Source organism: Chelonia mydas, chromosome 1 (genome assembly GCF_015237465.2).
Source record: "Chelonia mydas isolate rCheMyd1 chromosome 1, rCheMyd1.pri.v2, whole genome shotgun sequence".
In the NCBI taxonomy this organism is placed as follows: domain Eukaryota; kingdom Metazoa; phylum Chordata; order Testudines; family Cheloniidae; genus Chelonia; species Chelonia mydas.
This window is the reverse complement of record NC_057849.1, coordinates 161,816,473-161,888,409: the sequence shown is the minus strand read 5'-3', so window position 1 is coordinate 161,888,409 and position 71,937 is coordinate 161,816,473. Positions and strand designations below refer to the sequence as shown.

The following is a 71,937-nucleotide window of genomic DNA, read 5'->3' as shown; positions in this document are numbered from 1 at the left end:
GTATCTCCCTACCGGTACCTGCTTCCTCGTCAATCTCCACCACTGTATTTCAGGCCCTTTGGGCCCCTTTATCTTGGGGTGCTGCCCCACAGCAGTGCCCCCACACTCTGGGTGTCCTCTTGCAGGGGAGCCCCCAATCCACCTGTGCCCACCTTGCCTCAGTGGCTACTGCCAGTCATCATCTAGCCCCCTTTCTCTGGGGCACACTGCAGTCTGTAATGGCCACTCATCATTGGCAAGGGGGTTGGACCTGCTGCCTTTCTAGCCCAGCTGTCTCCTTGCAGCCCCAGTACCTCCTTAGACCTTCCTGCCAGGCCTCAAGCTCCCCAGCTCAGCCTGCCCCTTCCCCAGCGCTGCTCTGTTGAAGTTACCCTGTCTCTCCCAGGCATCTAGGTCCTTCTCACTCCAGAGTTGGAGTGAGACTTACATGGCTCCTTACTGCCCTCTTATCAGGGCCAGCTGTGGCCAGCTACCCAGCCAGCCTCCCTCAGCTGCTGTCACTCCTTTTATCCCAGGAGTGGGGTAACTGCCCTGCACAGTTCCTAAGCATATGTCACGACATTATCATGAAGAGACTTAAGATGTTAACGCAATGACTGAGATTGGTACCAAACAGAATCAACCTTGCCTATCAGAGCCTTCCGCAGACGAGGTACAAGAGGCTCCATTTCAGCCTCCTTTGCGCTCCTCCTCATCACCTGATGAGGCAATGGTGCCTGGGGTATCCTGCCCTCTTCAGGACTACCTCAGAGCCTACCAAGACCTGCTAAAGAAGGTTACTTCCTCTCTGGACATTCAGGTTGAGGTAGTGAAGAAATCTCCCATAGTCTGGGGTCTGCAGGACCTTCCTGTGTGGCTCTGCCTATAAATGAGGCCATACTGGAGCCCACAGAAATATTGTGGCAAACGCCATCATCTTTACCACAAACAGCTGAGAGGACTGATGGGATGTACCTACATTCCTTCACAGGGATATGAACAAGTCTACACCTTCCCTTCCGTGGTTCGTTGGTTGTCTCAGCAATAAATGAAGGGGAACATTAGGCTCAGCCTTCTACCGCACAGGCAAAAGATGCGAATAGACGTAGCCTTTTTGGTAGAAAGGTTTATTCTTTGGCAGACTTGCAGTTTCATATCTCGAACCAGCAAGCCTTTCTGGTAAGATAAAATGTTTCCCTCTGGGACAATGTCAAGGTTGTGGACAAATTACCAGAGGATGCGAGGCTGGAGTTTCAGGCCATCTTGGAAGAGGGCAAGTTGGTGGCTAGGATCTCTCTCCCAGCTGCCTTGGAAGGAGTGGATGTGGCAGTCAGGCCCATGACATCCACAATAATTATGGACAGATGTTCATGGCTTCAATCATCGGGTCTTCCACAGGATGTCCAGCTGACTATACAGGATCTCCCCTTTGAGGGTCTGACCCTCTTTTCACAGCAGACTGATAAGAAACAGCCCTCAAATCTGAGATTGAAATGTTGAAATAATTTGGGATTTATACTCCATTTCCTAAAAAGAAATAATTCTGCTCACTTGTTTCAGTGATACCTGTCTTTCACACCTAGACAACCTGACCAGAAAGAAATGGGAAAAATCATAAAAGGAGATCTCTACCTCCTCACTCTTCTTATTCAGTGAGTTCTTCTCGGCAGCCTGGGAATGCCAAGCAGTCTGACTGTTTGGTTGAGGGCAGTGTACCAGTTTCTCTTACACCAGTTCCTCCTAGCCTTATTTTTTCCAACAGGTTATCCCACTTCCTATGTTCTTGGGCCCATACTAACATAGATCATTGGGTTCTAAGCAAGGGGAATTTGAGTTTTTCAGTCCCTCCCTCACACCCCCATCCCTCTTCAGGAACCACTTTCACGAGGCTGTCTTCCAGGCTCCTCCTCTTCTCCACCAAGGGAATGGGTTTTATTCATGCTACTTCCTGATTCCAAAGGTAAAAGGAAGTCTCAGACCCATCCTAGGCCTGCAAGAGCTAAACAGATATATAAAGAAAATATGTTATGATCACCTAGCCTCTGCTATCTCCTCCCTGGAACTCAGCAACCGATACACTGCCCTCAACTTGAGGGATGCATATTTCCATGTGGCTATCCATCAAAGCCACAGGCAATTTCTAAGATTCCTCATCAATATACATTATTAGTTTACATTCTTCTTCGAGTGCTTGTTCACCATTCCACATTAGGTGTGCGCGTGCCGCTTGCATGAGCATCGGAAACTTTTTCCCTTAGCGGCTCCCGTTGGGCTGGCGGGCCCCCCGAGTGGCACCACTGCCCCGTACATATATACCCGTGCTGGCCTAACCCCCCTCCAGTTCCTTTTTACCGTCCGTGGCAGCATTGGAACAATCTCTCTCTCTCTCTCTCTCTCTCTCATAGAAGAGCAGTCCCTTAGCCTTTAGAGTAGCTGTTACCAGTTTGTCCACATACAGATTGTGGACACTTAAGTCATTAGGTGCTTGGAGGCCTCCAGCACCTGCCCCGGGCTGCGGGGCATGCTGCAGGCCCACGGCTTCAAGGGTTGTGCCACGTGCCGCAAACCTATGCCAGTTAGTGACCCCCACGACTCGTGTCTAGATTGCCTGGGGAACGGACATCAGGCCGAAAGGTGTAGGATTTGCAAGGCGTTTAAGCCAAGGTCAAGGAAAGAGACCTTTGCCTAAAGCAACTGTTGATCGAGGCTGCATTGCAGCCGCTGGGCCCGGAGTGCCTGACGCTGGCTCAGGCTTCCTCAGTGCATAGTACCCCGGAGCTGTCGAAAGACCCGGCACCAGCTAAGCACTGTAAACTGTCAGCCCCGGAGCACCAGGCTAGGCCCTGGCACTGATCGTCCTCCCCGGTGCGGCCCCCGGCGCAGCCTAAAGGAAGGTGTGGTCGTTCCCTGGACAGGAGGCTGGTGCCTCCCAAGGCCCCCAAGCGCTGACAAGAGTGGGAAGGCCGCTGTACCGGCGCTGACACAGCCAGTCCCAGCAGCACAAGCCCCACCGAGCCAAGACCTAAGTGAGCTCAGTGCGGACGATGGGCTTGAGGGCATAATGGATCAGCCCTCTACGCCTGGCATCTTTGAGGCTGCAAAGGACCTCATCGAGCTGTCGGCAGCGAGCCCCCTCCCGTATGGGGAGAACCCTCCAGCACTCATGCCTCGGGTGCCGTCGAGGGGTAAGCCAGCAATGGTGTCTCGTGTGAAGACACTGTCCCGGCACCGCTCCTGGAGTTGGTCTTGGTGAGCTCCGACTCTGCAGATTCCCACTTGCCAGCGGCCCAGAAGGAGGTTGCGACACCAGCAGTGGGTCAACACAAAGAAGCACCAGAAAGGGCACGCCGCTCTCCAGAACTGCCCAGAGACCAGCACCGGGAGGAGTTGAGACGGCCCTCGCCAGAGGTCTCCTGCAGAAGGCCCCGGTCCAGGGAACACCAGTCCAGATCCCTGTCCCGGGGATACCGGTATTGCTCCTGGTCCCGCTCAGCTAGGAGCCACTTGTTCGCCCGCTGGCAAGATCGTTGGCACTGCCATGGCCTTTGCAATTGGCATCGCCGCAGTCTGCCTCCGGCCAACATAGCTACCCGCACTGGGGCCCGGAAAGCAGGGACCCTCAGGGGAGCTGGCAACCTCAATGGGGGCCGCCAGGCCATTGGCCCTTCTGGACCCCCTGGGCCTATCAGGAGCGCCACGGGGCCCTGTCCAGGGCAAGTTATTCGGTGCAGCGGTCCCGGTCCCCACACCAACACCAGACGGTGCCGGAGGCAGCAGTATCCAAGCCTCCAGCATCCCCCCAGCATAGACTGGAGAGTCCGGCACCAAGCCCGGTGCCATCCCATGGACTCCCGCCCCAACCTGAGCTGGAGGCCCCTACCACAGGAGATGGGGAGCAGGAGGGCCAACCAGAGGGGGTCGAGCAGCAGCTAACCTCCTCGTCTTCCCGCGATGAGGCGGTGGTGGGTACAGAGGTGTCCATCCCTCCACCGGTAGACCATAGAGCCCATCAGGAACTGCTGCACAGTGTCACCCAAAATTTGGGGTTGCAGGCCAAGGAGACAGTTGAGCAGGAGGAGCCCATGGTGGACATTTTGAGCCCTGAAGGTCCATCCAGAATAGCGCTCCCGCTCATTAAGACCATTCAGTCTAACTATAAGACTATATGGCAGCGCTTTAACGGCTAAAGGAGTGGAGCATAAATACTTTGCCCCATCTAAGGGCTGAGTTCCTGTTCTGCCACCTGAGTCCATGCTCCCTAGTGGTTTCGGCGGTGAACGAAACGGAACACCATGGTCAGCAGGCCCCAGCTTCTAAGGCCAAGGAGATGAAACGCCTGGACAGTTATGTCAGAAAGGTGTACTCATCTAGGAGCCTTCAATTGAGGATTGCTAACCAGCAGGCCATTCTCAACAGGCACAATTTCAACTCCTGGGCGGCGGTGGGGAAGTTTAAGGACAACCTCCTGCAAGGTTCCCAATAGGAGTTCACGGCCCTGGTGGACAAGGGTAAGGCAGTAGCCAAGACCTCTCTCCAGGCCTCCCTGTATTCGGCAGACATGGTGGCTGGAACAGTCGCATCAGGAGTGGTCATGAGGTGCTCGGCGTGGCTCCAGGAGTCAGGCCTGCCCCCCCCCCCCCCCCCGAGGTCCAGAATACACTCCAGGACTTCCCTTCAAAGGGTCCGAGCTCTTCTCAGACCAGACAGATGCGAGGCTGCATAGCCTCAAGGACTTGTGAGCTACACTCAAGTCGCTGGGTATGCACACCCTGGCGACCCAGAGGAAGCCCTTTAAGCCACAGCCTCCCCCTCAACGCCAGTACCAGCCTTGCCATAGGCATGAGCCTTACCATAGGTGAGGCAGGGATAACAGGTGATGGCGCAATAACAATTACAACAATAATGCGCCGGGCCAGAACCAAGGCTAGCACAAACCCCAGCCGGGCACTAAGCCAGGCTTTTAAAGGTACGCTCGAGGACAGTGTACCAGACCAGTCCCCCTTCCCCGTCCCTCTTCAGGGACCCCTCTCATGAGCATCTCCTAGAGGAGGAAGTCTGCTCGCTGCTAGAGGCGGGGGCGGTAGAGGCGGTGCCTCACAGCCTAAGGGGAAAAGGCTTTTACTCTCGGTACTTCCTCATCCCCAAGGCCAAAGGGGGCCTTCGCCCAATCCTAGACCTGCGCGGGCTCAACAAATTCCTGGTCAAGGCCTGGTTCCTCATGGTTTCTCTGGGCACCATCATCCCTTCCCTGGATCCAGGTGACTGGTACGCCACCTTCAACATGAAGGATGCATACTTTCATATTGCCATCTTCCCAGCACATCAATGGTTCCTACTCTTCACCGTGAGCCAAGAACATTACCAGTTTGCGGTTCTCCCATTTGGTCTCGCCGTGGCCCCAAGGGTGTTCACGAAGTGCATGGCGGTGGTGGCGGCCTTCTTACAAAGGCAGAGAATCCGGGTGTACCCATACCTTGACAATTGGCTCCTGGCGGGCCGATCCGAGGCGGAGGTGCGGGGCCATGTGGAGGAGGCCCTGAGATTTTTCCACAAACTGGGGCTCTTGGTCAATGTCCCCAAGTCCACTCTCGTGCCCACGGAGAGAGTGGAATTCATAGGAGCGGTCCTGGACGCGGTGCAGGCCAGGGCAAGCCTTCCAATATCCTGATTCCAGGCTATCCAGCAAGCAGTGACCTCCCTGCACCAGTTTCCAACTACGACAGCCAAGTGCCGCCTGCGGCTGCTGGGCCACATGGCAGCATGCACGCACGTGGTCAGGAATGCCAGACTGAGACTCAGGACTCTGCAGGTGTGGCTCGCTCGGGTGTACCGCCCAGGCAGGGACCCCCTGGACTTGGTAGTGACAGCCCCAATGGACGTGCTGGACTCCTTACTGTGGTGGCAGTCCCAGCCTGTAGTTTGCAAAGGCATCCCCTTTGCCGCCCCACTTCTGGGCCTGACGCTTGTGACGGATGTGTCAGACCACGGATGCGTCAGACCACGGATGCGGGGCTCACCTGGGGGACCTCATGATGCAGGGGGTTGTGGTCCAAAGCAGAGCAGTTGCTCCATATCAACGTGAAGGAGCTCACGGCAGTTCGTCTCGCCTGCCAGACCTTTCACGCCATTCTGAGTGGTCACAGCATGACAGTTCTGACAGACAACACTACTGCCATGTTTTATATAAACAAGCAGGGCGGGGCTCATTCCTCGCCACTCTGTTGCAAGGCTCTCCTCCTCTGGGACCTTTGCATAGCCCATGCAATTCACCTCGAGGTGTCCTATCTCCTGGGGGTGCGGAACAAGCTGGCGGACTCCCTCAGCAGGTCGTACCGCATGCACGAGTGGATGCTCAGGGCGGACGTTGTGCTTTCGCTCTTCTGCAGGTGGGGGTTTCCCCAGGTAGATCTGTTTGCCACCAGGGCCAGCGCTCAGTGCCTGCGGTTCTGCTCATTCCAGGGCCACAGCCCGGGCTCACTCGCGGATGTGTTTGTGATCCCGTGGAGAGGGGGCTTGATGTATGCCTCCCACCTGCTCCCCTTGGCGCACAAGGTCCTGCTCAAGGTGCGCAGGGACAGGGCGGCGGTTATCCTCCTCACCCCAGCCTGGGCCCACCAACACTGGTACACATCGCTCCTAGAGCTGTTGGTGGAGGCCCCAGTAGTCCTGCCCCTACACCAGGACCTCATTACACAGGACAGCGGGCGGCTTCTCCAGCCCGACCTGCAGTCACTGCACCTGACCGCATGGAGGCTCTGTGGCTAAATGCCCTGGAGAGTGCTCTCTTCCTGTGCAGCATATTCTGCTTGGCAGTAGAAAGTCCTCTACCAGAGCGGTCTATATGGCCAAGTGGAAAAGGTTGTCTTGTTGGTGTGAACCCCGACAGGTGCGGCCGGGCCAGGCCCCAGTGCAGGCCATTCTGGAGTACCTCCTGCACCTCAAGCAGCAAGGGCTAGTCCCATCCTCACTCAGAGCGCACCTAGCAGCCATCTCCACCTTCCATCCAGGGTTCTCAGGGGGCTTGGTGTTTTTCCACCCAATGGTGGGATGGTTCCTTAAGGGGTTGGAGAGGGTGTTCTCGTACTCCCGCCCCCCAGTCCCTCCATGGAACCTTAACCTGGTCCTTTCTAAACTCATGGGACCCCCTTTCGAGCCCCTCGCTACCTGTTCTCTCCTCCACCTTTCCTGGAAGGGTGGCATTTCTGGTTGCCATTACCTTGGCCAGAAGGGTGTCCGAACTGAGGGCCCTCACCTCTGAGCCACCATACACAGTATTTCACAAGGACAAGGTGCAGCTCCAGCTGCACCCCAAGTTCCTCCCTAAGGTGGTCTCCCAATTCCATCTGGGCCAGGACATTTGTCTGCCGGTGTTCTTCCCGAAACCCCATACGGACCCAAGTCACCGCAGCTTGCACACCTTGGATGTGCGTCGAGCACGGGCATTCTATTTGGAGCTCACCAAGCCCTTTCGCAAATCTGCGCAGCTGTTTGTGGCTGTAGCCGAGAGAATAAAAGGCCTCCCAGTGTCGGCGCAGCGAATTTCGTCTTGGATTAAAAGCTGCATCCGGGCGTACTATAAGCTCGGAGGTGTTCCGGCCCCGGCGGTCACGGCCCACTCGACCAGGGCACAGGCAACTTCCACGGCGTTCCTGGCACAGGTCCCGATCCAGGAGATCTGCAGAGCAGCCACCTGGTCCTTGGTGCACACCTTCACGACCCACTATGCAGTCAACCAGCAGGCCAGAAAGGGCGCGGCAGTTGGCAAAGCGGTCCTCCGAGCAGTTGTTCCATGACTCCTACCCTCCTCCAGAGGTAAGCTAATGTGGAATGGACGTGAACAAGCACTCAGAGAAAAAACGATTACTTACTTTCTCATAACTGTTGTTCTTTGAGATGTGTCTTTGTTCATGTCCATTCCACCACCCACCCTCCTCCCCCTCTGTCGGAGTCGCCGGCAAGAAGGAACTGGAGGGGGTCGGGCTGGCAGGGGTATATATGCACGGCGCGGTGGTGCCACTCGCGGTGCCCACCAGCCTGACGGGAGCCGCTCAGGGAAAAAGTTTCCGACGCTCGTGCACGCAGCGCGCGAACACCAAACGTGGAATGGACATGAACACTACATCTCAAAGAACAACAATTACGAGAAAGTAACCATTTTATCCTGCCCTTTGGCCTTCCCAAAGCATCACAAGTATTTGTGTGGTGGTGGACAAATTCCTAAGGAACACATGGTGCAAGTATTTCTGTATCTGGAGGACTGGCTGGTGTGAGGTTGGTCCAAGAGCCAGGGTGAATTCAGTATGTCCAAGATTCTGGTCTTTCTTCAGTGTTCTGGGGTGTCAATCAATGGGGACAAGTGAGTCTTCTCACAGTTCAGAGGATAGAATTTATAGGATTCTACAGTATCCAGGGCTTTCCTTCCTCAAGCCAGAAAATGTTAACGATCTCCAGAGACCTAAAAGCCTATCCAATCACCACTATAAGAAACTCAGACTTCTTAGGCAAATGGCCCCCTACACATATGTGGTTTGGCGTGCCAGACTTCGTCTCGGGAAGTAGTAGGGCTGGGTAAGCTCAGTGTACTTCTTGGCTCGTCACCCATTAGACATGCTCATTTGAGTGCCTGTAAGAGTGTTAGCCTCCCTGAATTGGTGAACAGATCAGGCAAGTGTATGTATGAGACTTCCCTTCGCCCCTCCCCTACCCACATTAACTAGTTACGGACACTTCTTCTTAGGTTGCTGCTTCTCCATGGCTAACGCCTCAGGAGGAGGTCTGTTCAGAGAATGTGCAAAACATGCTCCTGAAAAGCAGAAAGCTTTCTACTAGATATATGTACTTACTCCTTGTGGTCACAGCAAAAAGGTGTTTCACCCGCCTGGGCTTCCATACAGCAATGTCCTGAACTATTCTAACTGAAACAACAAGGCCTATCCATTAGTTCTATGAGGGTTCACCTGGCAGCTATCTCCATTTCCGACCTCTGGTCATGAAATGTTCTGTTTTCTCCAATCTGATGTCAATTAGATTTTTAAAGGGTCTGGACAAGTTATATCCCCAAGAGGTGGATCTGATCCCTCCCTGAGACTTGGATCTGGTGTTGATGGGTCCACCCTTTCAGTCGATGGCTACCTGCTCTTTACTTCATCTGTCCATGAAAGTGTTTTTGGTAGCTATTACCCCTGTGAGAAGAGTGAGGGAATTACAAGTGTTGGTCTTCGTCCCTCCTTACAAAGTCTTTTATAAAGACAAAGTTTACTTGCATCTTCATCTGAAATTTGTGACTAAAGTAGTGCTGAAATTCTAGCTCAGTCCAGCAGCGTACTTACCAACTTTCTTTCATAAGCCTCATTCTCCTAAAGGATGAAGAGAGACTCCATACCTTTCAGAAGGATGTTAGCTTTTTACTTGGGCAGATTGTTTAAATTATCATCCCAACAGTTAATAGTAATTACAGACAGGATGAAGGGTGTTCCAGTCTCAATTCAGAGATTTTCTTCTTGCATATGTATGTGCTGTGACATTGCCAACGTAACGTCGCCAAGTAGGGCGGTGATAGAAGCTGAGCGTGCTAACTAAGGTGCCCTTAACCGACATTTGTAGGGCTGAAGCTTGGTCATCGGTATGCACCTTTACCATTCGTGCCATGTCTTAGTATTCCAGAACGATGCCAAGTTCAGATGAGTAGTTCTTTAGACATTATTCAAGTACACTGCAAAACCCACCTCCATACTGATCTACTTGTGTGTCATCTGAAGTGGAACGGATATGTGCAATCATCTGAAGGAAAAACAGCTACCTGTTCTGTAACGATTGTTCAGTATGTGTTGCATGTGTATTCCACAACCCACCCTCCTTCCCCTCTCTATTGGACTCTGTCCGGTAAGAAGGAACTGAGGTCGGGGGTGGCTGTACCCTTTATACCCTCATGCAGTTGCACAAGGCAGCAGAGGGCATAAGCTGCCCCAGCAGGTTCAACTAAGGAAAAAATCTCTGGCTCTGATACACTGGGCATATTAACAAACTAAAGTGCTCTGTCTTTGGCCCTCTGCTTTCTATCACCTGTTCCAATCTCTCTATCCGGGGCTTTTACAGAGCATGTAACTGCAGCAGACTTCCAAAGCAGGCCATATGTTAATTGTTGCTGGGGTTGTGAAAGAGAGTCATCGATCCCAGTAATGGATGTCCCTAAGTGGGAGGAAACCCAATTTGGATGTCTCATTGCTAATAGCATTAGCAGGTATGTCTAAGGCTGTTCCACTCAAATATCTCCCAGCTGATGGGTTTGTGTCTTTGGGGGAAGGATATTTAAGTGCTTGCATACTGACAATTGTCAGTATAAATACAGAATCTATACACAGAAGACTATCTTAAAATTACACTTGTTAATTTGTGCTTTCTTCCCCCCCCCCCCCCCCCCCCAAAAAAAAAAAAAAAAAAACCTACCACTAGCAAGGAATTTAAAGTACAGTAGCAGGTTTTGACAAGCACCAATTGTCAGACGTGTCTCTGTATTTGACTAATGGATTCTTCTTTCATTATCACTGACTTTATTTCAAGTCACTGTTATGCGCTATTTCTTAGTCTGTTGCTTTTATAATCATTCCCATGCTCTGTAACTTGTTCTCATGAGAGTAATTTTCTAGAAGTATCAAGAAAGCTATCTGCTAGTTTTCCAGCAAGAAGCAGAACTATGATGTATGAAATAAACTGACCTGTTTCTACAGGCCAAAATTCTCCACTAACTTCAGATGGTATGTTGATGGGTACTGTGTATTTGGATCTATAGTAAACCAATAGAAGTGCAATTAGTCTCTGTAGTTTCTGTCTGATTTCAGTGTTGCCTACAGGCCTGATTCTGCAGCCCAGTTGGCAAGCAGAATTCCCAGTGATTGCAAAGTGATTTCCTATGCTGCATCTGGGTCACATTGGGTCCTTAGTTGCTTGTTTTCCACATATAAATTGATTGGTTATATTGATAGGCCTTTCCAAGTAAAACCAGTGGAGCAGAACCTCAAAACTGTCGTTTACTAGTAATTGCTTTTTAAAAAAAAATAACACATGAAGTTTTAGACAGTCAAGACTGTCACTTTTGAATTTAGGTTCTTCAGAGCATGGATTGGCAGAACCTGTACCAAGCCAGCTCATTGCCAATGTGCCTTGATTTCACAACAAAACCCATCAAAATGTGGGACTGATGAACAGAGAGGGTTTTTTCTATTCCTCTGCAGAAAAAAGTAATTAGAATGCTGATATCCTTGACTTTTTACAAGACATTAAATATTTTAACAGTCTCCACTGTAAGTAGGGCAGTAAGGCCAGGTGTGAGCAAGTAATGACTTCATGATGATGACTATTTGAGAGTGCCAGAACTGCTGGTTTAAGCATTAGTTAGTAATTTGGAAGAAGTAAAGCTGCCAGATAAGTTATGGAGGCCCCAGAAGTTGATTTACCTTAATCTAATGGGGAATTGATAACTATCACAGAGGAATTTCTGCTCTACTATCCAGTTTGTCAGTGAGGCTTCATACGAGTAAAACCCTAATCCTTTTCTTTAAAATTATATATAATTTTTTTCTGCATACTCTTCAGCATTCCTAATGCAAGTACAGCAAACAGTGACAGGTCTCTTGTTTGATGATCTTTGCTGATCACTTTTGCTGCCTCCAGGATGTACAGAGCACCTCTTAAAAGGAAGAGGGGAGATCCTAGTGAGCTTCTCTCAGCTCCTGTTTCCCACTTGTCCCTCTCTTCAACCATATTACCATTGGTGCTGTCATCTTCTACTATCCAGTCGTAGTTGGATAGTAGACCTCCTGCCCCAGTGATATCCTTCACTCTCACCTGCAAGAAGCTTTCTGGTCCCCACAAAGTCCTGTGCAGCCAGTATAGTCACTGATCAGTGAAATGCTACAGGTTGATTGCTAGACATCAGCCACAGCAAGACAACTGCCAGCCTTGCATGAAATCAGAAAGTGTTGGGGATGCAGCTGAAGAAAACAGAAGAAATTTTTAAAGTTTAAAACTAGAGTTGTTCCCAGGAAACCATAATAAAGTGTTTTTCCTTCTCGGCCTAGGGAAAGCAAATGGGATAAAATGACACTTTTAACCAAATAGCCATTTTTAATGGGACCACAGAGAGCCTGATCTGTTGAGCTCCCTCTGCTGGCCTGCAGCATCATACTAACAAGCCATACTTCAAAACTATGACAGTTTTCAGAGTAACAGCCGTGTTAGTCTGTATTCGCAAAAAGAAAAGGAGTACTTGTGGCACCTTAGAGACTAACCAATTTATTTGAGCATAAGCTTTCGTGAGCTACAGCTCACTTCATCGGATGCATACTGTGGAAAGTGTAGAAGATCTTTTTATACACACATGCTTCTTCTACACTTTCCACAGTATGCATCCGATGAAGTGAGCTGTAGCTCACGAAAGCTTATGCTCAAATAAATTGGTTAGTCTCTAAGGTGCCACAAGTACTCCTTTTCTTTTAATATGACAGTGTTTACTGTCCTGTTTGAACCCCCCAAGTCAAGAGACATTCCTTTTCAGATCCATTAAGTTTGTCGAATGAGGGTCTGAGCAGAGAAGCACAACTACTACTAACTGTGGAGAGTTGATTTCCAATCCCTAGAAGGGGAAAAGTTGAAAGTTCAAAGCAAAATATTTAACTGCTTAACCTGGTCTTTTTTTCCCCTTGCCATAAAAAACAGATCCTGTTTATGTATTTGTTTACATTTGTGACATGACTTGAGTATATATAAAAAGTATTGTATTACTTTGCACCATTATATAAAAGTGAATTTGAAAACATTCATCTTTGTTTAAATCAATATTTCATCTTTATTATTGTTTCTTGGGTGGGTGTGAGTTAACGAGCAGCTAATTGAAACACTGATGAGTGTTTGTGCTAACAAATTGGGCTTTCATTCTCTAGATGTGCCCAGCACAATATGCATGAAGTGTGTTTACCCCATGTAAAAGTAATTATCAAAAAAAAAAAAAAACAGAAAATGTAATCTGTTCTTGAATATTTTGTGCATAATAGCAGCTGAGTCAGAAAGCACTGATGTAGGTTATCAGTTACTCCCAGGTCACTTAATCTCCAGGAAATACCTCAAGTCTCTAGCACCATTCTACATGTTGAAACAGACAGAAAATACGAGTCACACTGATAGCGTAACCAATGATAAGAGTTAAACCAACATCTGATCTGACTACCATTTCACACTGACATGTCAATCATTCAGAACCTCAGTGAATGAGTGTTAGGTGGCTGACCGCATGTGTTATTCCCCATGTAATATTCAGAATACCTTCATGATTTTGTTTTTATACTCGCATCTGTTAAGGTGCCTATTTATACTTTATTAATGTTTGCACCTCCATTGAAGAAATTGTCAGTATTTTTACACTATTCTACCTTCCAACTGTTTTAATTGAGGAAAAAATAAAGTGGGTGAGGTAATTTCTTTTATGGACCAACTTCTGTTGGTGGAAGACAAGCTTTCAAGTTTTACAGAGCTCTTCAGGTCACCATTGAGAAATGTCAGTCTTTTCTAATATGGACATTTTTGTGACTTTCTTATCAAGCAAAGCTTCTTTAAACAGTTGTCAGGACCGATATTACTTTGAAACATATTTATTGGTTGTTATATACATCAGTAAGTGTCATTTATTATATATTGTATAATAGACGAGAGACAGGAGTAGAGGCTCTTGACGGAAAAACTGTTGGCAAGCTGTAAAAACAATGGAATTGTGTCTTGAAGTCATTTTTCACATCCTAAAGGGCTGTTTTCTCTCTAGGCTTAAAATTCTCATGTGTGAAGATATATTTACGAGGCTGGAGCTGGCTGGAAGACTGCTTCCAGCCATGTTGTGTGCAAGTTTCCAGTAACAGACACTGAAGGAAAAATGTTAGATGCCATCAATATTTTTCCTGTTCTGATTATGGCTCTTCCTATTTGTTCCAGTCAGTAGTTCAGCAAAATATACAGATAAGTAAATGGTGTTCTAGGGACACAATAAGACTTCATTATAAAGAGCTCTGGCTCAAAAAAAGGCTCTCAAGATTACGTCTGAAATGTTTGTAAGTGTGCCTTCAAAAATCTGGAACGGGGCGAAGAAAAGTATACGCTATTAGGGTATATCATCTGGGTTTTTTCCAGCTTTGTGTGCTTTTTTTTTTCCCCTCCCATGGATGCTGTTGTGGGAGGCTTACCATAGACTCAGAATAACTTTAGTCACCAATATACATTAAGTACATGGTGCTCTCCACGTCAAAGTTGCTTAACAATCCAGCCAATAACCCCTAATATTCACAGTCTAAGTAGTGGCTAACTAAAAAGTACTTCATACTGTTAAATGCTCTGAACATGCTGTTCTAATAATTGTGCAGCTTATAGCTGGGAGTCAATGTGCTCCAGTAGATAGACCACTGGACTGGGAGTTAGGAGACCTCTCCACTGTCATTGACCTGCTGTATAGCTGACCGATAAGTCATGCTGTCTCTTTGTAAAATAGTGATGGGGACTGCCTCCTTTATAAAGCACTTTTAGATATCATATAAAATGTTTGTTAGGCTTAATTCCTATATCACACCCTCGCACAGAAGTACCTGGAGCGGTTTTTCATGTACTTAAAAATTAAACTTTCAAATTAAGATATGAGTTGTTTCACTGATCAAAAATTTAGCCCCAACATTTTAGAGCTTAATTCCATAAAATTAGCAACCTAAATCCCCATGTAGGCACTAAATGCAAGCAGTCTGAGTTTTCAAATGAGTGTTCACTGAAGTGAGTGCTCAGCACATCTGAAAAATTAGGCCACATTTACTTAGTGGTTACATATGGTTTTAGATGGCTAATTTTAGCAAGCAAATTAGAATTTTTTTCCCAGAAAATAACTCTTCAAAACAACCACACTTAGCAAACTTTCTGTTTAGCTTGTCTACAAAGTAGCTTCAATCTTGAAAAGAATAGGAGAAATAAACTATGTATTTAAAAAAATTTTTTTGATAGTTGATCCATTTAAAGCAGTCGTCCGTTTAAAGCAGTGGTTCTCGGCCCGTGGGCCACATGCGCCCCGATTAGCACCCTGCTGTGGCCCAGCAGTGTGCGAAAAAAAACCCCTCAGTTTCCTGCACCAGTCCAGCAGGGGGCAGGGCCAGCTGAGGGGGAAATGGTGTCACGCTGGAGCCCTGCTGGAACTTTCCTGCCAACAGGGAAGGCGAAGCAGCCCCTGTGGCACGGGAAGAGCTCAGTAGCCCAACATAAGGAGCCCTGCTGGGCAAGTAGGTCCTGAGAGAGCCAGGCCTCACTCCTGCTCCAGCCTGACTGATTGTGCCTCTCCTAAGAGGCAAGAGCGATCTTCAGTCAGCCCCGGCCGTGCTACTGGCTCAGCCCGGTGGACACAATCACCTCCCAGCAGGGCCAATGAGTGCGGCTGGGGGACAGGGCATGGGAGAGTGGGTCTTGGTGGGGAGGGGGTCTGTGGCAGGGCTCTGGGCAGCGAGGGGATAGGAGGTGCTGGACAGTGAGGGGTTTGTGGGGGGTGGTCTGTGTGTTAGGGCACTGGGCAGTTGTGATGGTGGGGCTCGCAGGCGGTGGTGGGGAGCGCTGGGTGAGGGGAGTGGTGTGCAGGGCACTATGCAGTTGTGTGAGGTCTGTGGAGGTGTCTGGGTGGGGGGTGCTGGGCATAGGAGTCTTGGGGGGGTCTCTGGGCAGGGGAGCACTGGGAATAGGGAGTCAAGGGGGAGGAGGGGGTGGTGCTGGGTAGGGGGTCGATGTGGTATGTGGTGCAGGCCTGCCCCCTGAGGGGCATGCTGGCAGTAGAGGGCTGGGCAGGCCACTGTGTCTAGCACAGTGGTTCTCAACTTGCGGCCCACAATGGTAAATAGGTTGAGAACCACTGGTTTAAATGAAACAAAGTAACTTCCTCCCTTTTTTGCACAAATTTCTTAGTAGTGTACTTCTTTAGGACTCTAAAGATAAATGGAAAAAGTAAATAAGCTTAGTCAGCTGTGATTCCTGGGAAATCTTCTGGTGATATTTTAATGTTTTCTATTTGAGGGGTGTCTTAAATAAACATCACATGGAGTTTATCAGAAACTAGACCATTTATTCAAAGTTGGTTTAACATATTCATCTAAATGATGGAGATCCAGACAGTAGCAGACAAATTTCTCTAATTTTTTACTCTTGCTATAGGCTGCATGAATATTTTGAACAACACATAGTGCTATCCATAACTGCTTTAATGGATACAGTGACAAACAACTGGAAAAAAAATGACATGGTCATACATGAATGATTGATATTCCTTACCTCCTCCTTTTTGTATGTTTTTCTCAGCACTTTTCAGGTATAAAAAGTTGAATATCCCTTGTACAGCCTATCTGGGGCTAAAGCCTCAAACTTTTTATTGTAATGGTTTTATAACCAATGTGAAACTCCAGCACATCTATCTTGAAACTTGATGTTTATAGCAGGGGAATAGAGATGAGCTAAACTGGGTCTGACAATTGATTTCAGCATTCCATCTGAGTTAGTTACCCTTTTTAAAAACAAGATAAGGAGTAGATTATAACTTTACAGTATGTTTAGAGACCTATTCAGCCATACAAACACACATATTGAACCATGCTGTACAGCTAAACTAAAGTAGTTGGGCCCAACCCTTGAGCTGTCTAGAGCAGTTGTACCCTCCTAGTCTGGCCAGTTGACCATGTTAGATGGTACAGGTGAGTATAGCTGCAAGCATCTTTTGGGGAAAACACTATCTGCATATAATTACATACATTTGCATAAAATGTTGCTTGATGGCGCTTAGGCTTTCAGCTCCTCCAGCACACAAGCCAGTAAATTAATTCTGCATCACCCGCAGCCCCATATCAATTAAATCTGTACCTGCCAGCAGCTCCACAGTCAGTTAGTTCTGCATGCTCCCAGTCCCACATCAATTAATGGATAGGTATCTTATACATTTTGCAAAGTTGGATTTGAGGGGTAGTAAGGAGAGTCATCAGAAATGTACGTTTCTGAATCACCCTTCCTGCAACTGATGATAAAAGATCACTTATTGTGATAAATGAAGGTGTGGGGGAGGGGGGTAGTTCCCTTTTATGGACACCCAGCCAGCTGGTTAGTTACAAAATTCATGTTTGTAGCTGTTCTCTACTTCCTTTACCTGTAAAGGGTTAACAAGTCCACAGGTAAAAGGAAGGGAGCAGACACCTGACCAAAAGAGCCAATGGGAGGGCAAGAACTTTTTTAAATTGGGGGAAAAAACTTTCCCTTGGTCTGTCTGTCTGTTCTCTGGAGAGAGGAGAGACATAACAGCAATGCTATAAGAAGCTTTAAGCCAGGTATGGAAAATCATCAGATCATACCTAGAACTACTTATTTGAAACCCCAGATATGTAAGTTGTTACCTGAAATTGGGCCAGCTAGTAAGCTTAGGGAGGACTAATGACCCACCAGAGTTTGGCAGAAAGCAGCATGTTTATTATACTGGTACCTAAGCTCACAAGAAGGGGGAGGGGGAGTGTCACATTCACATACTCTCGCTCCCAGGACAGGCAGGGCACTGGAGATGTCAGGATCCTTTAAAGTAAGGGTCCCACAGCGCAGCAACAGATGGTGCGATGAAGGTAAGTCTTCCCGAGGCATGATGGAATGTAACATGGTGAACTACTGGCCAGGCGGTCCGGGTGAAGGGCCTTCACGGAAGGTACAATCTTGTGAGTGCACGCCTGAGCACGTGGCCCCTTCCCCTTTTAAGGACGTGCTCCTTATGGCCTGCCACATGAGATGACTTGGCTGCGTCTGGTTGGTCATTCTCCACCTCGGGCAGGGTCCATGTGTTGGGCATGTGATCGTTGCCTAATCAGAGTCTCAGACACCTTGTCTACCTGGGAGCTCTTCTGATCTTCCAGCTGCTCAAGCAACCCATTCATCCCACAAGCGTTCTGAGAGGGGGGGGATAGGGTGGAGGAAAGCCACTTCACAGATATTCAAAGAGGGAAAGGAGACAAAGCGGGAGGGGAGGTGTAACCGACCTTTTGAACATACAGGTTATATAGAGCATAGTGTGATAGGGCAAGGCGAGATGGCTATAGAAAAGTAGTGGGAGATAGATATATTAGCTCCAGGCTAAACAAATCCCTGGTACCAGGATAAGTGAAATGGCAGCTGCTCCAGGTCAATTAAGACACCTGGGGCCAATTAAGAACTTTCCAGAAGGCAGGGAGAATGCTATGTTGATTGGGACACCTGAAGCCAATCAGGGGCTGGCTGAAACTAATTAAAAGCCTCCCAGTCAGTCAGGTGGGTGTGCATGTCAGGAGCTGTGGGAGGAAGTTGCGCTGTTGGAGAGGCTGAGTAGTACACACCATATCAGGCACAAGGAAGGAGGCTCTGAGGTAAGGGTGAAGTAGAGCTTGAGGAAGTGAGGGCTGCTATGGGGGAAGTAACCCAGGGAATTGTACATGTCATGTTTCTAAAAGATCAACTACCATAGCTGATACTATTAGGGTCCCTGGGTTGGAGCCCGGAGTAGAGGGTGGGCCCGGGCTCCCCCCCCCCTTTGCCCCCTGATTAATCACTGGGACTGGGAGACAACAGAGACTGTGCAAGGAAGGATAACTTCTCCTCATCTCCCTCGCTGGCTTATGATGCAAATGGCTCAGTAGACTGTGACCCTTGTCCCTAGAGAGAGAAGGGTTACGTGGAGGGTCATAGTGAGCCTCTGAGGCTAGTGAAATCTGCCAGGAAACGTGGGACCCACAGAGGCAAGGACAGAGCTTTGTCACAATAGTTATACAGAGCATTCAGATCACTGCTGCTCCTACAACATAAGTAAATCAGGGAATGTCTAGGACAGGGATGGGCAAACTTTTTGGCCGAAGGGCCACATCTTGGTGGAGAAATTGCATGCAGGGCCATGAATGTAGGGCTGGGACAGGGGATTGGGGTGAAGGAGGGAGTGTGGGGTGTGGAAGGGGGCTCAGGGCAGGGGGTTGGGCGCAGGAGGGGTGTGGGATGTGGCAGGTGGTTGAGGTGCAGGAGAGGTAGGGCAGGGGGTTGGGGTGTAGGAGGGGTTCAGGGTGTGGGCTCTGGCACCGCTTACCTGGAGCACTTCCAGGGTGGCAGCGGGGCTCAGGCAGGCTGCCTGCCTGCCCTGGCCCTGTGCTGCTCCTGGAAGTGGCTGGCCCCAGATCCCTGTGGGAGGGACAGAGGGCTCTGTGCGCTGCCCTCGCCTGTGGGTACCTCCCCCGAAGCTCCCATTGGCTCCCCATTCCCCGTCAATGGGAGCTGCAGGGGGCGGTGCCTGCAGGTGAGGGCAGCATGCAAAGCCCTCTGCTCCCCTCTCCCGCAGGGGCTGCAGGGATGTGGTGCTGGCCGCTTCCAGGAGCGGCACGGGCCCGCAGCGCCACGGGAGTGGCAATCCCACAGGCCGGATCCAAAGCCTTGACGGGCTGGATCCAGCCTGCAGGCTGTAGTTTGCCCACCCCTGGTCTAGGAAGATGCAATTAGGGTCATTTCTTTTATTTATTATTGGCTTGTGGACTCCTCTGTGCTAACCCCCAAATGCTTTTGTTTTGTTGGTAACCATTAAGCTGGACCTCAAGAAAACCATTCCTGATGCTTAATTATGATATTTGCTCTTTTTAAATCTGGCAATAGCCTAAGTTCCAGATGTATTTTCTTTCTTTTTGTTTTTAATAACATTTACCTTTTTTAAGAACAGGATTGAATTTTTGTGTCCTAAGAGGTTCGTGCATATGTTGTTTAATTAGCTGGTGGCAACAGCTGATTTCCTTTGTTTTCTTTCTCAGCTTTTCCCCGGAGGTGGGGTGAAAGGGCTTGAGGGTTCCCCACAGAGAGGAATTCCCAAGTGCGCCTTCCTGGGTCCCAAGGGGTTTTTTTTGCACTTGGGTGGTGGCAGCATCTACCCATACAAGGTCAGAGAAAAGCTGTAACCTTGGGAGTTTAATACAAGCCTGGAGTGGCCACTATTAATTTTTAAAAATCCTTGTGGGCCCCCACCTTCTGCACCTGAAGTGTCAGAGCGGGGAATTGGCCTTGACACTTATAAACACAGTTTAGTTATATCTTGGAGTGTGAAATTCTGTTCAGTGGTCTAACCTCATAACTTGAGAATTTCATGTGATATGTAGTTTGAAAGATACCAAATCTGAAAGAGAGACAAATAAACTACAGTATCTTGAAGCTGTTTCATATTCCTGGGGGAATTCAAAAATATTTTTCCTTTAATTCATGACCTTGTCACTATCGACCCTTTAAAAATATATCTCAGCAGGATTTAGATTTTTTTTTTTAATAAAGCCTTGCGCTTTTGTTTGTTTTGAAAGCCAGTCAGAATTGGACACCTAATTCCCTTAGGTTCCTTTGGAAAAATTCTAGTCTATAGGTCCCAATCCTGCAAGCTGCCCTGGATGGGCAAACTTGAATTAAAGTAAATAAGGCTCCACCTAATGGCGGAGGTCTCCCAACACGGACCAGTCTGCAAGATTTGGGCTTCATTCCTTAGATTGTACTGCCATGGAGGATGTTCATGCACAAATGGGGAAGTATTGTCAAATCTGTGTAGTGGGAACATCCTAACAATTAAACATAGGTAAGATATGCCCAAATAGGGGGAGAAACAAAAATAGGTAAAAACTTTATAAGTTTCTAATACTGTCAGATTTCTTTCCCTTAGGTCTCCTTGTGGCAGCTAAGATAGGGGGAACACCCAGGGAACCACTTATGATGGACAACAGCCTGGAATGTAAGATGAGGTTGTCACCCGGGGTGCCGAGGGCAGCCCTCACTGAAAATGCCAAGGTCAGGGCAGGCTCGAAAAAGGAGAGCAGATTCTCCCCAAAACTGGTGGTTAATACTGAAGTTAGACTCGCCAACAGGTCACAAACTGTGCTCCTGATCCCCCACACTGGTTATCCAGAAGCTAAAAAAGAAATCACACATTTCCCCCCCCCCCACCCTTATTGCATTTCAGTTCTCTGGCTCCCAATCCGCACCCAGGTCCAGTACAATGAGAAGATATTTAAAAACTCTGCTCACTATACAAAATGTTCTTCTGACCCCAAAGGGTCAACCACATTACCAGGTCAGTATAGGATTGGATCTTACCCAAAATACCATGCTGCCAGCCAATCTTAAATGTCTAACACTAAAGGTTTATTAGAAAAGAAAAGAACAAGAAGAGAGTTGTTAAATGGTAAAGCAATCAGATACATACATAAGTAGGGTGACCAGCTGTCCTGCCTGTATAGGGACAGTCCTGATATTTGAGGCTTTTTCTTATATAGAAGCCTATTACCCCTCACCCCCATCCCGATTTTTCACACTTACTGTCTGGTCACCCTATACATAAGACTTCAGAGCCCATGTTTCAGATTCTTATTGAGTTTGCTGGCTTGAAAGTCCCTCTGGAACACATCCACGGATTGGATGAGTCATTCATTCAGTCCTTCCTTCAATGCGTCAGTTTATACAGAAGTTGCTCCAGAGGTAGGAAGCAGGATAGAAGACCAAATGGAGAAGATGCAGCTGCCTGGGTTGGTGAAATCTAATTATAGAACATGCTAATAGTTTGGGGTGTCTGCCCTGTTCTTGGCAGTCTGCCAGGAGGTAAGTACTTTCAGGAGTGAGACACTTCAGACAGCATGACCCGGTGAATGCAAAAAATGTAAAGAGCAAATCAGAGTTGTAGGCGAGGAAACAGAGTAAAAGGAAAATATTCCTGAGAGGTCGGGGGAAAACAACGACAGTTAGCTATTTAGATAAATCTAAAGTAAAAACCAGTCGTCCTTCAAGGACTGTAATTAGTGAGTACAGCTTTGCAGGCAAAGTGTACTAAATTAAGGAATAAGTGCACAAAAACAAATAAGTTTAGAGCTGCTGAAAGAATCTGGCTGAAAAATGTCACTTTAAAAAAAAATAACTAAGAAAAAAAGTGGAAAGTTAAAAGGAGCTTTTCCACAAATTGACATTGCACAGCTCAATGGGAACTAAATAGTTGGGGATAGTGCAAGTAATAAAGTATTCAAACATAAAATTAATAAAGTGTTTAAAAAATTAGTGTTGGAGAAAAGAATAATGGAATCAACTCAACCCATTTCTGCTGATATGGCATTATCAAAAGTTCTACCAATGGAGGACTTAGAGCTAGGAGGCCACACTGCAGAGGATGACACCACTGAAATTATGATTCTGTCTATTTTTACCTTTCTACCATTAACTTGCCTATGGAATTACAAGTGCTCCCAGACTGCGTCTGCAAAGGGGCTAGTGAAGTGGAGTGGAAAAACACCCCCAGCCAGCAGAACAAAGGAGCCAGGTGTTGGTAGGGAGACAACTCGAGAGAGACACTAAGAGAGGAGTATGAAGCTTTGGGCAGTAGTGGGGAAGTGATAGGCAGGCTTTTGTAGCAGGAAGGTCTTGTTTAATTGAGGGACTGACTGGAAAAAGCTAGATGACCTAGAAAGAGGCTCCATGTTTCTGAAGAGAAATCATGAGCTGTACTAAGGAAAATCCCTAAAAATTCTGACCAAGCCCTAAGAACTCTTCAGACTGCTGAAGAACATATGGCAATGAAATGTACGTGGTGTATTTATTTTGTTTAGATCTGCATATCGCTCATGCTGTTGAGTGAGTCTGTACATCTGTTGGCTTTCATTGTTACACACCCCTGAAGAGACTAACTGTAAAACCAAGTACCCACATGGCTAGAGTTCTGGGACACTGTGTGCAGCGGGAGAGTAAGTGGGTTGGTACTGTATCCAGCGGCTGGGAAATCAGATGGCAGGGTCTCAGCTCTGAGAAAGGGGTGCTAGACAAATGATCAGCACCGTGAGAGTTTGCCTAGAGACACCAAGCCAATTGGAGAGCTTGGACTCTCTTCAGTCTCCACAGGCTTAAAGCAGGTTGGATCCCTTTATGGCAGTCTGGTGCAGATCAGCTAGATCTCACACATGGCTCCCAAGGCAGCCATGATTCCTAGTACTGTCACGAGGTAGAAATGGCCCTGGCAATAGCACTACTTGCTAGCTGCTCTCCATCCAGCTTTGTCAGCAGTGGGGGCTTCTTAACTGAATTAATCCTGTTTTTTACATTACGCCTGCCGCCTGCCATTTTTTTGTGAGATTCTAGCTTGGAATCTGGCTGTAAAGAGATGATTCAGTCCTGGCTTTGCCCAGGTTTTATTCTTTGCTGCTGATTTGGGCTCCAGTCCTGCAAGTCACCCCACATAGGGCAGACCCATGCATTCACACAGAGCAGGTTGCAGGATTTGGTCCTTAGGGAGGAAATTTGTTTGTGTCTAGGTAGAAGAGACCAACTAAGTTATTGAGTTAACCTGTCACTGAACCTTGGCTGAGTGATTCTTACTCTGGTCAATTCATCAAGGACTGGTCAGTCCCTGCTTCTACAGTTGTGCATACGACCATATTTGCTTTTATACTTCTATCTTCCTTGAAAGACAGAAATCAGTTGATTAAGGAAGTGATAATCTTAGAGTAGCAGCCGTGTTAGTCTGTATCCGCAAAAAGAACAGGAAAGGAGTACTTGTGGCACCTTAGAGACTAACCAATTTATTTGAGCATAAGCTTTCGTGAGCTACAGCTCACTTCATCGGATGCATACTGTGGAAAGTGTAGAAGATCTTTTTATATACACACAAAGCATGAAAAAATACCTCCTCCCACCCCACTCTCCTGCTGGTAATAGCTTATCTAAAGTGATCACTCTCCTTACAATGTGTATGATAATCAAGTTGGGCCATAAAAAGATCTTCTACACTTTCCACAGTATGCATCCGATGAAGTGAGCTGTAGCTCACAAAAGCTTATACTCAAATTGGTTAGTCTCCAAGGTGCCACAAGTACTCCTTTTCTTTTTGCAAATACAGACTAACACGGCTGTTACTCCTTTTCTTTTTACAAGTACTCCTGTTCTTTTTTCAGAGTACTAGTGGCACCTTAGAGACTAACAAATTCATTAGAGCATAAGCTTTTGTGGGCTACAGCCCACTTCATGGGATGCATAGAATGGAACATATAGTAAGAAGATTATATATACACAGAGAAGGTGGAAATTGCCATACAAACTGTGAGAGGCTAATTAATCTGAGCTATTATCAGCAGGAGAAAAAAACTTTTGTAGTGATAATCAAGATGGTCCATTTAGACAATTGACAAGAAGGTGTGAGGATACTTAACATAAGGAAATAGATGCAATATGTGTAATGACCCAGCCACTCCCAGTCTCTATTCATACCCAAGTTAATGGTATCTAGTTTGCATACTGTCTAAATGGGCCATCTTGATTATCACTACAACAATTTTTTTTTCTCCTGCTGATAATAGCACATCTTAATTAATTAGCCTCTCACAGTTTGTATGGCAATTTCCACCTTCTCTGTGTATATATAACCTTCTTAACTATATGTTCCATTCTATGCATCCCCTTTCGTGGGCTGTAGCCCACGAAAGCTTATGCTCTAATGAATCTGTTAGTCTCTCTAAGGTGCCACAAGTACTCCTGTTCTTTTTGAAGTGATAATCTATAATTGATGCAAAACTGGCTCACCAGCTTATTGAAGATCAACTTCATGACTCAGAAGTTCAACGGACTTTTTTAAGAACCCTAAGCTGAACAGAACAAATGTAAATTTCCATTAAGAAACTGAAAAGAGAAGCTTATTTAGATATGAATTACCAAGGAAGGTAGATGAGTCACTCTTCTTAGAAGGGCTCAAGAAGAGGTCAGACAAAATACAGGATTTCCTCTGTGCTATGTCTCCCCAAAGCATCTTTCAAGACAGCTGGCCTACATCACAGAGTGGTTCTCATCCCTATCATCTTTCTATCCCATGTTCTTCACCATCCATTTCTGATGACTCTTCAGCAGTTGCTTTGTACTGTCTTGCTGTATTTAATCTCATAAGAACATAACAAAACTGGAACTCTCTAACCATTATCATTATTATTTGTAGGATAGTAGTGCCTAAAGGTCTCAACTCATTGAGGTAGGCACTGCACAAACACACTGTAAGAGACAATCACAGCCCTAAAGATCTTATAATCTAAATAGACAGGACAGACAAAGGGTGGGAGAAAGGAAGGATTCTCATCCTCTTTTTTACAGAACTGAAATGAAGAGAAAAGTTCAGTCCAGGTCACACACAAATTGAACCCAGTTCTCCTGAGTTCCAGTCCAGTGTCTTAGCTATAAAACTGTCCTCCTGTGCTCATCATTCTGTTTCCTATTGTTGGAACTCTGACACTATTGGCCAGGGCTATATTTCATTTGGTAACTTGCACTGGGTTTTCAGGTGTTCTTGAATTGATCTAACTCTCTGTTTAAAAAAAAAAAAAACAAAAAAACAACTCAGTTTCTTGTTCTGAGAAGGTATTGATATATCATAGTCCTATATGGGGTTTTATAGTTCCAAAGGACAACATTTAAAGAGACGCTATCAAGATTATTATCATAGTTCAAAAAAAATCTTAACTTTAAAACATATTAGTAAAAGTTTTCTTTAACCAGATAAAATGTTAGCATTCAAATACCAACAACTATTTTAAATAGAATTTTAGCAAGTTTTGCATAATTATGAATCAAATGTGAAAACTTTTTTAGTTAGCCTTTTCCATAACTTGATTCAAGTTCTGATGTGGGGAGTCTCAAACATGGAACCTGATCCTACTAGGTGTTGCGTATGCTAAATTCTCATTGAAACCAATGACAGTTTAGGACATTCTGTACCCTCCAGGACTGAGCCCATAGTTCTGATAGCACAGTTTATTATCCCTCCAAAAACTGTGGTGCATTCTCTAAAATGGCTCCTTGAAGGGCAGTGTTACTACACTGTCAGCTTTAAAAGTTGCATCCCCAACACTGGGACATAGCTTTCAAAACTGGCTCAGCTTTCTATTAGTGAAGAGAGCAATGCTGTTTCAGTAAAACAAGACCACCTCTGGGTTATTCTTGCCTAATGGTCAGGATAATCTCTGTTAATTTGTCTGCTGTGCTCTTGTCATTACTTGTACATCTGTTTGGTGTTTGTTTCTATGCCCTCGGACTAAGTAGATTAAAAGAGATGGGGTCTTTTTTGTAGTAAGAACAGGAGTGTTATGCCTACAAATATATTTTCCTTATAAATACATGCTGATTGTTCACCCATGAGGTACTAGATCCTATCAAATTCCTAAGCAGTTGCAACTCTTACTGAAGTCAGTATTGCGTTTGCTCGTGGTGGTGCTGCTGCATTTGATCCTATGTTACTGTTCATTGGGAATTCAGAGCAGACAGGGGAAGCAGGCAAAACATATCATGGTACTGTTTGTGTATTTAGGCGCATGACTGTCATTTAATATTAATGTATGCAATGTTGTTGCAGCCACGTTGGTCCCAGGATATTAGAGAGAGAGGGGATGGGTGAGGTAATAGCTTTTACTGGTCCAGCTTCTGTTGGTGACAGAGACAAGCTTTTCAGCTCACACAGAGCTTTTCTTCACATCTGGAAAGTGTACTCAGGCCAGGTCTACACTACAGACCTATAGCGGTATAATACTTTGCTCAGAGATGTGAAAAATCCACACCCCAAGTAACGTAGTTATACTGACCTAATTCCCATGTAGACAGCGCTATGTCAACGGGAGAGCTTCTGCCATTGATATAGCTCCTGTCTCCTCAGAAAGTGGATTAACTATGCTGACAGGCGAAGTTCTCCCATCAGTGTAGTAGCGTCTTCACTAAAGCGCTACAGCGGCACAGCTGGAGCATTGTACATGAAGACAAGCCGTCAGAGTGTCACAGCTAAATACAAGGTGGAACAGATTGTTTAGCATAACTAATTAGCACATATTTCAAGGGACCATTGAAGGTGAATGGTGAGAGCCATGTAAGTTAAGTCTATAGACAGGTAGACTTGTGTCTCAGCAAAACCTCATTTTTTTTTTTTCCTCTTAATCAAGCAATTCCTATTATTCACTATTATTGTTGTTTATTCTGAAGAGCATTATGCCTCTACTCAATGGATGTACCTATAAACCTCACATGTGCAGTCAAAGTGGGTTTTATTAAAGTTGAAGATGCTAGAAGTACATTAAGGCTGCAAAAGACAGATTCCTGCCCTGTGCATTTATTTTTTGATTATTGTTTTTATTTCAATTATCACTATAGTATCTGAGTTGGGAGGAACTCTGATTTTCAAAATTACCTAGGGTTTGTAAAAATTTACTATCATAGGTGCTGGAACTAGGGGTGCTAGTTATAAGGGAAATCACTTCAAGCCAGGGGATGCAGCAGCAACCCTAGTTCCAGCACCTATGATACCAAGGGTTGCGGTAGCCGGCGTACCAGGAAGTACCGCAAGGCCGCAGCTTCTCTCATATATATACACACACAAGGGTTTACACCTTGGTTAAGTGGCTTTCAACACCCCCATTATAAAAATTGTTCCAGCACCCTTGTTTACTGTTGGTGTGTAATCAATAACATTAGTGAAGGTGTGTGGTTAGAATATAACCACGTGTTTGCAGTGCGCCAGATGCAACTAGTGAAAGCAAAGGGACTTTTTAACCACCTGATGCAAGATTTTCTCACTTAAACCACAAATATATAAACAATACTGCACACTCCTCTGTAAGCTTATACCATGTGTGGTCATGATAACCAGAGCATGTGCATCATTATTTCTGAAACCATAGAATAACTATAGTTATACTACATAAATTGCATGTAGTTGGCACTTTTGGCCTCCTCATTAGTACTTCTGCTATTAAATTAGGTTTATTTATAGCATTCCAAATCCTTCAAAAGTGTGGTTTTCTGCCAGTTTAAAGGAAAAAATCTACTGTACCTGAGGTGGCCCTGCAATGGGATTTTGCACACACTAGGGATGTCATCCACAGAACTAGATCTGCCTATTGTTGGATTGGGGCCTACAATTTTATTCTTCATCCATTATATATTTTCTCATCTTACAGGATAATATGGTGTGCTATAATATAAAACAATACCTTGTAAACACTATTGTTATTGAACTTACTATTCAGACTTCTATTCTATCACCACCTGCTTTCACATGTTCATACTATAATTCCCCATGCTTGGTTTTAGTCTAAAGATGAACTTTTCTGTAAACTTTGAGCAAAATTCCCTCACACATTTTTATTGTTTAATAAAAGGAGAGGCACTGTAGTCTAGTGCGCTGGCTGGGAGCCTCGGCCTTAAGAGCAGGAGTTTGGCTGGGTGTCTCTATAAACCAGGTTTCAGAGTAGCAGCCGTGTTAGTCTGGATTCGCAAAAAGAAAAGGAGTACTTGTGGCACCTTATAGACTAACTAATTTATTTGAGCATAAGCTTTCGTGAGCTACAGCTCACTTCATCAGCTGCAACTGTAAACCAGGAAGAGAATTAAGTTTAGGGTTACCAGCCCTCCAGGAATACTGCAACCACAATTAGCAAGCAAGTAACCAGGCAAAAATGCACCAGGAGGCCTCGGTGCTTTTCCTCGCGGGCAGGGTCATTTTCCCAAAGGGCTCAGCCCCACCGGAGCTGGGTTTGTCCGGAGCGTGACTGACGCGGGTTACTGACAATGAGTGGCCCAGCCCGGCAAGCTGGGTGTGTCCCTGCGGCTCGCTGGGTCCCAGGCTCCCCCGCCCCCGGGCCGGGCTGAGGGCGAGGGCTGTGGTAGCTGACGCACCAGGAAGTCCCGCAAGGCCGCGGCTTCTCGCAGCCACCACAGGCCGGGGGCGGGGAGGGGCTGTTGTGCAGCAGGGGCCCGCGCGGGCCCCCGCCTGCAGGGGGTTATTAGGCGACGGTCGGGGGCGGGCGGGCAGCGGCAGCACCTCCCGCGGGAACAGCCCGGCCCGGCCCGGCCCGGCCCAGGCTCCGCTGCCGCGTCACCGGTGGGGGCGGGAGCCCTTGAGCGCCCCGCTCCCCCTGCCGCGCCGCCGGCTGCGTCTGAGCAGCCCGCGCGGGGGTCCCCGGCTTTGCCAAGGGGGCGCTGGGCCGAGCCGCCCCGGGGCCCGGGCTCCCAGTCCCGCCGCGGCTCCTCCCTGCCCAGGAGCGCCGCTGGCCGCCGCCCCGACCCGCACGTGGGCCGGAGGTCCGGGAAGGGGTTGGCCCCGGGCGCTGCACGCACATTGCGGAGAAGCAGCCGGGCGGTGACCCGCCCGGGCTCGGAGCCAGCCAGACGGAGCTGGGGTGGCGGCGGGCCCGGGGCGTGTGAACGGCAGAGCCCCGCTCCTCGGTCTACAACAGCCCCCCCGGCCTCGGCCATGCCGCGCCCCGGCGCCGCGCTGCTCCTCTGCCTGCTGCTGCTGAGCCTGCCCGAGCCCCCTGCCGCAGGTAGGTGCCGTGGGGCGCCCGGGGCTGTGCGCGGGCCCTTGCCGCGAGGGGGCCGGACAGGGCAAGGGGCGGGGGGCTTGTGTTGCTGCAGAGTCCCTGGTCCCCGGGAAACCAGCCCTCAGTAGCGATCTGCCTGGGGCGATTCCTTGGCTTGCGGCTTGGGGGGGCTGCTTAGGGGTGTGGGGTGCCCCAGCGCTGGGGTGAGAGCGCCCCTCGGGGGGTTTCAGACAGTGGTTAGTGGGAAAGCCCCTGGGGACGCATTTCCCTGAGCAAACCGATAGATGAAGCCAGAGATGTGTTAAGGTGAGCAAAAGTCTCCCTTGATTTTCAGTTCACGCCTAGGGGAAATCCTTTGGAGGGCGGGCGGGGGGATGTATGTTCTGGGGACATCGCTCGCCTTTATTTTTATTTTCAAACTTAATTGCTGGTTTTAAAATGCGTTACTGTATTTCGTATACACTACAGGCAATTCTCTTCCCCGATAATGTCTTGACACTTGCTAATTCATAAAAATGCTCCGTCTATATACACAGTGATACGCAGTGCTTGTAGCTGGGGACTGGATTTTTGCTGCTCTAAAACTATAGTAGAGCCAGGCCTTCTGTGGTAGATAGGCCTTTTTTCCCTTTCTACGGTTTTTTTTTTAAATATGTCTAAGCTATATATCTCTTTGGATTTCAACTTGTCTGTAAAGATTTTACTAATGGAAGTAATGACAGGTTTCAGAGTAGCAGCCGTGTTAGTCTGTATTCGCAAAAAGAAAAGGAGTACTTGTGGCACCTTAGAGACTAACCAATTTATTTGAGTATACGCATCCGATGAAGTGAGCTGTAGCTCACGAAAGCTTATGCTCAAATAAATTGGTTAGTCTCTAAGGTGCCACAAGTACTCCTTTTCTTAATGGAAGTAAGTCATTCTTACTTATGTTACGTCACAGTGTGCCACCTGGTTATCCCAGTATCAGGTGTGGAAACTCCTGTTGCAACTCTTGCCTTGCTGCTAGCTGTTCCAGTATCCTCATGGTTAGAAGCTAGAAAGTGAGAGGAGTGTATTATTAGTTTGCCTGCCAGCTATCCCATGCTTCCCAGATGTAATTTTGCTTTATTAAAAATGCTAGCAGGCTAAGTGTTGGATACATTTTGAGACACAAACCTGTGTTCTGATATTCAAATTGATAGAAAAAATCAACGAAATTTAAATGCTGGAAAGGAACTCATTGATCTGACGTTTCGTGCTTTAATACAGTGTAGCAATACTTGAATAATATGTAACATATGGTGACTCAGATGAATGCAAAACAGATGCACAAAAGGGCCATTTAAAATGGTGTTTGTCTCGCCTATGAAATTCATTGTTCTGTTTTATACTTATAGCTGTGTTTGTCTGTGCTGTGGGTGTATTTTTCTGTATGTTTGTTTTTAACTGTATCTCTTTCCGTGGGGAGGGGGCCCTCATCTGTTTCAATAATGGCTGGCAGACTTATTTTGCATTTATTAATTTGGGATGTTTTTAATCCAGTTGATTTGCAGTTGCATTCTTCACAATCTCAGACTGTAGTAAACAAAACCAGAAAATACTCTTTGAAATTAGAGGCAGTTTTGTATAGGTGATCGTTTATTTGTTCTTTGGATCTTTGGTTATTTTTTGTTTTGTGTGTGAGTTATCAGATACTAAAATTTGAATAATGATCATTAAGGGCCACAGAAATTGAGACCTGGGATAATATAGTGAGGCCGCTTTTACAATATAAACCAAAGTGGGCAAGGTACTGGACTTCACTGTGTAATATGGGCCTATTATGGTGTCTTTTCCTGTATCTCCAGTAAATATGGGTAATGTAAACCAGATTCACCTTTTATTCCAAAACATGTATTATGCTAGTCCAAATAAAATGAGAAGGAAGAGTCCTTACAAAATTGATTGTACAGTTTGAGAAATCAATTTGATTTTCAGTTAGATGATTAAATTCAGTCATCTGAGCTGGGTGTTTTCCTTTACAGTGTTCCATGGAACCAGTTCCATTTAGCAATAATTTGCTGTTCGGCATGTGCCCCCTTAGCTTGCTATGCAATTGCAAAACTTGTAGTTTAAAACAGTTTTTTTGTGTGAGCAGTTAGATACATGAAAATTTGCTATTGAAACTTTGTTACAGTGTTTAAATGTGGATAAATTCTAGTTCTGAAAGAACATAAAAGTAAAAAATGGAATTTAACGATTATGTTTAGGGTTGGAAGAATTGGATTTTTATCAGTAAATGTCAAACATTGATTTCAGCATATAAACACAAACCAACAAAAAATATTTCCCTCAATAATAATTGAAATTTACAGATAGGCAAAGTAGGGGAAACGCTGTTTGAGAAATTATTAGTTTGATTTGAGGATATTTACTTTGTATATTTTTGGTGTGATGTTGACAGTTTGTTTTTACAGTTTTAAAGTTTAACAGCTTTAACTTTTTGAATCAATGTCTGTCATTAAATAACTATTTTCTGACCCCATCTCATAATTTTCTGCAATTATGAAAATTTAAATTGAAAATTCAAAAAAAGCTTTACATCTATATTACTGAAATTTTCAAAAAATAAAAATTGAACTCTGCCTAATTATGTTGCATAGATTTCTGACTCCTGAATTTCCATTTTGTGCCACTGCCTAAATCTGACTGCACTTTGAGTTATTGCTTTTCAAAGGTGATTATTTTACTTCATGATCAAGTTCATGATCTGTCTGAAATAAAGAACTAGAATTAGACTGTCCTATTTTGATGGATGTACTGCCAGGTGATATAATGTTGGAGTACTTACTTCAAACCTAAACTCCAACCTTAACTATTACCCAAAACCCTCTCTTTTTTACTCTTACATTCACTTATTCTTATATATCTTCTAGTATCTTTAGTGTTCTCAATGGTGAACATGGGGAATTACAATTAAAGATTTATTGTTTTCCTCAAAGTATCTGGGCTATATCAGAAGTTTCTGAAGTCCAGAAACAAATAACTTGTTCCTTCCTTGGTAAATGCTCCTTTTTCTGAGAGAAAAGTTATGTTAAAATGACACCAAATGTGGGTCTGACACATTACAAACATATGGCAAGTCAAGGTTTCTTGTCTGCAGCATCTTGCAATCTAAATTAAATTGAACTCTCTTCAGACATTCCTTTTTCAAGAAGACTTAACTACTGGATGCTTGGAATGATATTTTAATAACCTTGTATTTTTTTAAAAAAAAGAAAAGAAAATGCTAAACATAAAATGATCAATTCCATGGAAATGAAAAGGTTGTTATAATAAAGTACTGCAGATTTAAATGAAAATTAAAGCAATTTAAATCAGTGCACCTCAAACTCCTCATCTCCGGCCCCACCCCAGAGCCTGCACCCAGAGCCCTGCCCCAGTCCTGAGCCCCTCCCAAACCCCTCATCTCCAGCTCCTTTGGGTCACGGGCATCAACAATTTTCTTCAACTGGGTTGCCAGAAAAATGTTTGAAAACCCCTGAGTTAGAGTATACCCTCCTATATACTTTTATTTAAGCAATTTATATAACTTAATATTTTCAGATTCTTATTAATTGTACATTTTTAGTAGTTAGAAAATGGTAAATGATATATTGCTTATTTACTAGATAATTAACTTTTTGCTCATGATTTGTGTCAAGCTGCATTAGGATGATGATTTGAATTTAATTAAACCCAGAAAACAACATATACAATTTATTAAAACACCCCTAAATGTTTTGCATACATAAACTTCAGCGTTTTTCCATGAACGGGAGAGTACGTTTTCATGGTGGGTGGAGTCATAAATAATAATAATTTGATAACTGAGCCAATCGGAGCTGAGGTAGGGAGAAGCTATAAAACAGGAGTAGGAGACCACCCAGGTGGGGGTCAGTGGATGGTCCTGATGAGATACATGATGATGTCTCCTGGAGTCAGAGGCTGGCTCTCTATGATAACTTTGCCAGTCTGTTGCACACAGTAGCACAGCCCCTGGGTCCCCCACAGGATCGAGCCCTTAATACAGTACATACGTATTGTGCCATATTTATAAAGTTTGACCTCAAAAGTTAGATGTTTTCCCCCTGATTCTTTATATAGAAGAGCATCCCCTGTAACTCTAATTCAGAGGGGTTTTTTTAATAGAGACTCATGGATTCAGCATATTTAGTTTTTATTTAAATGTTAAGAGATTTGGGCCTTAATTTGTTGTACATTAAATTCAAATTTCATTTTAAATAGGTTTATTTTTAAGCAGAAATAATTTAAATATCGAAATCAAAAAAATTCAATTTAAATAAAAAATATTTTTCTCCCCCCACTCCCCAATCCGTTTTTATCCACTCTGAAAATTACACCCACCTTATTTGGCACAAAGCTCAGAAGACTCATGTATAGAAATGACCTCTTACTATGTATCAACTGTCAAGTTAAAAGTTTTGATTAAAATAGTCATTTCTGAGCCTACTGTCTGGGACAGTCCTGCTTCTGAATAGTGGTGTTGCTTCATACCAGCAGTATGCGAACCCAGTGTCAGGGAAAAATGAACTAATTTCCTTCCTCTTTTGTTAATTCAGTAACAGTCCAGAAAAAAATTTAGAATGTGCATTTCACACCATCAGCATTCTTGAATTGTCACCTATCTTGTAGAACTAGTTACCTCATATGGGTGGCTAAGTGACTTAGCTGTTATACAAGATACTCTGCCATGTGCCTCAGACCAATAGTGAGCTCTAGCTGTTCAAGTATTCAGGAATTTGCATGGTACCATGATTCAAGAAAAGTTTGCTCTTTATATTTAAGCAAAGGATTCTCAGCAACCTTAGAAATATATACTAAATAGCAAATGTAACTATGCTGTGAACACCATTTAAAACTCACTTTTCATTGATTTTATGACAGCCAGCCCTGCCACGGATGGTGAGTTCATATTGTGCATGATTCCCCAGAGTCACAGTTGCCAACTTTCAAGCGGTAAATAAGCACCCCGACTTTCACAGTAAGCCAGAAATCTAGTTAATCCTATTTCAGAACAAGGCCAAAACAAGCCAATCCCTAAAAACCCCAACGCACTGTGACTAGATCCCCCTGGGGCATGCAATCTGGGTCTGTGGTGGGCCCACTGTGCACCTGTGACTCTCTTCCCCACCCCCCTTGCCCCTGCTTGCCGGGAGCCGGTCAAAAGAAGAAGCTACAAGCCCAACAAGCTACAAGCCAAAAACTAGCCAACAAGCAATTCACAAGCCAATTAAGCCAAAAACAAGCCCAATTTCTGCATTTTTTTTCCCGCACGTTTGGCATGTCTGCTCAGGGTGTGCTATACTGATGACATAAGTGAACTGCAGTTATGTCAAAGACGTTTTTCCCCTGTATTTGCCTGGTTTTGCAGTGTTGTCTTTTTAAACTTGCAAAAATGGCCATGTTGTAAAATTCTATACGTACCAGAGGCCCTATAGGCAAGTTTTGTGGTTAACGTCACCAGGAAAAATGTACTCTGGGGTATTGCTGTGAGATTGGGCACTAAGGAATCATTATTATTTATTTTAAAGAAGGGCTTCTTACACTAATATGCTAAAAGTTCCTGACTAATGGGACCATTTGGCGTGTTACACAAAGTTATTGGAACTTCATTAAAACTGGATGAGAATTGTTTTACAACACACTTTGTACAGGTTGTATTGTACTTCGCAATTTCTTCAAAGTGCTGTGGAAAAATGCTAATTGTTAGCAAGCCTAATAGGTTTTTATAACTATTTTTTCTCTGAAGACTGTCTGTGCTGATGGAGAGCTTCTCCTGGCATAGGTACTCCACCTCCCCGAGAGGCGGCAGCGATGTCGATGAAAGAATTCTCCCATCAACCTAGCATGTCTACACTAGGAGTTCGATTGGCTTAACTGCATTGCTCAGGGGTGTGGATATTTCACACCTCTGAGCAATGTAGTTATGCCAGCTTAATTTCCTGCTGTAGACCTGGCCTAGGTCAATGGAAGAATTCTCCCATCGACATAGCTACTGCCTCTCGGGGAGGTGCATTGACTACAGCAGGGGTCGGCAATCTTTCAGAAGTGGTGTGCCAAGTCTTCATTTATTCACTTTAAATTAAAGTTTTGTATGCCAGTAATACATTTTAATGTTTTTTAGAAGGTCTCCCTCTATAAGTCTATATATTATATAACTAAACTATTGTTGTATGTAAAGTAAACAAGGTTTTCAAAATGTTTAAGAAGCTTCATGTAAAATTAAATTAAAATGCTGATCTTAAGCTGCTGGCCTGCTCAGCCCGCTGCCAGCCTGGGGTTCCATTCACCTAGGCCGGCAGCAGGCTGAACGGGGCCTGCAGCCGGGACCCCGGCTGGCAAGGGGCCGGCAGCCAGAACCCTAGACCGGCAGCGGCTGCTGGCCACGCTCAGCCCACTGCCGGTCTGGGATCCTGGCCCTGCCCACATAGAGTGGGTACCTACCTTCTCCATGGTTCTAGCCCATTCTCTCCCTCCCCCCCCCCCCCCACTGCACTGAGCTGAGGGTGGGAGTGCACTGAGCACAGGGCTGGGGGTGAAGGAGCAGGCTGGGGGTTGGGGTGTAGGGTCTGCCCAGGAGCTAGAATGAGGGAGGGGGCTCAGGGTTGGGGCAGGAGGTTTGGGTGTGGAGTGCTTACCTGGGCAGCTCCCATTTGGTGCGAGGGGTGCAGGTGGGAAAGTGTGGGGGATGCAGGAGCTCCCGTTTGGTGTGAGGGTTGGGGGTGGGAATGTGGGGGGTGCAAGAGTCAGGGCATGGGGTGTGGGGGGGCTGGGTATGTGGGGGGGTGCAGGAGTCAGGGCAGAGGGCTGGGGGCATGTGAGGAGGGTGCAGGAGTCAGGGCATGGGGTATGGCGGGGGGCTGGAGTCAGGGCTGGGGTCGTGGGGATGCAGAGGTCAGGGCAGAGGGCTGGAGGCATGTGAGGGGGGGTGCAGGGGTCAGGGCAGGGGGCTAGCCCGCACCCTGAGCCCCCTGCCCAGAGCGGCTCACGGCAGGGGGCTGGAGGGGATATGCCCTGATTCCACACACACCCCCCACCCCGTCCCCAAGGCCCCGTCCCCATGGCCCCGCCCCCATCTCCGCCTCCTCCCCGGGGCAGCAAGCGTGCTGCAGCTCTGCTTCTCCCCCTCCCTCACCATCAGCTGATGGGCAGCAGGGAGGGAGAGGAGGAGGGGCAGGAACCCAGCATAGCGGGGGAAGAGGCGTGGGAGGGGGGACCTTGCCTGCCCTGCAGCAGCAGCCGACAGGACCAAGCTTCTTCACCCTGCCCCCACGCGGAGAGGGGGGAGGATTTTTAATGGCACACTGCTGCCTGCTGGGGTCCCAGCCTGGGTTCGGCAGCGGGCTGAGCGGGGCTGGCGGCTGGGACCCGGCAGGCAGCAGCGTGCCATTAAAAATCAGCTCGCATGCCGTCTTTGGCACGTGTGCCATATGTTGCCGACCCCTGGACTACAGCAACAGGAGAACCCCTCCTGTAGCTGTAGTGAGTGTCTAGACTCTGCATTGAAGTGCTACGCTGACTCAGCTGCAGCGCTGCAAATGTGCTGCTATAATGCTTTAAACGTAGACAAAGCCTAAGTGACTATATGAATGTGAGATTAATAATTTGCATAGCATTTCTTTATCCCAAAAGACCCCAAACTGATTTTCAAATTTTGATGAGCTACCTCTGGAGCCATTTCTGGAGTGGTACCCAGCTTGAATCATGTTGCCCACATGTAATAAAATACAAATTGAAGACAGGAAGTGAATAATAAAACCTCTAACTGGAATTTTAGAAGAAGTATAAATAGGCACAACGTAACTTACCTTATGGGAACTGGCCTACTATACGGGGTGTTATGCAATCATATGGGATTTTCAATAGTTTTATTGTTATTTTGGTTTCAAACATACATCCTCACAAAAATTATGCTCTTTAGTACATTGTCATTAGAAAGGTTATGGCAAGATATAACCAAAATAAAACACGTGATCTCCCCTGGATCAATATAAAATATTTATTGAAAACAGTTTTTGAAATAAAATAAAAATTAATACAGCTCTGAAATTGTCAAATACATATTAGGTATATTAGTCACAAGCATGATTAAAGAATTAGAAAACATGATTTATATACTGACAGACTTAAGGAGCTCAATCTATTTAGCAATGAAGATAAGGTGAAGGGATGACTTGATTACAATCTAGAAGCACCGATGTGGGAAACAAATATTTAATAATGGGTTCTTCAGTCCAGCAGAGAAAGGTGTAACAGAGTGCAATGTCTGGAAGTTGAAGCTAGACAAATTCAGACTGGAAATAAGGCATACGTTTTTGACAGTGAGGGTAATTAACCATTGAATAATTTACCAAGGGTTGTGGTGGATTCTCCATCACTGACTATTTTTCAATCAAAATTGGATGTTTTTCTAAAAGATACTTTCTAAGAATTATTTTTGGGAAGTTCTGTGGCCTTAATACAGGAGTTCAAACTAGATGATCACAGTGGTCCTTGGAATCTGTGAGTAAGTCTATGGATGTTTGATATTTTGACATTCAAATGAGAAGACAACCTTTGAAAAGCATAAACGTCATTGCATATGCTGTGAACAAGTCAACTGCAAGATTGCATTGAGAGGGAAAAGATGAAAAGCTAATTGAGCCCAGGTATGACAGTTTTTTATCCCATCTGTCATTGTATACAGAACAAAACTCAATGCTTGGGGACCACTATAACTTCCAATACTTTAATCCATCTTCATTGATTCAAATTAGAAAGCTAGATGCTTATATGGGATCGAAATATTAGGAAAATAAGAATATAAGGATGGCCATACTGGGTCAGACCAGTGGTCTATCCAGCCCAACACCCCATCTCCTGACAGCAGCCAAGCAACACATACCTCAAAGGGAATGAACAGAACAAGGCAATCATCAAGTGATCCATCCCCTGACGTCCAGTCCCAGCATCTCGCAATCAGAGGTTTAGGGACATCCAGAGCATGGTGTTGTATCCATGACCTTCTTGGCTAGTAGCCATTGATGGACCTATCCTCCATAAATAACATCTACCTGATCCACAGCTGAAAAGTGCTATATAGGAGCCAGATATTTTATTTTATTATATGATGCTTTTCATCAGAAGATGTAAATGTGCTTAAATAGTGTAAAAAACAAAGTCAAGCGCACAAAAGTTAGGAAATGCCAGATTTAAGGTTGCCTGTGCAACATTAATTTGGCCCTTTTGTGCATATGCATTATGATACAGTCTTTAATTACATGATCACACTTTTTTCCCTGAGGACCCTGCCTCATTCAGTGCACTGGATAGACGGTGCCCATTCAAGGAGCCAGCTCTTCAATATGTTCTCTCCTTACTGTTCCAGTGTGGCCCCATGCCATATGTCAGAGGTGGGCAAACTACAGCCTGTGGGCCACATGCAGCCCACAGGACCGTCCTGCCTGGGTCTTGAGCTCCCAGCCGGGGCGGCTAGCCCCCAGCCCCTCCCCTGCTTTCCCTCCCTTCCCCGCAGCCTCAGCTCACTGCGCCACTGGCACAATGCTCTGGGCGGCGCGACTGGCTTCAGCCGGTAAGGGGGTGGGGAGCGGGGGGGTTGGATAAGGGGCAGGGGGATCTGGGGGGCAGTCAGGGGGCAGTTGGATGGGACAGAGGTTCTGGGAGTGGCAGTCAGGGGACGGGGAACGGGGGGGTTGGATAGGTGTGGGAGCCCCAGGGGGCCTGGCAGGGAGCGGGGGTGTGGATAGGGGTCGGGACAGTCAGGGAGCAGGGGGGTTGGATAGGGAGTGGGGTCCTGGGAGGGGGTGGAGGGGACAAGGAGCAGGGGGCGGGTTGGATGGGTCGGGAGTTCTGAGGGGGGCAGTCAGGGGCGAGAGGTGGCAGGGGCCAGCTGTTTGGAGAGGCACAGCCTTCCCTGCCCGACCCTCCAAATACTTTAGCAACCCCGATGTGGCCCTCGGGCCAAAAAGTTTGCCCACCCCTGCCATGTGTACTACACATTATTCAACCTCTACTCTGAAGACAGAATTATTGATTTCTTTATGTTTTTTCTGTGGCATTCATTGTGTGCTTTACAAAGATTAATTTATTTGCACAATACTGCTGAGAGGTGAGAGGGGGTATTATCTCCAGTTTACAGATGGGAACTGAGAGAGAGGTTAAAATGAAAAGTATGCATTAATTTTGAGTGCCCAATTTGAGATGTCTAGGACCTGATTTTTTCAGAGTACTTAATGTCCAGAGCACTTCACCCATTGACTTCAGTTTGCAGCTGTGAGTGCTCAGCACTTTTGCAGATCAGACCCTAGTCTCAAGTTGGGCACCCAGAAAATGAGGAACACACAATTAGTGACCACCTGTGAAAAGTTTAGATGAAGTGACTTGCCCAGCACCACTCGGGAACTTGGTGACAGAGGCAGGGACAGAATCCAGTTCTCCAGAGCACTGTTCAACTGCCTTAACCATGAAACCACCCTTTCTCTTCCTGCCAGTCCCCTGCCTCATTTATCACACTTCCAACTTCTGCAGCAAATGAGGCAGGGGTCCTACAGATAATAGCCACCTTCACTGCACAACCCTGATTCATCCATAGAGCATGTCTCTCTTGTGCACTGAATGAGGGTGATCTGCCTGGTGCACGGGCACTGACTGAGGCAGAGTCCTTTGGAAAAAATAGAATGTGATCATATACTTAAATACTGTATTATAAATGCACAAAGGGTTGACTAAAGGTTGCACAAGCAACCTTATGTCTGCCATTTCCTAACTTTTGTTTGCTTAAGTTTGCAACCTTCATGTTCTTTTAACGTTAGGGTAGTTGTGGTTTTTCTTTTGTGTAACATCCTAGTTTGTTTGTTTGTTTTTTTAAAAAAAAAAGCAAACTGAAAAAAAACAAATTTCATCATATTGACATCCCCATCGGTCATCAGTAGGGCTGTGATTCAGTCATGGATTCTGTGACTTCCAAAGACCTCCGTGACTTCAGGGCTCGTTGGGAGCTGCAGGGTCCCCTGCTGCCAGCAGTGGCAGGGGCGACCCCCCATGCTCCCCACCCCCATGGGCAACACAGAGACCCCCACAGCTCTCCACCTCCATAGGGGGCAAGAGGGATCCCTAGAGCTCCCGAGTTCGGATCCCCAGCTGAGGGGGACCCTGCAGCTCCCAGCCCACCCACATCTGCCCAGCCTTCATAAATGATCTGGAGGATGGTGTGGATTGCACCCTCAGCAAGTTTGCAGATGACACTAAACTAGGAGGAGAGGTAGATATGCTGGAGGGTAGGGATGGGATACAGAGGGACCTAGACAAATTGGAGGATTGGGCCAAAAGAAGTCTGATGAGGTTCAACAAGGACAAGTGCAGAGTCCTGCACTTAGGACGGAAGAATCCCATGCACCGCTACAGACTAGGGACCGAATGGCTCGGCAGCAGTTCTGCAGAAAAGGACATAGGGGTTACAGTGGACGAGAAGCTGGATATGAGTCAACAGTGTGCCGTTGTTTCCAAGAAGGCTAATGGCATTTTGGGATGTATAAGTAGGGGCATTGCCAGCAGATTGAGGGATGTGATCGTTCCCCTCTATTCGACACTGGTGAGGCCTCATCTGGAGTACTGTGTCCAGTTTTGGGCCCCACACTACAAGAAGGATGTGAAAAAATTGGAAAGCGTCCAGCGGAAGGCAACAAAAATGATTAGGGGACTGGAACACATGAGTTATGAGGAGAGGCTGAGGGAAATGGGGATGTTTAGTCTACGGAAGAGAAGAATGAGGGGGGATTTGATAGCTGCTTTCAACTACCTGAAAGGGGGTTCCAAAGAGGATGGATCTAGACTGTTCTCAGTGGTAGCTGATGACAGAACAGGGAGTAATGGTCTCAAGTTGCAGTGGGGGAGATTTAGGTTGGATATTAGGAAAAACTTTTTCACTAGGAGGGTGGTGAAACACTGGAATGCATTACCTAGGGAGGTGGTGGAATCTCCTTCCTTAGAAGTTTTTAAGGTCAGGCTTGACAAAGCCCTAGCTGGGATGATTTAATTGGGGATCGGCCCTGCTTTGAGCAGGGGGTTGGACTAGATGACCTCCTGAGGTCCCTTCCAACCCTGATATTCTGTGATTCTCATTTTGTCATGGATATTTTTAGTAAAAGTCAGGGACAGGTCACGGCTTCCGTGAATTTTTTCATTATTGCCCGTGACCTGTCCCTGAGTTTTACTAAAAATATCCATGACAAAATCTTAGCCTTAGTCATCAGCAGTGCTAATACCTTGAAGATCCATCACACATGTCTCTGTCACTTGAGCTAAGAGAGTAATTGATGTCACCTTCTATGGCGACTAGCACTAGAGGGGAATGAGTCACACACTTTGCCGGGGTTTTAGAGCTATTTCTTCACAGATGGGGACTGGTGAGACTCGGGAATCTTGGATTCCATTCCAGGCTGTGGAGAGGAGTATTCTCTAATGGTCACAGACCCGTGTGCCTGTTCCCCACAAGCTTGACCCCTGCCACTCTCTAGTCCTATCTTTTCTTCACCCCAGTTCCATTCTCTAAGCCTAGCCAGTCCCAGTCTCCTTGATCAGCCAGTCCTAGTTTCCTGCTCTGGGCTCCCCTGAGTTAATCTCTTTGTTTGAGCTGTCCCTCACCAATCTTCTTGCCCAGCCAGTCTCAGTGGCCCCTTAGCTCCCAGTCCCAGTTTCTCTCTTCTTCCCCTCTGTCCCCCAGGCTCCAATGCCAGTCTCTCCCTGCCCCGCAGTCTCAAGTCTCTCCCTCACCAGACTACTTGTTCCAATCTCCTCTCCCCCACCCCCAGTCTGGCTGTTATCCCCTGTGTATTTGAATCCGGCACCTTCCTCTTCTGTGTAGCCTAGGCACCAGCAGGAGGGCCACTGAGCACAATCTCCCTGCTCTCAGTTCTGGTGCCTGGCCTGACCACAGTAGCTGTGGAGTGCAGCATGCTCAGTGTGGACAGTATCTATGGATATTTTGGGTTTGTTTAGTCTGGAAAAGAGAAGACTGAGAGGGGACATAACACTTTTCAAGCACATAAAAGGTTGTTGCAAGGAGGAGGGTGAATAATTGTTGTTCTTAACCTCTGAGGATAGGACAAGAAGCAATGGGCTTAATTTGCAGCAAGGGAGGTTTAGGTTGGACGCTAGGAAAAACTTCCTAACTGTCAGGGTGGTTAAGCACTGGAATAAATTGCCTAGGGAGGTTGTGGAATCTCCATCATTGGAGATTTTTAAAAGCAGGTTAGACAAACGCTTGTCAGGAATAGTCTAGATAATATTTAGTTCTGCCATGAGTGCAGGGGACTGGACTAGATGACCTCTCGAGGTCCCTTCCAGTCCTATGATTCTGTGATTTTTAGGTCCAGAACTCTGATAAGTCTCTGCTGAGCATGTGAACACTGAGATGGTTCAAAGGGTTGTAATTTGGCTAAATTTGGGCATTTTTTCATGAGAATAGCAAAAGGACATCCCCTGTCAAATTTAAAGTTCGCCTGCTCCAAAGCATGGAGATACTCGAGCTTTCAGTAAAATGGCTGCATGAATTTTTCCTAATCTTGTCTTTGAAAATGGCTGAACCATTTTGCCTGAAACTTTCCAACAAATTCAGCCTGAGCCAGACACCCAGCATGGAAAATTTCAGCCCAAACAATTAAAGTTTGGCAAAGTTACAAACAACTGATTCAGGGTTCTGTAACTGGAAGTGTTGGGTAACCTGTATATTGGAGTGGTGCTGTCAGTTTCACCTATAATAAAAATAGTGATTTTAATTTTTCCCCTATAGTTTCCTCTCCCAAAGCCTTCCTTCAGGATATTGGATTTAACTGCAAACTGTAGCTTATATCTAGTATTAGGCAATAGTGCAGAAAACATTAATAATAATGGGTAATAGAGATGTACGGGCATTGGTGCATAGTACACTTGGAAACAGATGATGTGGAGGTCTCTTGTTCTGCAGCAGTTGAGGAAAAGGCGCAAGTTTGTGGCAAAGCTGTATAAATATGTGGCCATGAATTTTGGAGGTGAGGAAAGGTGATTTCAAATCTGTAGTTACTGTGTGTTGAACGTTTTATTTACTGTTTTGATGTTTTTCTCTATTTTAGAATCGTCATTCCAGTTACCAGCACCACAGAATATGACAATTTACTCATATAATTATCAGAATTTATTGAGATGGGCTCCTGTTAAAGTGGATAATGGCTCAGTGTTATATACGGTCCAGTATAGTACGTAAGTAAATAGTTGCATTCTACTAAATTGGTTTCATTCTAATAGAAAAGTATAAGCTTGTATGTAGAAAATGAGGTTTTTATTAAAAAGGTTTTCAGGTACATGTGAAAACAATTTTCTTGGACTGAATTATTTCCACTAAACAAGGAAAAGAATGAAATCCTTCCTTTTTCCCAACTTTTTTTCACTCTTGTTCCAAACCAGCTTTGTTAATATTTTTCTTGAAGCCCATGGTTATTTATACTCAGGATGTTCTTATTTTAAATATCAATATAGATAATAAGACAGAAAATATCATATTGCCTCTATATAAATCCATGGTACGCCCACATCTTGAATACTGCGGGCAGATGTGGTCGCCCCATCTCAAAAAAGGTATATTGGAATTGGAAAAGGTACAGAAAGGGGCAACAAAAATGACTGGGATATGGAACAGCTTCCATATAAGGAGGGCTTGATAAGACTGACTTTTCAGCTTGGAAAAGAGACGACTAAGGAGGGATATGATAGAGATCTATAAAATCATGACTGGTGTGGAGAAAGTAAATAAGGAAATGTTACTTACCTTTACTTACCCAAGAACTAGGGGTCACCAAGTGACATTAATAGGCAGCAGGTTTAAAACAAACAAAAGGAAGTATTTCTTCATACAACGCAGTCAACCTGTGGAACTTTGTCGGAGGGTGTTGTGAAGGCCAAGACTACAACAGCGTTCAAAAAAGAACTGAGAGAGAGGTTAAAATGAAAAGTATGCATTAATTTTGAGTGCCCAATTTGAGATGGACAGGTCCATCAATGTCTATTAGCCAGGATGGGCTGGGAATGTGTGACGGGATGGATCGCTCAATGATTTACCTGTTCTGTTCATTCCTATCTAGCCCAGTATCCTGTCTTCCGACAGTGGCCAATGCCAGGTGCCCCAGAGGGAATGAACAGAACAGGTAACCATCAAGTGACCCATCCTCTCTCGCCCATTCACAGTTTCTGGCAAACAGAGGCAAGGGACACCATCCCTGTTCATCCTAGCTAATAGCCACTGATGGAGCTATCCTCCTTGAACTTATCTAGTTCTTTTTTAAACCCTGTTATAGTCTTGGTCTTCACAACATCCTCTGGCAAGGAGTTCCAGAGGTTGACTGCATTTTATTAAAAAAAACCCCAAACTTCCTTTTCTTTGTTTTAAATCTTCTGCCTGTTAATTTCATTTGGTAACCCCTAGTTCTTGTGTTATGAGAAGGAGTAAATAACACTTCCTTATTTCCTTTCTCCATATCAGTCATGATTTTATAGACCTCAATCATATCCCCCCTTAGTCATCTCTTTTCCAAGTTGAAAAGTCAGTCTTATTAATCCCTCCTCATACGGAAGCCGTTCCATACCCCTAATAATTTTTGTTGCCCTTTTCCAATTCCAATATATTTTTTTTTGAGATGGGGCGACTCCATCTGCACAGAGTATTCAAGATGTGGGTGTACCATGGATTTATATAGAGGCAGTATGATATTTTATAGATTCATAGATACCAAGGTCAGAAGGGACCATTATGATCATCTAGTCTGATCTCCTGCACAACGCAGGCCACAGAATCTCACCCACCCACTCCTGCGAAAAATCTCACCTATGTCTGAGCTATTGAAGTCCTCAAATCATGGTTTAAAGATTTCAAGGAGCGGAGAATCCTCCAGCAAGTGACCCGTGCCCCATGCCACAGAGGAAGGCAAAAAACCTCCAGGGCCTCTTCCAATCTGCCCTGAAGAAAAATTCCTTCCCGACCCCAAATATGGCAATCGGCTAAACCCTGAGCATATGGGCAAGATTCACCAGCCAGATACTACAGAAAATTCTTTCCTGGGTAACTCAGATCCCACCCCATCTAACATCCCATCACAGGCCATTAGGCCTATTTACCATGAATATTTAAAGATCAATTAATTTTCTGTTGTCTTATCTATTCTTTTCTTAATGTTTTCTTAATGTTCGCTTTTTTTGACTGCTGCCGCACATTGAGTGGATGTTTTCAGAGAACTATCCAGAATGACACCAAGGTCTCTTTCTTGAGTGGTAACAGCTACTTTAGACTCCATTTTATATGTATACTTTTGCAAACATAATCCCATGTGCATTACTTTGCATTTATCAACATTGAATTTCATCTGCCGTTTTGTTGGCTAGTCACCCAGTTTTGAGAGATCCTTTTGTAGCTCTTTGCAGTCTGCTTGGGACTTAACTACCTTGAGTAGTTCAGTTTTGTATCGTCTGCAAATTTTGCCACCTCGCTGTTTACCTCTTTTTTTCAGATCATGTATGAATATGTTGAATAGAACTGGGCCGACTGCAGATCTCTGGGGGACACAACTATTTACCTCTCTCCATTCTGAAAACTGACCATTTATCCCTACCCTTTATTTCCTGTCTTTTAACCAGTTAGTGATCCCACGACAGCTTACTTTGCTTAAGAGCTTTTGGTGAGGGAACTTGTCAAAGGCTTTCTGAAAATCTAAGTACACTATATCCACTGGATCCCCCTTGTCCACATGCTTGTTGACCGCCTCAGAGAATTCTGGTAGATTGGTGAGGCATAATTTCCCTTTACAAAAACCATGTTGATTCTTCCCCAGCAAATTATGTTCATCTATGTGTCTGACAATGTTGTTCTTTACTGTAGTTTCAACCAGTTTGCCCGGTACTGAAGTCAGGCTTACTAGCCTGTAATAGTTGAAGGCATTCAGCCTCTGGAATTACAGAATGTCCCCTGCCTACCTCCTAAAGTTTTTAATTGGCTACATTTTGAAAAGAGTTTCAGGTGCTTTGAGAGAAGGCGTTGCATGGTTATAGAGTAAAACTGCTTGAAAGTTGTACTTTTATATTAAATGTCGATTCTTTAGAAACCGGCTAGGTGTAAAGAATATTTCAGAGAGCGTTTTCTATCAGTTGTACTAGATGCAGCAGCGAGGCAATTCCACTGACTTATTCTTTCTTCATTTTGTATTGCAGAATGGCCTGTGATTGTTGGGAAGAAATTAACTGCACAAACATTACAAAGACTGAATGCAATTTCACACATCCAGATATCAAAAGCTTTTGGACAATTACTTTACGTGTTAAGGCTGAGCTAGGACAAGTGAAATCTGACTGGGTGGAAACAAATACATTTGTAGCAGACCAAAACAGTAAGTCTCTTATGATCTCAGCCTCTTACCTCCTTACAGAAAATATTTCTGGTAATTGTTGTTATTATTGTGTCTTAGTTTTCTTCACTTTGTACAGTATGTGAGAGAACTCAAAAGAGACGTGATGGGACCTGTTGTGTTAGGAATCTGTTTTTAAAATCTATTTCAGTTTATATTTGCTATGCCAGTGGTACAGATACAGAGACCTAGTAGAAACTGGTATCTGTCAACTTTTCTGTAATGATGTTAAAACAAGTTTCTCATCTACACTGAACTATTGTCAGCACCAGTTGATGGGGGAATCTGTTGATGACAACTAATTTTTCTAGATTGAATAGAGCCCAGGAGAGCAATAACTTAACTTTTTTATTTTCCTGTAGATTTTGGGCTTTTCTGCACATCTAATTTTGTGATAACTCCTAAACACATTTTGGCACCAAACGCATATAATTTCAAAAGTACCTACATTATTCCCTACTTGTATAGTATAAAGGGGTCAGGGTTATACAGTATACTCCCGTTTATCCAAAACCCTATAATCTGAACTTCCACGTTATCTGAATCCCTTCCTTGTCCCCCAGTGTGAGATACCTGACCTCTGCAGCCTCTTCGTGCTGGGGGACAAGGCAGAGATTCAGATAATAGAGCAGAGATCCCCAGCCAGGGTTGTGAGGAGGAGGACAAGCCCCTGGCCATGGCTCCTGCCCTTTTAATTATTCAAACTCAAAATTATCCAAATAAAATCAGTGTCCCCTGTGCTATTCAGATAACGGGGAGTATACCATACTGACAAAATCAAGGTTAATTTGGTGGCTGCATGAACACATTTAACTTTACCATTTAGAAGTATCCACGAGTTCCTTTTTTATGGTTAGTTTCTGAGGTAGGAGGAGATTCAGTGGTGGGTTTCCTTTATTCAAAAGTTAAGTCTGAAATAATGTTTAGCGCAGAAGAGAGTCCTTCATTATTCCCTCTTATTTCCCAACCTGGGGAATGGATCCTGTGGGTGGGGGCATCCAACTAGCTCAAAGGAAGTGCAAAGTGAAGGAGAGGCTCGGGGGCGGGGGAGGAACTGCATGATTCCACGCCTACCCCTTCCCCGCTTGTGTATCCAGTACTCTGGGTACTTTTCAGTGGCCCCTTGAAAGCCAGCAGCCTTCTCATGTGACACCTCATGTAGCCAATCCTAAAATCAATTCCTGTAAACTCAGCTGTTAGCCTTCTAGCTTGTGTGTATTTTTTCCTATGGCATTCAAATCAGCCATGTAGATCACACCCCAGATCATGTTTCACACTCTGAGCGGTGAGAAAGAGAATATACTGGGGAGAGTTACTTGCCAAGTGAAATGTACAGAAGAGAGGACACATTAAAGGAGAGATAGCAGTTGCAACTGTAGTAGGGCATGATGCAAGAAGAAACTAAAAAGTTCATGATCCAATGTATTAAGAAGAGGGCCAACTTTCCACAAAATAATTTTGAGCAGAGCAGAACCATTTGAATGAAGCAGGGTGAAGTTTTATTATTTTTGTTTTTCTGTTACCATAGCATGGATGACATTGCAACAAAATGAATCTAAACGTGTCCTGCCATTATAAAAATAATAAGCAGAGGTTACAGGAAAGGATCCGTTTTCTCTTGTGTTATGCTAGGCTGTCTGACTTTTTTTCTAGTCTTTTAACATTTGTTTTTTATATATTTGTAAAATAGCCGTGTATAGAGCTCAGAACCCCATTGTATTACGCACTGTGATACAAATTAGTTAAGAGTCCAGGGCAAGTCACCTTTTTTTCTTTATGCCATGCTATAACAATAATTAGGGATAAACTAATTGCTTGGTAGTCTTGTATTTATACAGGAAGGTATGTTTTAGCAGTTCACTTCCAAACTTTGGTGACCAACAAAATGTTCAAAAACCAGTCGGAGAACACTTCAGTCTCTCTGGTCACTCGATTTCTGATCTCAGTGACTATCCTTCAACAAAAAAACTTCGAAAACAGACTCCAACGAGAGACTGCTGAATTGGAATTAATTTGCAAATTGGATACAATTAACTTAGGCTTGAATAGAGACTGGGAGTGGTTGAGTCATTATAAAAAGTAACCTATTTCCCCTTGTTTATTCCCCCCCCCCCCCCCCCCCCCCGGTCCTCAGACGTTCTTGTTAGACCCTGGATTTGTGCTGGAAATGGCCCACCTTGATTATCATACACATTGTAAGGAGAGTGATCACTTTAGATAAGCTATTACCAGCAGGAGAGTAGGGTGGGGGGAGAGAGAAAACCTTTTGTAGTGATAAACACCCATTTTTTCATGGTTTGTGCGTATAAAAACATCTTCTGTATTTTCCAGAGTATGCATCCGATGAAGTGAGCTGTAGCTCACGAAAGCTTATGCTCAAATAAATTGGTTAGTCTCTAAGGTGCCACAAGTACTCCTTTTCTTTTTGCGAATACAGACTAACACGGCTGTTACTCTGAAAATGTTCAATGGGAAAATTAAAATATAACATACGAACGTAAGTGTGACGGGTTCGGTCACAGGGACCCCATTGGGACTGTCATCTGATGTGCTGAGACTACCTCTGAGCCCGTTTTCCCTGGCAGCTTGGGACTTCAGTACCCTGCCTGGTTGAGCCAGACACGCTAGCTTGCTGCAAACACAGACTCGGGTCTGAACCACGTCCCCCACAAGCTGCAGACTTAACTGAAAACAGCTTAAGAAGTGCTCCTGTCTCTAGCACCCAGACACCCAGTTCCCAATGGATCCAATCCCCAAATAAATCCATTTTACTCTGTATGAAGCTTATACAGGATAAACTTATAAATTGTTCACCCTCTATAATGCTGATAGAGAGAGATGCACAGCTGTTTGCTCCCCCAGGTATTAATTACTTGCTCTGGGTTAATAAGAAAAAAGTGATTTTATTAAATACAAAAAGCAGGATTTAAGTGGTTCCAAGTAATAACAGACAGAACAAAGTAAGTTACCAAGCAAAATAAAACAAAAACATGCAAGTCTAAGCCTAATGCTGTAAGAAACTGATTACAGATGAAACCTCGCCCTCAGAGATGTTCCAATCAGCTTATTTCACAGACTAGACTCCTTTCTAGTTTGGGCCCAATCCTTTCCCCTGGTACAGTCCTTGTTCCAGCTCATGTGATAGCTAGCAGATTTCTCATGACTGCAGTCCCTTGTTCCATTGCACCCCCTTATACATCTTTGGCACAATGTGGGAATCTTTTGTCTCTTTGGGCCCCCCCCCCTTCTAAATGGAAAAGCCCCAGGTTTAAGATGAATTCCAGTACCAGGTGACATGGTCACATCTCCTGAGGCCCCAAGCCTTCATTCTTCCGGGCCTCACTCACAGGAAGACTTGCAAGTAAACAGAGCCATCTACAGTCAGTTGTTCTAGTTGATGGGAGCCATCAAGATTATGAACCACCATTAATGGCCCACACTTTGCATAATTACAATAGGACCTCAGAGTTATATTTTATATTTCTAGTTTCACATACAAGAATGATACACTTATACAAATAGGATGACCACACTCAGTAGATTATAAGCTTTGTAATGATACCTTACAAGAGACCTTTCTCATGAAGCATATTCCAGTTACATTATATTCACACTCATCAGGATATTTTCATAAAATCATATGGAGTGCAACGTCACAATAAGACCCACTTCTTTTCCTCTTCAAGCCTTGGCTACACTTGGAGTTTGCCCCAATCCCAGCCATTGAAGACTAGTCACAGACGTAGCTGGAGCAGTGCAAACTCCTAATGTAGGCAGGCATAGCTGCTATTCACACTGGTGGGGCCTAGCCTTGCTTGAAATAAATGTAACCTGCTGTAGTGCAAATAGCAGCTTTGCCTGCCTATACCAGAGGTGGTACCAATGCATCCACACCTGTGGCTAGAACCAGCATAAATTCCTAGCTATAGACAGGGCCTTGGTTCTCCTTTTACCATGTTGCATGCATCTAACCTCTCCTCCTTGCTTGCATCTGTCTTCTCATCCTTCTTCCTCTAGAATCTTTTTGCTTTCTTTTTCTCCTTAGCAATCGCAGCATATAACAGTAGCGCCATGTTGAAATACAGCAGCACTTCACAGATGCAGCTGGCTGTGAAGTGAAACTGAGTGGGGTTATAACATCCTCGTCAGTTTCCTTTTGCGGCCTTCTCCACCTGTACATAGACTTTGCGCATGAGACACTACTCTGGAGTTGATTGCCTGGTCAAGGGGTGTCTGTGAGAGAGACTACCGATCAGAAATAATAATAATAATTAATAAGCACATATATGGTGTATTTTTATCTGTAGTTGTTAGTGCTTTGCAAATGCTGGTAAACTTCCTCAGTTTTATCCCCAGTGGATAGAGTGAAATGATTTTCCCAAAATCACACAATGAGTCAGTAGTATAGCCAGTAATAGAACCCACATCCTTTGACTCTAAGTCCAGTGTCCTATCTGCTGGAACAGATGAGGCTCCTTTGCTGGGAGGCAATATGGGAAGCCCAGAATGCATAGCTGATCTGGCATTTTGAAGGAAAAATTTAAATCAGATTAATGTCAACAAGGCTATGCAAAAGTCGGAGTGAACTGCAGATAGATCCTACTACAGCTTGATAATTTTTCAAGATAAAGTAGACAAAATGATTCTTTGTATCATTTAAATTCACATAAAAAGCCAATATTTAGTGCTATGAAGCTATTTGAAATAATTAAGGAGTAAATGTATTTGAACGATTTATATCTCTTCCAAATAACAGGCTGTTGTATTCAGTAATTTCTTATTATGCATCAGATCATAACTAGTAGGAAATTTGCTCATTTTTAAAAATTCCAAATGTTCATCTATTTTTTTTTGTTCATTTTCAGCTACTATAGGGCCTCCTGTTATAGTAAATGTGGATTCAACACCTGATTCGCTTTTCCTTAGCTTCGTGCCCCCTGTAAAAGAAGATACTTTACAATATCTTGTGCGCTACTGGGAGAAATCAACAAATAAACAACATGTAAGAATTCTTTTTATCTCTCTCCTTTTTTTGGCAAAATGGTAGAAAGAAATGGAGGGCAAAGTTGTAATATTGACCTTTTTTCCAGCAGAAAAGAAGCTTGTTAGTTAATTGAAGGGAAGTTAATCTAATTTGGGCTCAGATTTATTAACTGTTATTAATTGAATGGATGTAAAGTTTTCCAAAGCCCTTAAGTGACTTAGGAGTCCCATTTTCAAAAGTGATATGGGCTCCTAAACACCTTCATCATTCTGAAAATCAGACTCCTAAGTCACTTAGGCACTTTTGAAAATTTTACCTAGGACCTCTGAGATTTTTCTCTCTCTCAGGCCTTGTTTGGACTGGGAATTTCAGCCACTTGTGTCCAGTTACTGGAGTAGCTGTGCTGGTTCAAATCAAAGCCTTAATGCAGACAGGTGCAAAACTGCTTCAAGACCTGATTTGTGCAGTATCAAGAAAGGTGAGCTGTGCCAGTTCAAATTGTGGCCTATGGGTAGGGCCCTACCAAATTCACAGTCCATTTTCGTCAATTCCATGGTCATAGGATTTTAAAAATTGTAAATTTCATGATTTCAGTTATTTAAATCTGAAATTTCCTGGTGTTGTAATTATAAGGGTCCTGACCCAAAAAGGAGTTGGGGGGTGAGGGGGATCGCACGGTTATTGTGCCGGGGGGGCGGGGGGGGGGGTTGTGGTACTGCTACACTTACTTCTGCGCTACTGTTGGCAGCGGCGTTGCCTTCAGAGCTGGGCAGCTGGAGAGCGGCGGCTGCTGGCCGGGAGCCTAGGTCAGAGGGCAGCGCTGCTGCCAGCAGCAGCGCAGAAGTTAGGATGGCCTGGTATGGTATTGCCACCTTTATTTCTGTCATGCTGCCTGCAGAGCAGGGCCCTCAAATCAACAGCCGCTGCCCTCCAGCCACCCAGCTCTGAAGGCATCAGTGCAGAAGTAAGGGTGGCAATACTGCGACCCCCCTAAGATAACCTTGTGACCCCCTGCAACTCCTTTTTTGGTTAGGACCACCAATTTGAGAAACACTGGTCTCTTCTGTTAAATCTGCATAGTATAAGGTAAAAGCACACAAAAGACCAGATTTCACGGGGAGAGACCAGATTTCATGGTCCGTGATGTGTTTTTCATGCCCGTGAATTTGGTAGGGCTCTACCTATAGAGGTTTTGCAAACATATGGTGTACACCAAGTCACTAGTGTAGTTACACTTTTGTCAGGGCCACCAATGGCTATAAGCAGGGCAAATTCCCAGTCTGGACATGCTGGCTTTGGTTGAATAAACTGCCCACAAATGAGGAATTTTTGTTTTAAAGACATATACTGATTTTTTTCATAAATGAAAAAATCCGCCCCGGCCAGAGCTGTCCCATCCGTAGGGCAGACCAGGGCAACCACACTGTCGCAGCTCACCTTTCTTGATACTGCACAGATCAGGTCTTGTAGCAGGTTTGCACCTGTCTACATTAAGGCTTTGATTTGAACCAGCACAGCTACTCCAGTAACTGGACACAAGTGGCTGAAATTCCCAGTGCAAACAAGGCCTGAGGTGCTTCGGACGGCGTGGGGAGTCAGGGTGGCCCGGGGGGCCTGGTGCCGGCAGCAGAGGTCGGGCCCGTGCCCCACACTCACTGGCCGAGGTGTTTTGTTTCTTTTTGTTTCCTGCAGCCCCCTGGGCTCTGTCTCTGTCTCTGCGGCAGCACCGAGTGACCCGGCCCCAGCCTGTTCCGCAGGCTCTCGGTGTCACCCAGCCACTAGTGCCTGGGCAGGCTGCCCCTGCCCCTGCCCTTCCGCCTCAGACGGACCCTTCCCTTTTCCGGTGGGACCCTTCACTAACACAGGGGGTCACCTAGCACAGGTGAATGCCAGCCAGTAGTCTCCATTGCCCAGCATTGGTGTCCCCCCAGTGTCCCACACCTCCCCCTTCCACTGCCCTTTCTCCCCTCTCCCAGCACTGTGTCGGGTCCTCCAATGCCACCTCTTATCACCCCCCCTGCCTCAGGGTCCTCCTTGCCTTTCAGCTCTCCAGCCTTGGGGTTCCCCTCCTTGCAGTACCAGGACCTGGGGTCCCACAACTCTGATCTCTCCACCACCCACCAGGACTGGGGTCCTCCATCCATCTGCTTTTCCGCCTCCTCCCCCAACCCCCAGAGAAAACAAATCTTAGAGCCCCTTCTGAGTACTGGAGGGTCCTGGGGGTCCCCCAGCATCAGGGCACATATAGGCCTGCCAAGAGCCACCCAGTTCCCGAGACATGGGCTCTCAGTGTTGCGAATGTGTAATCACATTTAAAAAAAAAAAAAATCTACTGAGGGTAGCAAGACCATATGCACCTGGGAAGTGAGTTTTCTGCAAGGAAGTCCAGGAAGGTGGATTTCAGAATCTAAGCAGTGCGACACTGATCGTGATCAGTGAGATTTTTTTTTTTTTTTTAAATTATATGGACTTCATTATTATTATATTATAGTTCTTTTCTATAACAACATTATAATTATACAGCTGGGCGCTATCAATATTTAACCTGCGGCCAGCAGCTGCCCTTGAAGTTCACTGTAACCAGATTACATCTGTATAAAAAATGTTAAGGTGGGCCCCATACAGGCTGATTTTCCCCAGTCCCTGCACCCCCCTAGGGACGGCCCTGCCTCTGGCTTTCCAACTACTTACCCTTTTCATTTCAGTTAATGAACTGAGCTTTTTTTTTTTTAAAAAAAAGACAGACCATGTCTAGGTTAATGCACCTCCCTCCTTTCCCAGAAAAATTGAGTTTTCTGACACACTTTTAACATACTCCCCTTCCTCTAGCTGACATACAGATGAAACAGAACTCAGACCTCATGTCATAACTTTTAGCTTTGACGTTAAGAATTAATCGAGTTCTTAACTGAGCTACCCAGCACTGAAAAAGGCAAACTGCTAGCTTTGTTAGGACTGTGGACATAAGAATGCATTTAGTCTTGCCCTACGGTTCTCCCTGCTAGCTCCATTCTTGTGAGTAGGCAAAGAGATAAGTTGGTGAACAGCATGATCTTCACTGGACAGAACTTTGTCTAATTCAGTTCTTGCTGTCTGGGGCCAGTGGCTCTAGTGTCAAGAGTGGAGTGTTGATGCAAAAAGAACACCATATTTGCATCTGTCTTTAATCCCTAGATAATGGTTCTGGGCATCCTAGCCCAGAACCTGGTATTTTAAAGCAGCAGATTTGTTTTTGCCGATATTTTTGTTTTGTTGTTTTTCCAACTCCTCCTCCTTCCAAATCACCATTTACTGCAGGTATTGGCACAAAAATACTGCAGACTTTCAGAGGTTCGAAGGGTGTTTTGTGTACAGTGAAATTTTACATTATTTATTTCGTGAATGCAAGTAGGTTAATCATGTCCGTGGTAGATGGGGAGCGTAAATAGCCAGATTTTGTTTCATTAAAGCAGAACGCCTCTATTTAATAACATTTGCATTTAAAATGCACTGCAATAAGAAGCTCATACAGTTACACTACTTCTCTTGCATACTGTATAAATGTTAGTTATGAAAAATAATATTGTGAAGCTTTTGAATGGAAACTTGTGATTTCAAGTTGATTGTATTGAAGAAAATTCTTAATAGAAATATGGTTTTTGTAATAATATTATTTGCAATAACATATAAATTCACTTTTTTTTTTTTTTTTTTTTTTTTTTTTTAACAGGAAACAGAATGGACCAAGAATACCCGAATCGGACTTCTGAATCTAAAGCAACTGACAGAGTATTGTTTTCAAATACGAGCAAAAGTCCATATATTACATGACAACATTGGACCATTAAGCAAAACTGATTGTCACAGAACTGCAGCTAGTGGTATAAATCTTACTTCATGAACACCTGTTTTATCTCTTGTGTAGTGAAACTGGTATAAAACTTGAGTCTTAAATGGCTAGCTGTTTTAATTTACTTTATCACACAACCAGTACCTGTCTTCAGTTCTAAAAGGGCACTGTTTTTTAAAAAGAAAAGGAGTACTTGTGGCACCTTAGAGACTAACCAATTTATTTGAGCATGAGCTTTCGTGAGCTACAGCTCACTTCATCGGATGCATACTGTGGAAACTGCAGAAGACATTATATACACAGAGACCATGAAACAATACCTCCTCCCACCCCACTCTCCTGCTGGTAATAGCTTATCTAAAGTGATCATCAAGTTGGGCCATTTCCAGCACAAATCCAAGTTTTCTCACCCTCCGTGCCCCCCCCGCCCCCCCCAAACTCACTCTCCTGCTGGTAATAGCCCATCCAAAGTGACCACTCTCTTCACAATGTGTATGATACTCAAGGTGGGCCATTTCCTGCACAAATCCAGGTTCTCCCACCTGGATTTGTGCAGGAAATGGCCCACCTTGAGTATCATACACATTGTGAAGAGAGTGGTCACTTTGGATGGGCTATTACCAGCAGGAGAGTGAGTGTGGGGGGGGGGGGGGGGAAGAGGGGCGGAGGGTGAGAAAACCTGGATTTGTGCTGGAAATGGCCCAACTTGATGATCACTTTAGATAAGCTATTACCAGCAGGAGAGTGGGGTGGGAGGAGGTATTTGTTTCATGGTCTCTGTGTATATAATGTCTTCTGCAGTTTCCACAGTATGCATCCGATGAAGTGAGCTGTAGCTCACGAAAGCTCATGCTCAAATAAATTGGTTAGTCTCTAAGGTGCCACAAGTACTCCTTTTCTTTTTGCAAATACAGACTAACACGGCTGTTACTCTGAACACTGTTTTTTAGTAGTTCAAGAACATATTCTCATTCATTTTCACATAATGAGTTTTTCAGCAGCTCAGTAAATGAGAGAGTAAACCAGAGCATCTGCCTCCCTTTCCCCACCCCTCCTAGATAGGATTTTTTGTTTGTTTGTTTTTGATGGGGCTATTAAGGTACAAATATAAATATATATTGGTATTCTAAGGGGAAATTACTTCCTGGTAATTCCTTTTCTGACCTTGGGTCAAATTTGTTTGAAGGAAAACTCACCATGTCCCTCTCTGCCCTATCCCGTTCACCTGATCCCGGGCTCTGCCATTGTATGGAGAACAGGGGCAGGAGAAAGAGAGGAGGGGTGAGACAAGGTTGGGGATGGCAAGGACAATTCAGAAACCAGTAAAGTTTGGTCTCATCTATACTGTTGGCCACAGTGTTAGAATCTGGTTTGTCTGTATCTGAGCTTAAGCCTGGTTTTAAACTCTGTTGTAAAGCCTGTGTAGATTTAGGCCTTCATGTTATGTCTCATACTCTAACCTGGAGGAATCACCTCTAGGCATGAGAATACAGAATAGGCTCCATGCTCACATACTCCTTTTTCAATCCTCTCCCTACACAAATGTGTCAAACAAGGTGCTGCTTAGGGCATGATCCTGCAAGATGCTGAGCACTCTGGCTCTAACCTAGTAAAGCTCTTAAAATACAGTAACTCCTCACTTAACATCGTCCCTGTTTCTTGTTACATTGCTGACCAATTAGAGAACATGCTCGTTTAAAGTTGCCCAATGCTCCCTTATAATGTTGTTTGGCAGCTGCCTGCTTTGTCCACTGCTTGCAGAAAGAGCAGCCCGTTGGAGCTAATTGGTGAGGGCTTGGAACCAGGGTGGACCGGCAGCCCCCCTAGCAGCTCCCCTAAGTTCCCTATGCAGCAGCTGTCCAGCAGGCTATCCACTGCCTGGCAATTCAGCTATCCCTCCCCCCACTGCCATGTGCTGCTCCTGCCCTCTGCCTTGGAGCGGCTCCCGGGAGCCTCCTGCTTACTGTGCAAGGGGGGGGGGGACGGGTGCTAATGTCAGGGTGTCCCCCTGCTCCTGTGACCCATCTCCTTAGAGCAGGGGGACACACGACAGGGCTCAGGACAGAGGGAGCGTGCTGGCAGAAGCTGCTGTCTTAACTTGCTGATCTACTTAAAAAGGCAGTTTACTTGGAGTGGGGTCGGCATACTTAAAGGGGCAAAGTGTGTGTGTGTGTCTCACACACACACACACACACACACACGGTGTCTCTCTCCCTCTCTCTCATGCATGCACGCACGATGTGTGTCTCTGTCTCTCTCTCTGCCATGCTGTCTCCCCTCCCTCCATTTGTGCTGGCTTGTAGAGTGTGAGGTTACATTAACAACAGGGCTGAGCTGAGTGCTAGTTCATCACTTAGCAGTAAGGCATTCCCTGGGAAATATCCCACCCTCTGACTCCTCCACCTCAACCAAGCTTCACAATCATCATTGCTGTGTACAGTATTCAATTGTTTAAAACTTATACTCTGTGTGTGTGTGTATATGTGTATATGTATATGTATATGTGTGTGTGTGTGTATGTGTGTATGTATATATATATATGTATATGTATATATGTGTATATATATATATATATATATATGTATATATAAAAATAGTCTTTTGCCTGGTGAAAAAAATTTCTCTGGAACCTAACCCCCGCATTTACATTAATTCTTATGGGGAAATTGGATTTGGTTAACTTCGTTTTGCTTAAAGTAGCATTTTTCAGGAACATAACTACAACGTTAAGCGAAGAGTTACAGTATGTTCTTAACTTTAAGCATGTGCGCACACCACTGGGACTACTCCTATGTTAGTTAAGTACATGTTTCAGTGCGTGAGTGCGTTAGCAGGGCAGAGTGGATGAATTTAAATAAGAGTTAAGCCTCTGGGTCTGCCATTCTAGTACCTCACACTGAATCATTGTTTCATAGAGCAATGCAAATTATCCAGGGCAAATACACTAATATTAATATTTCTTCTGCTTAGTGGGATTTGGATCTCAGCCTGTGAATTTCTACATTGTTTGGCTTAAGATAGTAGTGTTCGTTTTAAACAAAATTTTGAGAAGAATGAGACATAGCATGATGTACTTGCTATTGATGTTTCTCCTCCTCTTCCCAGCAATTTTTGATAAAAGTTCGTGTTTCCCATAGCTCTTTTACTCCCATGTTAAAGCTGGAGAGTATCATTTTATTTTGTTTTTTGATAGTGTCTGTCACTGTCATGTCTAAGGTTTGATTCTAGAAAAAGAGTTCCATGTGCCTGAAATACACGTTTAGCACCTCTGGCAGAAGCTACGCATGACCTGTAAGTTATGCAGTAATACTGCCGTGCACAAGAGGTGAAGCTTCTGTGTTGTTGTGTTAAACAAGGGAAGTCTATAAAAGCCTCCTGCTTATTATGATGCAATTTAAATCCGTATCCAAAACAATTGATTAGTTGTCACATTAAAAAGTTATCAAGACTCGTTGATAAACTTGACACCTGTGGAGTAAAAAGAAAAAGCTTTTGATATATATACATTTTTACTTCTCTCTTTTCAGATGCAACCAGAGCTGGATTTGTTGTAATAATATTTGTTGCAGCCACAGTTACTGTGGTGTTTTCAGCAATTGTCTGTTTCCTTTTTATTCAGAAATTTCATCAAGTCGTTAAATATTGGTTTCAGCCTCCTTTTAAAATGCCTCCACATATTGAAGAGGTAGGTGTTTTTTGTCTTTTTGTTTCGCAGAAGAGGTAGTGGTGTGACTGGAATGAACTGGTTAGGTTAGTTGAGATCACATAGAAGCTACAAAATATTAAACTCTTGCCTGTCTGAGTTTACATCCAAACTCCATAAATGCAGTATAGCTTGTTGTTTTTCATATTTAGTGTGGCTGTAATATAACTCCAGTTTATGCCATTTTACTTAGCTGGAATCCTTTGCTCACTCTGTACTTGCTCACTCTGTACTTAAGTACGGATATTGTGGTGTTCCTTTGTGTGAAACTGTCATAATATGAAAAAAGGAGATTCAATTTTTTGTTTTAAAATAAAAATATTGATTAATCAGCAGACCAATTCTTCACTACAGAACTGAGACCAAATTGCAGGTGTTACAGTATTAGTAGTTTGGGGGTTAAGTAGACTTTATCGCTCAGGTACTGAATTACAGGGGAGCATGTGCCATTTTAAGAGTGGACACCAAATATCAGAATCTCTGAAGGCCTTGGGAGATGAAAGGTATATGTGGGGGCGGGGGCGGGGGGATTGTTTTGGGTGGGGGTTTGTTTTGTGTGGTTTATTACAATTCACAGATGAATGACGAAAGATGCATGTGACTTTTTTTTTCTGGCAGCTCATGCATCTCTGTACTGAAGAACATTTCAGCTGTGTTCAACTTCCTCTTTTTACGTTTTAAACAGGAAATGTTTTTCCATTGATCATGAATTAAAATTTATGGCTTGAGACATCTTCCACATCATGTGTTTAAACATTTCTACTATCAAAAACAATCCTTTGAGCTAGGGTGCTTTTGTGATTAAGGAACTGGATCAGGACTTCAGGATCTGGGTTCAGTTTCCAAGTCTGCTATAGATTTCCTGCATGACCTTCGGCAAGTCATCATCATCTTCATTTTACAGATAGGAACTGAGGCAGAGACAGATTAAGTGATTTCCCACCTCAAAAGGGTTTTGTGAGGAGAAGTTTAATAACGTTATGCAATTAGATATTATTATTATTATTATTATGATGGGGGGGCACATAAGTACCTAAATATGTTCACTTTTTAAAAATACACATTATATTATGGAAAGGACGGTAAGAGTTATTCTGTTTTCTAATGCTTACTCTCCATCAGAATTTATAACCCTTAGTGTGGAGGTCATTAGGATTCCAACTGGATAGTAAGCAGCAGAAATCAAGCGAATGCTTCAGCAACAGTGAACCTGTTTTCAGGCAAATAACACTGATAATGATACATAAATATTACAAGCAGAATTGTTTCTAAATGTTTTCCAAGAGGGGTTATCTGGCCTAGTGCTTTTCTTCCTCTTACATCTATGGATATGTGAAAAGATTGTCATTAGAACAAGTTACCATAGTTAATATATGGTAGCGGCTTCTGTTTCATATGTATTCTTTTTTTTTTTTAGCTTTTCAGAAAGTCACACAGTTCCTCCTTTTGACCAAATTCCAGGCTTTCATTTGAGTTACAGGAAGCAGATTTGATATTTTCCCACTCCTCTGGTGTAGCAAAAAAAATCACAAACTGATTATTTCTTGAATTCATTAAAATGTACTTATTTGCTCTTCCTGTCTTTAAAATCTACTTGTAAAAATTATTTGAATCAGATTAATGCCAGAGGTAAGAAAGTCATAAAATAACTTTAAATTGTTCCTTGTCCCTACCCTGTCACCTATAATTAAAACTATATTAATACAGAAGCCAACTAAAATGTTATGTCATGTTGTAGCTTGTAACATTAGGAAAGTTTTTGGCTTCTAGGCTTTCTTACTAGCCCTGGAATAACTCCTCAACAATAAAAATTTTGTGCTCGGCTGTCTGAGGTGCTCTCACATCTTCTGTTCCCACTGAAATGTATTCAAAGACACAAGATCAGATTTCTAAGGAAAAAAGACCTTTCTCAGATCTAAGAATTTTTCCTTGTTTCCCTGGATTAAAAATCCACACTTTTTAGTACAAGGCTGTTTAATTTATATTTTGCATTTCAAATTATATAGGAATAGTATTTTGTTAGGGTTTGCAGGTAACAATATGGGAAGGTGGAGATCTAATCCAGCTTGCACTGTGCTGAAAACTTTGTGTTCTCATTTGCCCTGTCAGTATTTCAGACCTCTTTCTCAAGAGCCTCTCAGTTGTTAGGCCCATCTGTGTTGTGCTGTTGTGCTTGTTTTAGGCCTTTTGTTTGGTGGGGTGGTAGTGAGATTTGTTTATTTTGTCCTGGGACAATCTGCTTAAAGCTGACATTCATCATTAAGTTGGGTATGCTATTATTCTAGTTGCATACATGCATTCATAGTGTCTGGTTGCATTTTTATAAATCCAAAATTCCACGAGTTGTCTGTATAAAGTGATAGCGAATAGGTGTCAAAAGGTGTGTAAGAACAAAAAAATCATATCAGCCTGGTCCTTGTCCAGTATTAATCAATGTAAAGCAGAGGTGTAGCCATGGGTGGGCCTGAGTGGACCGCGGCGAGCCCACTTAGCATCCAGGCCCATCCAAATCGGGGCCGGATCCCTCCAAATCCACAGGCTGGGACTCCTGACCCCAGCTCAGTGTCCGACCGCGTCCCTCTCCTGCTGGCTTTTAAAACAGTGCTGCCCTGGTCTACAGCCCCAGTGCTAGTCCCTCGGGGGTGGGGAGGGGCGGGCAAAGGGAGGTTGCCTCTTGGGGGCAGGTCGGGCAGGGCTAGTGCTGGGGCTGGAGACTGGGGCAGCAGCGCGCATCGCCAGCAGGAAGGGGATGCAGCCAGTCTGACAGACACCGACTCGGGGTTGGGAGGGATGGATGGAGCTCGAGCCCTGGTGGGGCCCTCCTGCCCATGGGCGTGCCCCGCAGCCTGTGTGCCCCGAGTGGTAAGGGGTGATGGGGGGAGGTGAGCCCCCCCATCCCTCCTGCTCCCCCTCTGCAGGGTCCCCATCCCTCCTGTCGTCCCCCCGTGCCCTGCCCAGTCATTGCCCGCCCACCTGCCCAAAAGCCAGGACCCACCCAGGTTTCCTGTCTTAACAGCACTGAAGTAAAGTGCATGAAACTTTTGTTTGCTCCACATGAGCTATCGAGAGGTGAACTTCTGGTGGCAGGCACGCAGCCTGATGGCAATTCTGTAGTGCTTTATACTGTGTATAAAATATATTAGCTATATTACAGCCCAGTTCCTGTACTTGACCACCCAGTCTTAACATTTGAGATGTCAGTCAATTTGAACACCCACCTGTGAAATTAAATAACTCTAGCTAATAGAATACTGTGATTAATCAACATATAATGTACTCTATTGACGTGCATTATATTGATGAATATTGATGAAGAATGTATCATTTGATATTTTGACTAATTCAGCAACTAAAAGTTTCCAACTTAGAGCTCTAACACTTAAATTTTGTTACATTCAAGTGTGTTGGTGATGTCAAAGCTCTGTTTGTAGATGACAGGCTGTCAAATGGTTAATTTTTGGTGAGTTTTGCTTTTAAAAGATAGTTGGAGTAGGTCATGTTTGAAAGTTGTGTTTCATGACAAGTGTCTCTAAGATGGGAAATGAAACAGGCTTTTAAAACATTTAATGGTGTGTATTGATTAAACTGGTTGTCATAATGGAAACCTTTTAAACAATTAGAACACTGTTTTTTGCTGAAAATAACAGTCAAGTCTGAGCTAATCAAGTTAGGGAAAAAACACGTTAGTTTGCTGTACTGTTGGTTTAAATACTTTGACCTTTGATTTAGTTTTGTTTTGTTTTTTAAAAAAGCTCTTTGCATTTATCAACATTGCACTAGTACTGTGTTTCTATAAAATGAGTCACAGGTGTGCATCTATGCTCACAAGTACAGAGTCTGATTACTGTGTACATGTGATTATTATGTTTCCTAGCAGCCTCAAGTTCTGTGTGACGACACATTTTTGAAAGGACTACTTATAAAGCTTTGGTTTTTGTAATGTGACTTCTAAGTAGAGCCAGCTTTTAAAGATCACCCTCTCCAAATTACGACACTAAAAATTGCTCCATATATATATACTGTAAACACAGTACAGTTGTGAAATGTGTGTTAACTACGTAGGTAGAGTGAAAGTAAGTTAGGATGCTTCTATAGTAAAGTGATATTTTAACATTGAGAAATTCCTATTCTGGGTAGATAAAGTAGTAAGAAACTACAGAATGCTCCTGATGCATACATGGCAAAAGTTACAAAGTAGTTAGAGGCTGGAAAATCCCTATAGAATTTACTTTCATTTTGCCTTGCCAAGTTTTCTCAGCTGATATCAACAGATTATAAGAAATAGAATGGAAGTTCCCCAGTTCAGTATGAAATGAAAGATGCTGCAGGTTTTTTCTGCTGTCTTCCAGTAAGCAACAGAATCCCAGTAAATTTAACAGAAAAGTACATTGGGACATTTATGGTCATTTAAAAATGATTAATCAGATATCTGATTAACTTCTCAGAGTTATTCCTGTCATCAAAAGTAGGAATGATTCTAATATGAAAATACTGTAAGGCCAAATCCTGCAGTCCCAATTCAGGCAACATTCTTAGTGACTTCAGTGACTGAGGACTGCAGGATTTGCTCTTTAGTTTGTGTGGATTTGTTTGCATAAAAAAAAATCTACATTACAAGAAACATTTATTAATATTTCAAAGTCAAGCACTCAGAATTTGGGAACTACCCAAAATAAGGTTGCTGGTGCAACTTTAATTCAACTCCCATGTACATATGCATTTTGATGATAGTCTTTAATTACATGATCAAACATGACTTTTTCCACAGAATCTGTCTCATTCAGTGAGTGGGTTATTAAATATTTCTTTTTATCCCCCCTCATTCTGTGTGTGGCCCCAGGCTTCATTTGCTGCACACCCTCAAACTCTGCTTTCCCCATAACATCTTTAGTGCTTCACTTCAATGTATTTATCTTCACCACACTCCTGAGATGAGTGGGTGATATCCCCATTTTACGGGTGGAGAGCTGAGGCACAGAGAGAGTAAGGCCAAAATTACCAAGTGTCCACTAATTTTGAGTGCATAACTGAAGACTTATGAGGGCCTGATTTTTCAGAGAACTTGGCATTTTTATAGCATGTTGTGTTGAGAACACAGCTCCTATTGAATTCAATTGCTGGTATGAATGCTTTGCACTTCGGCATATCTGGTGCCAAGTGGCTCATTTCAGGCATCCAGAAATGGAACACACAGGCTTGGTGTCAATTACCAACTTGTGTTGGTATAACTGTTACACCTGGGAGAGTTCTGTGCCACTGTGCATGCATAGAATTCATGTCCCCCGCAGATTTCTTTGCTTCCCTGCAGAAAAATGACTTTCTGATGGGGAAGCAAAGGATTGCTCTTGTGGCTTTCAAGTGACCCTCCCCAGTAGTATGTTTTGGGTGCCCAGGGCAGCCAACAGAGAGGTAAAACACTGTGGGGCAGAGGACGGGACTGGGGAAGTCCTGGCTTGTGGCTCCTACCCTGCTCTGGGCTCAGCTGCTAGTCCTGGCAGAGTTGGGGAGGACGGGACTTCCTCTTCCCCTGCACAGCCGGTATCCAGAGTCGGGTCACACCCACCTCCAGATTGTTTCCCAAGGCTCCAGGAAGCTCTGCAAACTCTTCCCCCGCACTTCCTGTGCCCAATGCTCCTCAGCTACAGGGGGAGGGATCACTGTATGGGGAGCTGCTCCCCCATCTGCCCAACCCCCGTGCATCCAGACCCTCCCACTGAGCCTCACCCCCACCCCCCTGCACCTGGACCACCCTGACGAGCCACCTGGATCCCCACCCCACTGAGGGCCCCCCCTGACCTCCCCTGCTGAGCTACAACCATCTTCACCTGGACCCCCCTGCAGAGTCCCATTACCGTTGCACCCAGAACCTCCCAACAAACCCCTATGCATCCAGATCCCCACACAGAACCCTCTCAACCCACACGTGGATTTCCCACCCCACCCCCGCACTAATCCCCTCCACACTCGGAGCCTGCCTGCCTGCCCGCACCTGGCACGAAGGGGAAGGGCCCTGGGGTGTTGCGCTGTGTCAGGATTGGGTGCAGCCTCACACCACTGAGTCCGTGTCCCCGGGGGGCGGGAAGCTGAACAGTGATCTCCCACCTCTGTGAAGCCAGTGGTCTGTGCTTCCTAATGCCATGCTGGAGCTTCCATATTTATTTGACAAATAACATTTTGAAGAATTTAAAAATATTGTGAGCAGAATTTTTAATTTTTTTGGCACAGAATCCTCTCCGGAGTTAACTGCATCATACAAGGGTATGGAAAATCCTTGCCCCCAAGCAACAGAGGCAATATTTTGAACCCACTCCTGTAATAAAAAAAAAAAAAAAAAAAGAGAGAGAGAAATCCTGGCAGAAATCTGGAGGGGGCATGTGACCCCACGTGTCCGTCCACCCCACGCACATCACCTCTGTCAAGCGACATAGTTATGCCGGCCTGACCCTAGAATAGACAGTACTATGAACACAGGAGGGCTTCTCCTGTCAACATAGCTATCACTTCTTGGGGAGGTGGAGTACCTACACTGATGGGAGAAGCTCTCCTGTCGGTGTAGGTAGCATTTTCACTAAGCACTACAGTGGCACACTAAGTGTAGACAAGACGCAGTTAATGGCCACCTGTGAAATGTTTGGATTACATGACTACTCCAGTTCCACATAGGAACTCTGTGGCAGAGGCAGGAAAAGAATCCAATTCTCCAGAATGCTGTTCAGCTTCCCTAACCGGGACAGGAGATCATCCATTCTCTTCATGAAATCCCCTGCTTCATTCACCACACACCCTCCAACTTCTGCTACAAACAAGGCCCGAGTCCTGTAGACAACAGTCTCATGCACTACACAACCCTGATTCATTCCGAGAGCAGAGCCATCCTGTGCACTGAATGGGGAAGGGACAGGGGTGGAAAACATAGCATGTGATCATGTATTTAAATATTGTATCATAACACATATGTACAGAAGGGCTGAATTAAGGTTACAGTCAACCTTCATCCTGGGATTTCCAAATTTCGGAGTGCTTGACTTCAGAGGCACCCTAACGTGCTTTTAGTGTAGTATTTTTAATGTAATTTTCCTAATCTTTAAAAAATGAGGAAAAATAATTCCATCATGAGGAAGCAGTTTACCCCCACTTGGGTCATCAGCAGGGTTCAGACCTTTAGATCCGCAGCACAGAACTTTATCACTTGAGCTGTTATCCTCCCTGTGGGCCAATCAGTAGAGGGGGATGAGCCACACATTTTGCCAATGGGTTTCGCAGCGATCTTCTGACAGCAGGGGAATGTAGACATTTGGGAATCCTGGTTCGATTCCAGATTCTGTAGACTAGTGATTAGGTCCTTCTTTCCCTGTAGCTTTAGCCCAGCTGCCATTGCCTGTCTCTAGCTCCCTTTCTCCCTTCTCCCCTTCCTCTTGATTCCTCATCCATTTGCATTCCAGTGTTTGTTTCGTCCTTCTCCATGCTGCCTGGGTGCCAGCAGGAGGATCACAGAGACACAACATCCCTGCCATTCTGGTGTTCAGTGCCACAGCAACAGCTAGGAGAAGCAGTTGCTCAGAAAGTCCTGCTGAGCCCCCTGCAGCCCTTGGGATGGAACATGCTCTGAGCAGATGGAATCGTCAGAGAATTTAGCTGCCAAACTCTAACAAGCCTCTACTGAGCTTCCACAAACAGCTTTTCAGGGGCTTATATTTTGGCCAAATTTGGGTGAATTTTCATGGGGATTGCAAAAGGCACACCCCTGGCACCGAGGTAAGCCCTCCCTCCAGGCCAAATTTCAGGTCCCTGCTCCAAAGCACAAAAGGGCAAGAACATCTCAACAGAACAGTTGCAAGAACATTTTTAACATGTGCAAAACACATTTTTCTGTAATCTCCTTCTTGGAAATGGCTGAATTTTTTTTTAAACTCCCTCCCCCGCACCATAATCAGCCTGAAGCTGACCCAATTAAAGTATGGCAAAATTATAAACAGCAGAAAATAGGGTATTATAATGAAGTAGTGTTGGGTAACCTTAATTTATGGGTGGCACTATCAGCTCCGCATATAAGTACACGTTCCTAAACCATATAGCATAAGATTGGTCTGTTACAGCATTTGTTCTGCAGAGTGCATTATAACTAATTATTGTTTTTTGCTTTTTTTTTTTTAGTATTTAAAGGATCCTGGAATGCCTGTTTTAGAAGAATTGCAGAATAATTGTGCTGAGGAAGATCCCTGGGACTCCGTGTCAATTGTTTCCAATGCAGAAGGAAGTCAGGCACTAGTAAAGGACACTCTGAACACACATGTTCATTCAGACAGCAGATCTATTGAAAGTGGAAAGAACTTCATTACATTGCGGTAGAAGGACCTGTACCAGTGCCTTGATGCTATAGAAAGATGATAGTGTCACTGTCGACAAACCAAGCTGTGGGAGTCTTGACTTCCTGAGAACATTGTGTAACCTTGAGTGGGGTTTTAATGGTTTCTACTGCAATTCACCATATGAAGTCCCTTCTCCACGAGAGACTTTTTAAAAACGGATTTGAATGTGAACTGGAAATGAGCACTAAAAGAGCAGGGAAAGGACAACAACATGGTTGGAGTAAAATGGCTGCATCTGAATATCTTTGCAGAAAAGACTGCACTATTACTATGAACAGTGTTGATTATTAAGTTGATCTAGGTTCTAACGAATTTTAGTGGACCGTAGCACTTTATGGTAGGATATAGTACTAGAAAGAATTTTTCAGGGAGTTAGTAGATTACTGCACCATGAATGATTATATAGAAGTACTGATGAGCAAAGATCAATAAAGTCTGTCCCTTAGCACACAGTAAGTTAGCACTCAGAAAATGACTCTTAAAATTTTATATATGAAAAATTGGTCTAAGTGTGGTGCTCTATATCTGCAGGAAATAGCATGTTTTCAGGAATCCATTTTGTCCCCCTTCCCCCATTTTTTGTGTGTTTTTTAAAAAAAAAAAAAAAATTTGTTCCAGTAAAAGATGAAAAATTTATATGAGCTGAGGAGAAACCAGCACATAATTCACTCCCAATTAAGGAACCGTCATGGAAGGAGTGCTTACAGGGACAGACAGGTTGGATCACTTCTCCTCTGAGCCTTCTGATGCTTGCACAACAATGGCATTAATTTCTTCTACAACTGCAGTGTGGAGATGCTCTCTCTTAGGCGTCACATCCTTTACAGTGAAATGAACTCCTAAGCTTGTATCAGACACTAAAATATAACAAGTTTGGCTACCTGGAGAGCCCTTCCAAAAGTCATTCAACAGAACTTGTCAGGTTTTGATGCACATGAACCAAAGCTTTCTGTGTAGTCAGAGTACACGTGGGCAAGATGTGTCAAACATAGAGTTTACCCACAGCTAGTGGACACGAAGAACAAAGCCATGTTTCTCTCACCTGCTCAGGCAAGTTCTGACTGCTAGTGAAGACAAGACCCGGGATATGGAGTGTGGCTGTTTGGAGAATGAAGCATCTGAAAATTCTTTACACCACTTCATCATATACGTGAAAATCTTGCTGTTAAAAATCCTACAGTGTGTATTGGAATATTATTTGTATGGACATTTTAATAGAAATTTAAATATGGAAAAAGTGGTTTAGGGTGTTTTTTGTTTCCCAATGATTTTTTTCCTTCAAATTCCATGTGGTCATTTGCTGTTCCTTTAGGATCTAATCAGTGCCTAAATGAGGAAGAAAGGACTTCTTTCATATGACCATTATGAAGAGCAGAGGTTTATGTGCAGGGATATGGTAAGTTAGCATTATAGAATGCCCTTTTAGTGCCTCTCTTCTTCATTTTCCAGGTTGACCCTTTATTCATATGAAAATAAGCTTCAGTTATGGTTCTTGACAGAATTTAAAAATAAGCACAGTGGCATTCTGCTCCTGTCTGGGATGGGGAGAAGTGCTTGTGTGGCTCTAAACTTAAAATTCTGCTCACTTTAAACAATATATATGATCAAATGTGACTCATCACTTTCAAATTCAATGACTTCATAAAACATTTTCCATACATCCACCTCACATGTTTAACTTACTGCTTTAAACAAGATAGTGTTTTTTTTCCAGTTCTGGTAATGTGGTCTACGTTAAAGTTGTTATCCTTCTGATTAAGGCTAAGATTTAGTCACAGGTATTTTTGGTAAAAGTTATGGTCAGGTCACAGGCAATAAATAAAAATTCACAGCCTGTGACCTGTCCATGACTTTTATCAAAAATACCTCTGACTAAATCTCTACTTCTAGGGCCCCGATTCTTGGGGGGCTTTCTACTGGGGAGAGGGGAGGGGCTGCTCCAGTGCTGGGGGTTGACTGCCCCCCAGCTGCCACTCTCCAAACACCCTCCAGGTACCCCTGGGGCTGCTGCTCCAGCCACCCCAGGACTGCTGCTTGGGCAGTCTCCGGGACCAGCTGCTGCTCACTTGGTCCCTGTAGCCAGCTGACCCTGAGGTCAGCTGCTCAGGTGGCCTTGAAGTCAGCTGTACCAGCAGTCACGGAAAGTTATGGAATCCGTGACTTCTGCGGCCTTGTGAAAGAATCGCAGCCTTATTCATGATCATTATTAATAGTTGATCATGTTAAGTTTCTTAATGAATTGGGTGGAGAGGAGCTCAGCTATTTTATTTATAAAACCATCCAGCTGTGGTGGTACTGGTAATTCAGTATTTCATTACATTACTAAAAGGGAAATGTAAACAACCCTACACAATCCAAACATTTCACCTTAATACATTCAATTCTATGTAAGTTTTTAACCACACTCACCACTGTATTCTCTCAGCACCTACCAATAGTGCATTAAGCAATGTGACTACACATCTGTCACAGGCTGGTTGGTCTCTTATCCTCACCCCAATTTCTTTGGGGGTGGGTCTCAGCCACCCACTGCTGTTAGTAATGGGGATCTTCCTGCCAGGCTCCACCACCCTATCTTCAGTTGAGGGGATGGGGCCTTTTCACCTCTATTGTGACCTGGAACCAGGTGTCCATCCACCCCACCTAGTTACATAAAGGGAGCCAGGATTCAGGGAGTGCTGAATAAGGTAAATGTGACAGAGAGAGGTAGGAAGAAGGGCAGGTTCAATAAGAGTGGGCAGCTGAGAATGAAGGGAATCAGAAAGGGACATTAATGGAAGTAGAAGTGGAGGGGAAACTGAAAAAAGGCTAATGTAGTGCCCATCTTTTAAAAAGGGAAGGAGGAGGATCCGGGGAACTACAAGCCAGTCAGTGTCATCTCAGTCCCTGGAAAAATCATGGAGCAGGTCCTCAAGGAATCAATTTTGAAGCACTTTGGGGAGAAGAAAGTGATCAGGAACAGCATGGATTCATGCCTGACTAACCTAATTGCTTTCTATGATGAGATAACTGGCCCTGTGGATGAGGGGAAAGCAGTGGACTGTTATTCCTTGACTTTAGCAAAGCTTTTGACACGGTCTCCCACAGTATTCTTGCCAGCAAGTGAAAGAAGTATGGGCTGGATGAATGGATTATAAAGTGGATAGAAAGCTGGCTAGATCATCAGGCTCAAAAGGTAGCGATCAATGGCGCCATGTCTAGTTGGCACCCGGTATCAAACGGAGTGCCCCAAGGGTCGGTCCTGGCACCAGTTTTGTTCAGTATCCATTAATGATCTGGAGGATGACATGGATGCACCCTCAGCAAGTTTGCAGATGACACTAAACTGGGAGGAGTGGTAGATACGCTGGAGGGCAGGGATAGGATACAGAGGGACCTAGACAAATTAGAGGATTGGGCCAAAAGAAATCTGATGAGGTTCAACAAGGACAAGTGCAGAGTCCTGCACTTAGGATGAAAGAATCCCATGCACCGCTACAGACTAGGGACCGAGCGGCTAGGCAGCAGTTCTGCAGAAAAGGACCTAGGGGTTACAGTGGACGAGAAGCTGGATATGAGTCAACAGTGCGCCCTTGTTGCCAAGAAGGCTAACAGCATTTTGGGCTGTATAAGTAGGGGCATTGCCAGCAGATCGAGGGATGTGATCGTTCCCCTCTATTCGACATTGGTGAGGCCTCATCTGGAGTACTGTGTCCAGTTTTGGGCCCCACACTACAAGAAGGATGTGGAAAAATTGGAAAATGTCTAGCGGAGGGCAACAAAAATGATTAAGGGACTGGAATACGACTTATGAGGAGCGGCTGAGGGAACTGGGATTGTTTAGTCTGCGGAAGAGAAGAATGAGGGGGGATTTGATAGCTGCTTTCAACTACCTGAAAGGGGGTTCCAAAGAGGATGGATCTAGACCGTTCTCAGTGGTAGCAGATGACAGAACAAGGAGTAATGGTCTCAAGTTGCAGTGGAGGAGATTTAGGTTGGATATTAGGAAACACTATTTCACTAGTGGTGAAGCACTGGAATGGGTTACCTAAGGAGGTGGTGGAATCTCCATCCTTAGAGGTTTTTAAGGCCCAGCTTGACAAAGCCTTGGCTGGGATGATTTAGCTGGGGATTGGTCCTGCTTTGAGCAGAGGGTTGGACTAGATGACCTCCTGAGGTCCCGTCCAACCCTGATATTCTATGATTCTATGTGCAGTAGTGTCTTGTTTTGATAGGATGTTTTTTGTTTTTAAAATATCTGTTATG

The 71,937-nt window shown here is 44.8% G+C and overlaps 1 protein-coding gene across 2 annotated transcripts; it reads left to right on the top strand.

Moving 5' to 3' along the window:
• Positions 1 to 28,690: 28,690 nt before the first annotated feature.
• On the top strand, positions 28,691 to 68,929 carry IFNGR2 (interferon gamma receptor 2). 2 transcript variants are annotated; one of them, XM_027826045.3, is made up of 8 exons: positions 28,691 to 29,366; positions 43,493 to 43,619; positions 44,498 to 44,560; positions 46,614 to 46,789; positions 51,673 to 51,809; positions 55,501 to 55,651; positions 59,148 to 59,305; positions 67,478 to 68,929. In XM_027826045.3, the coding sequence occupies exons 1-8, from the start codon at positions 29,297 to 29,299 to the stop codon at positions 67,670 to 67,672; spliced, it is 1,077 nt and encodes a 358-aa protein (XP_027681846.1). In that variant the 5' UTR covers positions 28,691 to 29,296; the 3' UTR covers positions 67,673 to 68,929. The 2 variants fall into 2 exon arrangements, with proteins under 2 accessions (XP_027681846.1, XP_027681847.1); XM_027826046.3 differs by lacking the exon at positions 44,498 to 44,560 and having other exon boundaries at positions 28,710 to 29,366.
• Positions 68,930 to 71,937: the final 3,008 nt, after the last annotated feature.

Bases quoted from the DNA above. Each gene is read 5' to 3' on its own strand.
- IFNGR2 (XM_027826045.3), top strand. From the start codon at position 29,297: ATGCCGCGCCCCGGCGCCGCGCTGCTCCTCTGCCTGCTGCTGCTGAGC. The intron at 43,620-44,497 runs GTAAGTAAATAG...ATTCCTATCTAG, and splicing joins TATACGGTCCAGTATAGTAC to CCCAGTATCCTGTCTTCCGA. The intron at 44,561-46,613 runs GTAACCATCAAG...TTTGTATTGCAG, and splicing joins AGAGGGAATGAACAGAACAG to AATGGCCTGTGATTGTTGGG.